This window comes from Dermacentor variabilis, chromosome 6 (assembly GCF_050947875.1).
Source record: "Dermacentor variabilis isolate Ectoservices chromosome 6, ASM5094787v1, whole genome shotgun sequence".
NCBI classification, from domain to species: Eukaryota; Metazoa; Arthropoda; class Arachnida; order Ixodida; family Ixodidae; genus Dermacentor; species Dermacentor variabilis.
Window position 1 is genome coordinate 113,937,006 of NC_134573.1, and position 72,089 is coordinate 114,009,094.

Sequence of the window (72,089 nt, forward strand, 5' to 3'; positions counted from 1 at the left end):
TTAAATACCGCTGAACTTCGGTTTCTTTCCTGTCTGAAATCTTATTGCTAACTATTCTGTTTCACTTATAAATATAAGCTCTACATAACACTTCATTACACAACTTTATCATTTTTCGAGAAATCATGAATGATTTGCATTACGTATAACTCATCTGCAACTGAATTTGGAAACTATTTTGTCAACAATTTCACAGCTTGAAATGTACAATGCAATTACTTGGTATCTGTTAGACCACCATATCTTGCTGACACTACAACAGCTTGTATGCACCAAGCGATGCTCACGCTACTGTTGACATCGCAACTGGCACCACACACTCCTTAAATAACGCATGTTTTGTGTACGGGTTCAGCCGAATATGCCAATAACAGTGTCTCCGACAGCCTGTCACCTCTAGTAATTCATTCTAGGCCCCTTGTTTCGGAGCAAACCGTGTGGCATGGGGTCGCCATTATTGTCATGTTCGTTACTTCTGCTGCTGCAGCTGTCATCACTTTCACCATCACATTTACTGTCGGCTTCAGAACGCCGAAGGTTGTGCAACACAGCACATGCCACGACAATGTTGGGCGCACGTTGCGGCTCGTAGAGGGTGTGGTACCGCTGCAGACAGCGGAAACGGCTCTCCAAGATCCCAGTACACTACTCCACCACGGAGCACTTGGCGGCATGTGCTGTGTTGTACTCCCCCTCAGGCTGTTTGCTTTGGCGGATGGCCAGTAGGAACCAGGGTCAGGAGCCACGGCTCCAAGGGGCAGCCGCTCTGAACCGCATGAAGATGGAAATAGGGCATTAAGTACTCCTGTGACCAGAGACCAGATGGTCACTAAGGAAAGTTACAGCATCATTCAACAACGGTATGGATAAAAGGTTCAAGACTCTAGCGATTACTCTCGTGAGGCTCAAGCAAAAACTTGAGTTGGGCATGACGGCCCCGTCACATACTGTTAACCAAATTACAAGCGGACTACTGAGTGCCAGTCAGAAGCTGTAGAAATCAACTCATTGATGTTACCAATGACACAGTAGTAGCACTAATATGTGTTCATTTATTCTGCTTCTGGCAGGAACTGGGTACAGAAGTAGCACTAATACGTGTTGCTTTCTTCTTCTCCTGGCATTGCTTCTGTATGCAAAAATACCGCTTTGATAAGTGCAACATTACTGTCAAAAGAATCAGCAGCACTAGAAAACATGACGTATACTTACAAACATGCAGTTTAAGACGCAGTACTCCTTCCGACACATGAACGCAGCCTTGCGCTCACCTTTGGGTGCGATAATGGTAATGAGGATGCCGTCCACGCATCCGATGACGCCGCCAATAGCGCCGCGCCGAGGAAAACCCTCCTTCACGGCTACGCTTTCTTCAGACGTCTTCGGAAAATGTAGCCATTTGTTGCGCGCCCCTGCGTTTGCGACAGACTCTGCCACGCGTCGCAGGCACTCGATCGCAGTCGACTGCGACATCCGTATACTCTCCACGCTCCTTACGGACGCTTGAAAGCTCCCGGTGGCGAAAAAGCGCAGCGCACACGGCAACTCCCGCTCCGCTTCTAGATCACCCGCCAGTTCCTTGCACAACAACCGCACCGTTTCCTTCGAGAGTCGAACGTGCTGTCGAAAATGGTCATCCGGCATGTCAAGCGCACCTCGGCGACGGCGAACAGCCACCGCCATAACGAGCAGGTTAGCAGCCATTTTTTACGCCTTCTGAAATAACCCTACCTCCGCCGCTGCCAATAAAGTATGCCTTAAGCTCCTCATAATGAGTGCATCAGGGTCACTTTGACGCTTCTGGTTATTGCGGGTTCCTGACGTCGCGTGATTGACAGACAAAATTGGCGCAGCCTGGTCGCTCTTGACCAGTGGCAGCGGGGTGATGGCGATAGAAGGCAAATGGATGGATAAACGCAAAACTTTAATAAAGGTCCTCAGGTACGTGACTCAGCGCGCTGCCGGAAGCTCCCACGTTGGGAAAGTCAGGCCATGCCCGACCGCCGCATCGTGGGCCCTCTGGACAGCCCATAGTTGCGCCCCGGCATCGGAGCTCTTGATAGCGGAGAGCCACTTGTCTTCATTGATTTGTTCTGTGCCTCGTGACGAGGGGTAACGCCAGAGCATATGGTCTAGGCTAGCGATGTCATTGCAGTGCCTGCAAGAACTAGTGGCATAGGTGTCGGGATAAAGGTTGTGGAATAAAGCCGGGCTGGGATACGGGCCTGTTTGTAATAATCTGAGGGTCAATGCCTGCGCTCTATTTAACTTCTTGTGTGGAAGGAGAAAGTCTCTCCTGCCGAGATAGAAGTGCTGCGCAATTTCGTTGTATGTGATCAGTTGATCTCTGTTCTCCACCACTGCGGGCCGGCGTTGGAGTTCTCCATGGTCGCGGAAAGCAAGACCTCGCGCCTTGGAGTGGGCCAGCTCGTTGAAGTTTGGGGGCCCTCCCATGATGGATTCCACGTGAGCGGGGACCCACGTGAGAGTGTGGGTGGCGATGCTTTTGCCGTGGAGGATGCGACAGGCTTCCTTACACACAGCGCCAACGCTGAAGGCGCGGATGGCTGCCCTGGAGTCGCTGAAGATATTGGTATGTTTGTCGTCCAGGAGTGCCAAGGCAATGGCCACTTGCTCGGCCGCACGCGACGACGTGCTTCGTACCGAAGCGGCGTTAACGGTCGAACCCCTGTGGTTGATCGACACTACCGTAAAATTTTTGCTGTTGCCATGCTGGGCCGCGTCAACGAAGCAGCTGCCGCCAGGGAGTTCTGTCGCGCGGCGTAGGAGCGCCACCGACCTGGCCTTCCTTCTTTCTAGGTTGCGCAAAAAGGCAAAAAAAAAGTAATCGAATTACTACAGAATCGCACCCCAGGTCTATCGTTGCAAACGTTGCCGGAAATCGCACTGGCCTAGCGCAATTTATCAAGTGTGGCAGAGTCTGAAGCCCGTCACCTTACATACTGTAACACAATGCATCTGGTAGCTCAAGAAAAAACTTATAGAGATGGCGTCATTAAACCGGGCGCGACAGGCTGCGCGCCATTCATTCCACGTCTCCACTCACACACTCACCATTGAAACTCAAGTTGTGTATTATGGAGAGAATATAGGAGGAGCCGAATCACCTCTCTCCTGAATTCCTAGTGCCCTCGCGGTAATCAAATGTCATTTGTGCTTGTGCTTTAGCCCATGTATTAACACTAAATATTCTTTGTGAAATTCAGAACGCCCTAACAAAAAATGATCGACATGACCGAGTCCTCCAGAGTGCACAAATGACGATGACGTTGTAAATAATGCGCTGCACATGCAGACTATATAGGGATGCAATAAAGTGGGTCAAATGTAGCACATTATCTTTTTTCAAGTCCAGGCTCCTCCGACACCAGCGGCTGACCCATGCGCCTTTTTCGTTGCTCTGTATTTCATGTAGGTTTACATTCTCAGTGGCATCATTGTTCAATATAATCGTCTGCCAAACGTCCAAGTGACGCACGACGCTGAAGAGGTACTTTCATTTATAGGCTCAATGTGTCCATTGCAATAGGTGAAAAATTAGGCTGAGGTGTTTTACGCGCCAAAACCACAATTTAATTATGAGGCAAGCACTAGTAGGGGACTCAGGATTATTTTGACCACCCGGAACTGTTTAAGGTCCGCAGAATTCACTGTACACGGGCGTTTGCATATTTCGCTCCCACCGAAATGCAGCCGCCGCGGCCGGCATTTCATCCCGCAAGCTCGTGCTGAGAAGGGCGACGCCATCGCTACTATGCCACCACGGCTGGTTGCAGTGGGTTTCTCTGTGTGTATTGAGGTGGCCAGCACCTTTGAGACCGTCTACTGCGTTCATCGTGAACCTCCTAGTCATCATCCAGGTTGAGCGTCCACCTGGCGCTATTAACATTTGCATGAACTCAACGCGACCGCATCGAGTCAGAGGTTTAACTGACGCAGCCTGATCCGACCGCGTTTACACGCATTTTCACAAGCGCGTTGGGCGATGCGACTTGCCGCTTTCAGGCGAGGTGACCGAACTCGCTTCGACGCTTGCTCAGCCTGATTCGTTAACGTTTACCTGAACCCAGTTGCCGGTTTTCAGCACGACAAGCCGACTCAACCCGACTTTATCGTGTTCGTGTAAACGCGGCTAGTGAGCCTCCAGTTTAGCTTGCATGGCAAAGCGACCCACCTCGAAATGCGTTGCATGCGAGTTCGATTTCCGGACCACGACGAATTTGGACTGCGAAGCTTTCCCTCGCAGGAACCCCTAAAGGCTTCTTTTCAGCACTCTTGATCTCGTTGCATACAAGTTCCGCTATGTAAGTGGAACATTTTGGCAAATATGCTTCACTTAGTTGGTTAAACCTGTGTGGAATTCAGCGAAAGTTCATCGTTAATTACAGTGCGACACACTGACAACGGACAAGAACAAAGTAACTACTCAAGCATGGCGCTTTGTCCTCTGAACGTTAAATGCTACTTTTGAAGTCGCTCCAAAAGTTGTTTTTTGAATGTCTTCTTCCGTCGTCCCCTAGAGCACTAATGTGCACTAATATTACATTTTATTCCTCAGCAGTTCCTTTAGGAATTGATTACTTTTCTAGCAAGGTAACATGAGCATTTCATGCTCCGCTTTGACATCAGTATTTCTTTGGAAATCAGTGCGTAATTAGCTGGCGCAACTTAAGATCAGCTAGCTCAAAACACGGATATGTTGAAATTGACAAGGATTTGGAGGCAATATATTTGAAAATTGAGCGCAGCGGTAGGAGAAGCAGCTGATGCTGCTGCTGCTGATGATGACCTACGTCTTGTCCACACAGATTTATCCACACCGCAGCAATTTAAGCACGTGAAAACTCTCACCGTCAGTTGCTTCTCCACAATCTTACCCAGCAGTTTTTAATACTCGAAAGAGTCTTTCCAATGTAGAGCTTCAGATGGTCACGCTCCTATATCCCTGCTGGCATGCTGGCATTCGCATCATAGTTAACAATAATTATCTGCTTAATTTTAGTGCAAAATTCTATGTCTGCTCCCTGACATTCTACTTCATTTGCTACGTTGAAACTCGATACCATATGGGTTTCCTCCAATCCGGGAAGTAGTTTCTACTTATGAGGACCTGAATGTTCACTATGCACCGTGGAAGTATACATCTCTTTTTCCATCTTTCCCTCTGTCCTCCATATTGTCCCTCATATATTCTTTCCCATCATTTACATATGCACTTATACAATTATTCAACTTGACTATAGGTAATGTCGCGCAGTGCGCGAATATCACCCTGCTTTCATCATTATATACCATGGCACTAGATTGTTTGCACTAAATCTCTAACATTACACATTTACCTCCTTTTCACAAACAAGCGCTAACTTTCGGAGATCATTCCTAGTGCCTACTAGAATAATGACTTCGGCCCTTGTAAGCGAAGCGTCTTATTTTTTTTTTCTGGTGCTAACGACATGATAATTTAACTCTAACTCGCGTATTTCCAGATTTCGAATAACATATTACAATGCTGATAGGTTTCAGCGTTTTCTCCAAGTCGACTTCTTTTACATTGTCTGCGCTTGCAATTTATTTCCGACGACACTTTCATGAGGATTCATCCTATACATACGTGTTCTAATAAATACGCAGTTGTATGATTTATGAGGTTACTGCTGCGAAAGTCCGATAACAAGGAGTTCGCGTTTTTTTTTTATCTGTGTGTGTTTTGATTCATGACAGTGCGAGCTAAAGACATCGTTTATTTTTTCTAGCAATTTGAATGCGCCAAGGTATGGAGAAGCTTTCTAGTCGCCGACCTTCTTGAAAGGCATTTTTCAATTCCCAGAATAAGCAGACCTCTTTGCTAAGTCTTGCAGCTGCAGCTTTCCTGCTTGCATTGTTATCTTAGAGAACTGCGATCTACACGTTAAGGCCTTGCAGGACTCGCTGCTCTCTTTTTCTCCATTTCTCTTGTATATCAGGCTCATCTTACCCTACCTGTGCTTTGCTGGATATTCCGTTGCTTTATTTATATCGACAATTCTAGTTTCTAGCCCAAGGACAACTGTTGTTATCTGTGTCGTTGGGTGTAAACCTTTCGCTTTATGTATTGAAACCTTTCTTGATGCCTCTCTACAATTCACGTACTCTATTTGAAAATCTTCTTTTCGTCGACTGAAGAAAAAACGTTGCCTGAGTTTTTGAGCTCTCTAAAATTTTTTGCTAAATTACCAACATAGAGCAGCGCCGCTTTGTTCGCTCCCTTAAAGCTTAAACTTGCCGTCCTGTTAATGGTAATTCTTTAATGGTTGATGTTTCTACACTATACTCTTTATATATATCCGAAAATTCTTTGAGTCTGCTTATTGTGATTTCAATCTTCGCGAATCACTGAGAAGTTACAGAATTATTTTCTTAAACAATAATTCGAGCATCGTTCTTTAGTCATCTGTATTCTTCGGATACCTCGAAAATTTTCAACAGAAGCTTTTTTTGAGATTTCCGCGTTTTTTTAAGGCTTTCCCAGTGTTCTTTCTGTGTGGGTGAGATAGTGTTGTTGCATTATAAACACAGCTCACTATAATTTTAGATTTGTGTGACACTCCCAATGGTTTAGAACCAATATGGAACTAACATCCTGGGGCAATTTCGAGATCCTTCCATCATATGCTCCCATAAATACTGTGAGGCTTCCTCTACGCACTGTTCCACTGAGTTGGCTGTCGTGATCGAACACTTCCACTAGCCTAAAACATGTATATGCCACGCGTCCTCCTCACACAACACGTTCACATTTATTCTTCATGGCCGATATAATGAGCGGGAAGCTTTTTTTTCTCTACCTTTCCGGGCATGGCGTAGTTACTGCTGCTGCTGCTGTATGCTGCTCGGTCGGCCAGCATCTCGGGATATATATTTGTGGACATATACAGCAGTGTACAGAAAGATATATTTTGCATTTGAGGTCTTCCGAGCTTAAGTGCTCGGAGAGTTTGCGCTGCGATATGCCAGACCACTGTCTTCGAACAATAAATTGCTCATGGAACGCTCACTGCCAAGTTATTCGAGTTGTACAGCCTAATCATTGCACGCGCGTCTTGAGTAGCCCAAAATATGTATCAAAAGGAAACCGCATACATCAATGAGTATGTGCGAAAGTACACGCTCGCTTGTGAGAGAAAGTTTAAAACTCGAGAGGCTAGCTGAGCGAAACCTTGGCATGCGACTGCAGATTTGATGTGTGATAAGGGATGAGGCAAACTGAAGATAATGTAAAGGTGCACAAGCACTTCAATGTAGGCATGAAAACTATGCATGAAATGAACAAAACGATGGAGGAAATCGTCAGGCATCAAGTTGATGTTGATTTTTCTTGACAATAAAGCGCCAACAGACAACACCGGTGCTACTCAAAACAGTGAAACATTTGTTTGAAGGAAAAGGAACCATTTATATAGCACCAGTTTGTTTGTTTGTTTGTTTGTTTGTTTGTGTTCAAAAACGCTTACATAAAGGTCGCCAATTACACATAGTGTTCTTCCGCCTTTCCAGGTACATTTATCAAAGCCGCAGAAATTGCCTCCATGAGATATCCCGGTTTCGAGAATGCTAATTGAAAAATTCCATAATAAATGTGTATTTCTACGCTTAGGGGTGAAGCGCAATTGCGAACTTGTAGCCTAGCAGTGGTTATGTCACATTTGCTTAGCAGAATTAGCAAGGCTCCCACCACTTTCAAGACGTCCACCCTTAAGGTGTGCTGTGGAGTAGGTTGTCGTTCCAGCTAACAGTTTTGCAAAAGCGCGCGTCGAAAAATTTGGGATGAGCCTAAGTGGAACCCCAGTTCGTTTGTTTAGGACATTTTGGGGACGGGTATTTCGGAAGTGACCCTCGTCTTAGGATTTCTCCTACGCCGACATCACTTGACTTACTTCTCGGTTTAAATTTCACAATTGGAAAATGAGCCGTAAAGTGCACACATAAAAAGGTAATTTGAGAATACTCTCAATTAGTCACTTGGAGGCAGCAACACTTAGCGCAAGTAAAGTCCGCCTTCTCAAATTATCTGCCAGGCCAGTCCGAACTTCGATAACTCCCGCACGTGACTCTAAAACAAATGTTCGAAACATAAAAAGCACATACACACAGTATAGTCATACAGGTACAGCCGTACATGCGCTTACATTGCATTATATTTAAATGTTTCTTAGTAGAACCCTGGGAGTGTTAGCCAGCGCCACCACGAGGGCCTCGTATCCGGCGACATTGATGCCTTCAGGTAGCACGCGTGGGTTTATTGACCAAGTGCCTTCACCGAAAAAGATCGTGTACTCGTGGCGTCTGCTGCAGAAAGGATGTTCCACATCCTCCACAATGGTTTCTGAGTGGTGGCGCTGGCTAACACTCCCATGGGTCTACTAGGAAACAGAAATACCCAAGAAAGTAGATGGGAAAACGGTGCCGCGGTAGTGGAATTGGTAAAGCATCGCATGTGTAACGCGAAGACATGGGATCGTTCCCCACCTGCGGCAAACTTTTTTCCTCCACTTTCATTTGCATTAATTTATCCTTTCTTTAATTCATTTAGCAAGTATAAGTAATATGTCCTATGTTGTCATTGGTGTCAATGCTGGCTTCTTATGATATGCTTACTAAAACTCGGGCTCCTCGGTTAACCCCCTTTCTTCTCGTTTATTATGTGTAAATGTGAGACGTCAATTCGCGCCTACCTTACGCACAGCTGTAGGCTGTATGCATTGTAGTGCCACGTGCAGAACTTATCTTTCGAAGAAAATAGAGCGGGGTACTTTTATTCTAATTGAACCTGACAACAAAGAAATTATCAGGCATTTGTGCACATGCGTTTGTCAGACTAAGCACTCAAGCCTATTACAACATCACAGAGTAAACATCAGTCTCCTTCACCAAAGGGAAGTTTAACCCTGTAACGCCTGCGTCTAAAGCCTCCTAAGTATTGTCGAGAGTCTGACGAAAAATGGTCTGCCGACAGAAGGCCACAGCAGAAATAAACGCTGATTACCCAATGCACAAATAAAGCATATATTGACTGTCCGGCGCTCCTATTGGTGCGTTGATGAAGTGAGGTCATAAAGCGTAAATATGTAATCATGTTTGCCGTACATTTTGTTTTTCTGATTAACGATGTCGTACGGACAGCGATATATATATATATATATATATATATATATATATATATATATATATATATATATATATATATATATATATATATATATTATATAATCTGCTTTACCTTACGTAATTAAAGACGATTCCTTGCATCGCTATAAGTTCCAGAATTTAGAGTGCATCTTGAATTCCTCGCGACGAGGAAGAAACGCCACGTTCTTTCGAGAGTATCTTTTGACATAACAAATATATGTCTTCTAAAACAAGAGTACTTTATACCGCCTTAGAACCGTCATACTAAAAAGAATATAAGCATTCATCCTTGCTAAAATACACGCGACATGATGAATCACTATAATTATGTGCATGCTAAACCAACTTTAGTAACACCTTTTGCAATGAACAAAATTGTTCTCCAAGATGGGCTAAAAGTGTTGTTACAGCGAAGCCTCTTGTGCAATTTTCTATCCGAAGATAAACATTTCGAAACAATAAAACATCTTGCTTACACTTTTTCCCTAGGTAATTCAAACAGATACCGAAACTTTATCAACTACATGGTATAGCGCATTTAAACCAATCACAATTAATATTTTAGATACTTGAATGCTTACGTTGAGCCCTAAATTCAGCGAGTGTTGGAAAAGCCGCATTCGCTTAATAGTAGCATATTTCCTTAATTCATATATTTGTAGCATTTTGGTGTTATTTAACGGCTGTAACCTTTCATGTTTACCGCAAAGGGACGTTTTTCTTTTTGCTGTAGCGAAAGTACAGCGCTTTAAACATGATCATTCATTTCTTTGATCATTTACACTTGATGTGTAAATGGAAACCGAGAATCAATCAGGCAATAGAACTACAGCTTTCTTTTATGTAGCGAAATTTTGTTAAAGCGAATTCAATGAATACGCACCGATTCAGAACTTGATTTCTCACTGTTTCAGCACGTGGCAGCACAATTTTGACTGCTAGCCTTATTCGGTTTACGAACGAGTCGTACGTGCCATGTTTTGAAGGCACAACAGCACGAACAAGTGTGCAGTCTTCATTGCCTTTTGCATTAGATACCAGCCCAGTAAACTGAATTATCTCGTATTAATTACCTATACTTGACGCATTATCGGCTATTACCGCAAATTATCATTCATGTTCTAATAATACAGCTTACATTTTGACTTCTGACACTCAAATGAGGACTGAAAAGGACAGAAAGCTGAAAGAGTTCATTCGTACTCCTCAGGGAGCTTTCTAAGCAGTAATAGTAATGAATATCAATAGATTCTCGAGTTTTACATTTTCTAGACAATGTAATTATTGACCAAGATAACTACTGTTTTTGATGTAGAAGTCCTAGTCAGCGATGCCACCCTAAATCTGAGGGATGGGTGCCTTGTATACTCAATCGGCCGAAGTGACGTATAAGTAAACAAAACTTGACATAACTACCCTGGACCTGTAACTAAACGCCCGCCTTACGCTAAACTTGATTTTGTGCGCATGATGCCAGCCACCTGATGTACCCAGATTGTTTTCCATGTGGATATGTTTGCAGCCATGCATCGACTACATGATGAGCTTACACGTGGGAAAATTGAGAGCAGAGTATTTGCGATTGCACGTTCTGTAACACGACAATATGTGCGAATTCGCAGGACTGCGTGACTGAAGAGAGCGCGGTTTAAACGAGGACCCACCTGGTGAAACCTATACGACACGAGCTAAGGCAGATTAAGGCTCTTTGATGACATCAGTTAGCGTCGCCAAAATGAGAATTCGCAAATCGACGTGTTGAACAGCAACGCTACCGAAAACCTTGTAAAGAAACCAAAATTTCATATTGGTATCTCGGGTCATACGAGGCTCTATAATTCGCACTTAGCCAAAATTATACACACAAATAGCGCTTATTCCAAACAATTGCGTGGCAACGAATCCCGATGTCTTAATTGGAACCACAAATATGCTTCGAATAAACGGTTTACATCCACAATCACGGCACTGCTTTGCCAGCCGCGAGCAAGCCGTGTCTCACGACTTGTTAGGCACCCTTAATTGGATGCTAAGACCAGTTTTTTTTTTCATGTCGTTGTTTGTTATAGTGCTGGCAATACACTTACTTCACTTATGATTCTAATATACATTGTTCACTAAGCACGTTAAGAGAGTTTATGTTCACTGTATACTTCTTGTGTTTGGTAACATTTGAAAATAAGGCTCGCTAGCTTTTTTTCCGTAAATCCTTCAACAGTGCTTCAATGCCGTCGTCGATTATTCTCACTGGCGCTGAAGAGCAATCTTAACAGACATTTTATGGATTAAATTTTCTTGGTATTTTTAACGTCTATTTAGATTAATTTGACCGGAGAACAAATTTCACTGATGGTGCGGAAAATCCAGCAGACCAGGCTTCTCTTCTTTACAATTTCTGGCCGAAACCTCATGGCGATACGTGATTGTGGCTTTCATTGTGACATCACGGATTCTTGTTTTCTTGTTTTGTTCGCATACTTACGCGGAAGGATTATCCAAGGACCAGCCGTTTTTCTTCGCCGCCTATCGCCTCCCGGACCCAGCCGGAAAACTAGGCATTGCAGCTTCTGGAGGTGAAGCTGCGTTGTCGACCCTGCCCTTAAATCATCTGCTCACGTTACCTACCAACAGAAACCTTCTTGACGTTGACGTTGGCGGCTATCCTGTCACGGCACTCATCAATACAGGAACACATCCTGCTATTATGAATGCTGCCTCCCGACGACGACTGAACCAACACTTCACCGCAGCGTCGGCACGCGTCGTCCGCGTTGCGGATGGCGGTACTGTGCCTGTCATCGGCACGTGTACGGCACGCGTCAGCATCGCCGGCCGCCACACTCCTGTCCTCTTCACTGTGATTGCTCATTGCCCCCACGACCTTATTCTCGGCCTCGATTTTCTTTCCGCCCATTCTGCTCTTATTGACTGCTCTTCCAGTACCCTTCGCCTTGAGTTGCCGATGCTCGCAGAACCTTCTGACGCACCCCACTGCCGCTTACGCTCCACCGGCTTTCTTCGCCTGCCGCCAAAGTCCATAGCCTACATTGAACTGTTGTCTTTCCCACCAGTTCCTAATGGCGAGTACCTCGTCACTCCTCTGCCCGACATCCCAATACAGTATGACGTCACCGTACCTCACAGTATACTTACCGTTACTGCGATCCACACTCGCATGCCGGTCTGTAACTTTGGATCGGCAAAGCAAATTCTACCGCAAGGTATTTGCTTCGCCACCACTGATTGCCTCGGCGACGAATACGTGGCAGCGTAATCGACCGATGGTTCTCGCGAGCTTAGCATGACCCTCGGGCCAGCCTCGGGCGTCGATCCAAACATAAAGAAAATGGTTGCGACGGACCTGTCCTCTACGCAGGCTGAAGATCTTTGCGAAGTATTGTCGTCCTACCGCGATATTTTCGTCGTAGACGATCGCTCTTTAGGCCAGACGCTCGCGGTCAAGCATCGCATTGTTATTTGCGATGCTGCGCCTATTCACCGACGACCATGTCGAGTTTCTGGGCCGGAACGCCGAGTAATTCAAGATGAAGGGAATAAAATGCTCGATAAGAACATCATTGAGCCTTCATCGAGTCCCTGGGCGTAACCTGTGGTGTTGGTTAAGAAGAAGGACGGCACGTGGCGCTTTTGTGTAGACTACCGTCACCTGAACAGCATTACAAAAAAGGACGTCTACCCGCTCCCACGTATAGACGACGCCCTTGACTGCCTGCACGGTTCCAGCTATTTCTCGACTATTGATTTTCGTTCGGGATATTGGCAGATTACTGTTGACGATATGGACAGAGAAGAAACCGCTTTTATCACACCTGATGGCCTATACCAATTTGAAGTAATGCCGTTTGGATTATGCAACGCCCCTGCCACCTTTGAGCGTATGATGGACTGCTTGCTCCAAGGTTTAAAATGGTCCACATGCCTCTGCTACCTCGACGACGTCATCGTCTTCTCGCCAACGTTCGGCACTCTCCTTGAGCGTCTCACAACTAGATGTATTTCGAAAGCAGAAGCTGCTACTTAACTCGTCCAAATGTCGTTTTGGCCACCGACAAATTACTCTTCTGGGCCATCTCGTTGACGCTTCTGGAGTACAGCCTGATCCCGACAAAACTCGCGCTGTCCGAGAGTTTCCGGTTCCGAAGGCAGCCGCATACGTTCGAAGTTTTGTAGGGCTGTGCTCGCACTTTCGTCGTTTTGTTCCAGATTTTGCGACAATTGCTAGGCCTCTAACTATTCTTTTGAAGAAAGGCGAACAATTCTCGTGGGGTACTGCAGAAGCCGCCGCCTTCTCTCGTCTCGTCACTCTTCTAACCTCACCACCCATTCTCGGCCACTTCGACCCTGATGCCCCTGCAGAATTACGTACAGATGCCAGCGGTCATGGCGTGCCGTCTTAGCCCAGCGTCAGCGTGGCAAGGATCGCGTTATTGCTCATGCGAGCCGCCTCCTAGCACCATCGGAGCTCAACTGTTCTGTTACGGAACGAGAATGCCTTGCTGTCGTCTGGGCGGTTGCGAAGTTCCGTCCTTACCTTTACGGTCGCCCTTTTTCCGTAGTCACTGACCATCATGCTCTCTGCTGGCTCTCATCGCTAAAAGATCCTACAGGGTGGCTTCGTCGATGGGCTTTGAGGCTACAAGAATTTTCATATTCCGTGGTGTACAAGTCTGGCCGCCTGCACCAAAACGCGGACAGTTTGTCGCGTTACCCTGTTGACGACTCTGACTCCTCCAATATTGCCAGTGCTTCTTGCGTGTTCTCTGTATCCAACCTGCTTCATTTCACCGACGAGCAACGCCGTGACGCCTACGTCAGAGCACTCATAGACCGTTTTGAACACTCTCCTGCCGATGCTGCTCTACGCCTCTTCGTCCTCCGCGACGGTTCTCTGTACCGTCGTAACCTTCATCCAGACGGCTCTGAGTTGCTGCTTGTAGTACCTAAACACCTCCGCTCTACCGTTCTAGAAGAGCTTCACGACGCACTAACGGCAGGACACCTCGGCGTATCTCGAACCTATGACCGTGTAAGTCGCCGTTTTTTCTGGCCGGGCCTTGCCCGTTCCATACGACGTTACGTCTCCGCTTGTGAACTTTGCCAACGACGCAAGAAGCCTTCTCCTCGCAAGTTACCTCAGCCGCTCGACATCCCTACCGAGCCCTCCCATCGTGTCGGCTTGGACATTCTCGGCCCATTTCCCGAATCTACATCAGGAAATAAGTGGGTTGCAGTCGCGGCGGACTACGCGACCCGCTACGCCGTAACCCGTGCTCTTCCGGCCAGTTGTGCAACTGATGTTGCGGACTTCCTCCTACGTGATATCATTTTGATGCATGGTGTTCCGCGTCAATTGCTTACAGACCGCGACCGCACCTTTTTGGCCAAAGTCATTGACGACATCATGCGTGCCTGCTCAATAAAGCATAAATTTACCACCTCCTACCACCCCCAAACGAACGGCCTCACTGAGCGTTTCAACCGCACCCTTACAGACATGCTATCCAAATACGTTTCAGACGACCACCGTGACTGGGACCTGGCTCTACCTTACATTACCTTTGCATACAACTCTTCCCGTCTCGAAACTGCTGGCTTTTCCCCGTTTTACCTCTTGTATGGCCGCGAACCGACGCTACCACTGGACACTGTGCTTCCGTCCGCCACAGCTTCAACTAGCCATTATGCCCGTGATGCAATCGCCCATGCTGGCCATGCTCGCCAACTTGCGCGCGCTCGTCTACAAGTGTCTCAAGACAAGCAGAAACAACGCTACGACCTCCGTCACCGTGATGTCCATTTTGTGCCCGGCGCCCTCGTGTTGCTTTGGTCACCATCGCGTAAAGTCGGTCTTTCTGAAAAACTGCTTTGCTGTTACACAAGCCCACATCGCGTGATATGCAATGTGACCGATGTCCCCTATGAAATCGTTCTAGCCACGCCCACTACGTCCTCCACTGTGACAACCAGTGACATTGTCCACGTTGCCCGACTCAAGCCCTACAACTCTCCATGCACCTTGGATATTTAACAGCACCGCGACGGTGTTTTTGTCGCCGGGGGGTAGTATTACGATATCATCGAGCGATGCTCAAGACACGAGCCGCCGCGAGAATGACGACGAAGTTGGTCGGTGCCCTTGGCACGAGCGAGTGTCAGCCTGGCTGCCTGGCTCCAGTGTAAATAGCCTGTAAATAGCATCTTTCGTCTGTGTCGTTCCACATGTAACAATATATTCAAGCGTCTTTTCTCCCGCGACAATATTAATGAAAGTGAAGGAATAAATTTGAATGAACAAATTTAACACACGGCAAAATAAAATATGGTGAAAGAACGAACATATTCAGGTAAGAATGTAGCAATTACATAGCATAGAACCTAAAAAAAATTCCGGCAGAAGCTATCTCACCATCAATATAACCCTTACTACAGTTAGCACTGAAGCAATGCAGCGAGACACTTCATTGCCTCGATCGGAAGGCGTCATGCATGGGGCATGTATGCAGCCGGGCTCCTCTCTCTGCCATACACGCTGTGCCGTACAGCATCACCGCCGCGAAGGCCGCGCGCGGCATATGTTTCAATTTATAGCATTCTTTTTTTTTTGTAATTGCACAGGCGGCACATGTACCTTATCGCACTTACTCGGTGACCCATATTGGCGTGAAAGGGTTCACTTAGATGCGTCCCAGTCGCATTCACAAAGCGACGCAACCTGGCGTGAAAGAGGCTCATCTGAGAGCGGCACACACCGAGTGTGCATAGTAGGGGCATCCAACTTGGTCCATCAGTTGCTTTCGAACGAATTTCTCAGAACTCAGCATCCTGGTGCCCTACCCTCTGGACCGAGGACTACCAGGGACCGCAGTTGGCGGGAAATTGGTTGTAGACAAACATATATGTTGTCAATATATATATATATATATATATATATATATATATATATATATATATATATATATATATATATATATATATATATATATATAAACACTTAAATATCATTATAGACAAAAGGCTAGAACTGTTAAATAAGACAAAACTGCCACAACAAATATCAATCGAGGCAATATGCTACTACTTATTGAATGCGGCTTTCTCAACACTCATTTCAATGATGTTAATCTTCAACGTAAGCTTTAAATTATCTAAACTGTCATGACTGCTTTAAATGTGCTCTCCCATATAGATGATGAATTTTCGGTCTCCGTTTTCATACCTATCGAAGAACTTTCAAGCAAGATGCTTTCTTGTTTTCAATATGTTTATCTTCAGATAAAAAGGTACATAAAAGGCTTTGCCGTATCAAAATTCTTAAGCCATCTCTGAAAACATTTTTGTTGAATGCAATAGATATTTTTAAAATTGGTTTAGCGCGCGCATAATGATAGTGATTCATCATATCGCGTGCACTTTAGCGAGGTGGAATGCTTCTATTTTTTTTTACTGTGATTGCTCTAAGCTGGTATAAGGTACTCTTGTTTTAGGAAACATGTTTATTTATACAAAATATGCTCTAAAAATAAACTGGCGTTTCTTCCTTGTCGGGAGGAATTCAATATGCAATCCAAGTTCTTGAACTTGCAGCGTGCAAGGAATTGTTTTTCCTTATGGAGCTCAACGTAGAAGTGCGCCTGCACTCTCCCAAGCAATAAACAGAATGTTTATTGACGTCTCGCTGTCCGTACGACTTCGTTAATCACAAGGACAAAATGCACAGCAACTGTGACTGTATACTTGTCCTTTATGAAGTGACTTCACCAAGGCACCAATACAGGCGCCGAAATGTCAATATATATTTATTTTTTATTTTATTTTTTTGCAATAGGTAATGTGCGCTTCCTTCTAATATAATCTCTCCTCGCCGTACCATTTTTCGTGAGACTCTCGACAGTTCATAGCAGGCTTTAAACGCAGCTGCTATGAGGTTGAAACTTCCCCTTGGTGAAGGTGATTGATCTGTCCTCTGCAATGCTGTAATAATACCTGAGTGCTTAGCAAACGCAGCTCTCCAAATGTCTGATATTTTCTTCATTGTCAGCTTCAATTCGAACAATTGTTTTCTGCTCTCTTGTTTTCTTCGAAGTATAAGCTCTGCACCGGGCGACACAATGCGGGCAGCCTAGAGCTCCGCATAAGGTGGGCTCGAACTGATGTCTTGCATTTGCGCATAATGCCCTTCTATGTGACGTGTGCACATTCGGACGTGTCTCTTGCCGTTTTGAATCTTGTGAGCTATCATTTCAGCTAACGTCAGTCGGTACACTTATAACCTGTGTAGGCACTGAGTATATCAAAAGGTCTTGAAAGTTTAAAACATTTTAACCACGGCTTCACAACTCCGCTAGCGTGGCGAAGCCAGTCATGACATTCATTTTGTTATGGTCATTTCTATTTGACGTTAGACATAAAACGTATCTCAAGTGGAATATTATGGCCGACGAATTTAGTTTCACGTGGCAGCAGTGAAAGAAAGCATTAGCTGGGCACGTGAACGCCGCAAACTAAGTATTGCTCAAGAGTGGGAATCTGCGCTTTTTGGTTTAGTAACATTGCGATAAATAAGAGCCGAGGAACAAGGCCACCGAATGAAGAAGCAGCACACGGGCTGCTTCGTTTCGCATTTCAGCGGTCCTGTTGCTGCGCAGCTCTTTTGTCGAAACGAAGTATGTATGGTTCACTTCATCAACACAGTTGCCTCTTAATCACAGTCCTAATTCACCACGTACACCACGTACCCGTCATGGCTTGTTAAGGGCTTTTTCCTCACCAGAATTGTGTGCAATAATTATGTTTGGCGGTTTTCGCGGCTCCGGACGGACGTTTGTTCACGTGAAAGAAACCGGCAATATTGTTTATTGCGATCGAAATCAGTAGACTTGTCTCGCCCTTAGCCGATGGTGGCTACCGCGCATCTTCATTGGTACGCGTAAATGAAGACGATAGTTGTGTTTATTAGGATGAAAGTAAGCAGAATTGTCGTCGCTGTTTGCCGGAACCGGCTACGACTTCCCAATTGGCTACTGATAAGAGAAGCTTTGTGCCTGTCTTGCGACAGACAGCAAGCTTCATTTATTGGATTAGGGTTGGGAGTAGAGGACAAGGAAGAACATGTTCAGCACGCGACTTTATTTTCAGAGCATTACCAGGATTATTCAGGACCACAACAACAACCTTGTGTATAGCGTCAAGCCGGTTATACATCTGGAGTGTCTATCTTCCTGTTAAGGCTTTGTCCAATGTCATTTCAACTACAATTCTTTCAATGTTTGTAATATTTTCTAAGTAAGCTTTTTCTTGCTTTGAATTCTGTAATTGGATATGCTCATTTAATTACTTATTTGTGTGGCCAATACATGTCGTTGGTATGTTCGCATGTTCAAAAGTACTCAACATCAGCATCAACAATGTCACCATCTTTTTGTTTGGCTGTTTATTAGCAGGTGTGTGTTGAATATTTCTCGCCATTCTTCTAAATGGCGTCAGAATCATGCGTGAGCTCATTTTCTGCAGAAAAGAAAGTGCAAATATTCCCGTAACCTTTATATGCAACTGCGCATTTTATGCTTGTCCACAGGTAGCGCCGTGTTTTAGACGTTGTTGACCATGCACAAGAACACAGTGCAATGCATGTCACCTGAGTGCACTGGGACAAGAAAATACGTGTCCTGGCACGTTTGACGGAAAAGCAGTGGCAAAAATGCCCCTATGCTATGGAACACAGTGAGTACTCCAACCTGGTTACCTCCAGTGATACCGATACAGACAACATAGCCCACACACACGGTGACGGAATATTCTGGTTGCAGTTATATTTTCGATGAATAGTTGCTGGTTGTGGGAATCGCGACTTGCATGGTATCAAAAATTAATGCGCTTACCGGGATGACACGTCATGCAGTTTCTCTTGGTGATTGAGAGAGTACAGCCGCCCATTATTGCCTTCAGGGTTTTCTCCTTTTTTTTGCAGGCCGCTGATGGCCGTAATTTGCCAACAGACTTTCTAATAGAGCATGCGAAAACACACAAGCAAATTAACTTCGTTTATGATCAAAGAACTGGAGCAATCTTAAGGGGCAGCCCTGAGGTTTTCCGCAATGAAGTTATCTCAGCCACAAATCTGGCGGTTATCGTATTAGCCATGTCGCCTTGGCAATGAGCAGAAACAGGTGGGAAGATATCAGTAAAACTGTTCCTTAGCGCTTAACGTATGCAAACGAACTTCACGCAAAAAATTATCGTTGAGGTTAGGCAACCCACGCGCCCTTTAAATAGCTTGACGCGGTTGCTAACAATTAAAAAAATATCCAGAGAGTAAAGAACTACGGAAAAGCCCAGGCTGCAGTATTGTCACACAGGTAATATGAAAAAAAATGTGATGTGCATATATGCTTCACATCCGACGAGAAGTGCATGTTTCTGCAAGTTCGACACGAAGCCTTATAGAAAGCTGGGGGAAGCTCGCTTTCGGGGCTGTACCCGTTGTTGCCCACTGACATCAAAGCTATTTCAAAGATGTTCCCCCAAATATAATCTCGTTTCGTTGAATAATACTGTTCCCGGCGTGTTTACTATATTTCTACTGAATATAAAAAAAACTCAGCGCCCGTCCACTCTATAAAGAAGGACTACCAGCGAAACTGTGTTGGTGGACCGCTTAATGGCGAGCTACCTCCACCGCGGGTCGGCCCGGCATCGCACTATATTCGGTATCGGCCTACGCATGGGAGAGTACTTAACGCCCGCTTCACCTCCGCCGCGGGTGGGTCCGGCATTGCACAATCTTCCGGATCGGTCCATGTAAGGGGAGTACTTATCGCCTGCTTCACCTCCGCCGCGGGTCGGCCCGGTATTGCGCTATCTTCGGTATCGGCCCACATATGGGGAGTGCTCAATGCCTGCGTCACCTCAGCCGCGGGTGGCCTGGCATAGCACTGTCTCCGGGATCGGCCCACGTTGGGGAGTGTTTCACTCCTGCGTCACCTCTGGCACGGGTGGGCCCGGCATTCCACTATCTTCGGGATTTTTTTTTGTACACGCGGACACGATAGTGCGGAAAGTAGCCCTTAACACTTTCGCTGTAAAAACAGCTCGTCATAGATATAAATGCTTGGTCTTGAAACGGCTACAATATCTGGCGAAAGGTCGATGGAAGCAATATCAACAACCTCGCCAATAAGAGGAGTGATCTTAAGGGAACGGGGCCGGGGCGAGATGACACAGTAACCTCACTTTAACAGATAATTAGGGTACATTAGTACAGAAACCACTATGTGACAAGCGCACTTGAGGGCGGAGATGAAGGTGCATGCATCCTTTGTTTACCAAGTGTCTAAGTTGGCCTTGGAGCTTATTTTTTCTGTATGAAAACCTTTTTCATCAAGAAAGTAAACTACACATTATAATTGAAAACTTCGCCGCGAACTTTTAGAAATATATTGACGCAGATACCACAATTTTAGTCAATCAGCTATGTTTAAAGATCTGGTAGGGCGCTACATCAACGACAAATCGAAATGCATAATCTAATAATTGGTAAGATTTCAATACTTAAGCTCCTAACCAATTACGTCACTGCACATATTGCAATTGACGAATTGCAGTTGGCGAGTTCGCAAGGGCTGACCACTCGGAACGAATTCATAAGACGACACCGGGGACATTAATTTCAAGGTATTCCTTTCGAAAATGTGCAAGGAAGTACATTGGTGTTTGAGTTCATTTCGTGCTTCAATGCATAAAACCGCGCTTCGTTAAAAAATAGGCCAACAAGTGCAGGTTTTCCTCAAGTTTGAGTGCGTCTATATCGAAACCAGTTTCGTCCTCGGAATTCATTTCAAGTGGATATGTCCTGCAACCTTACCAACTACAGTTCGTTAATTTGAATATTTCAAGTAAATAGTCAAATCCTAATTAGTAAAGTTTTGCTAAATGATTACTTATGTATTTCAATTTATAGTACAAGTAATATCCACCTCTTCGAACGAACCCGTAAAAGGATTTGAATTGTGCTATCTATACCTCAGGCCAATTCTAAACTTCTATATATGACAAAAAGACACCTATTATATCAAGGTCCCTGCTATTTTCATAGCTAGAGCGTACGCGGCTGGGCGGATGTTACAAGGAAGAACATTTTTAATGCTTCATTTACTTATGTTTACTTTAGGAAGTAGCGAAATTTCGAATTCCTAGCTGAGCAGCATAGAAGTCAGGTATTATTTGGAGAAATCCTGATACTATAGCGCCATTTTCGAGACCTGCCTTCCCAGACCTGCTTGAAAATGTGTCCGCGTTTTACCTAACATAGTCTCGAACTGCTCGGAGGGGAATGATTTGGGAAAGTGATAACTGGCACACCGATGTGCGTATTGGTAACACATTTTAAGGACGGATATCTCGACCGTAGTGGTAGTCTTCGGATTTCTTGAGCCACATTCAAAAAATTTTCTCTGACTAGAATTTGCTTGTAAGCAAAAATGCCCGTCAGTTCCGATGCTGGACATATTATCAGCGAAGGGGACCAGTCAATGACAAAGTGCAGTTCCGAACAAAAAGTTCCGTCTATGCGCCCGTCTTCGGTGTACATAACTTCGCGACTGCCCGACTTTGATTTCGTAACTTCTGCGCGTGGGATAAAGTGAATAGATAAGTTCGAAACCAAGGACAGGTTGACTAGTTGTGCGGAAGTAACCAAGTGTTACCGCTTAGCTCGACGGACAATGCCACCTCCCCACCCGGCACTCAGTCGGGAGGAGGCCATAATGCTAAGGCAAATACAGACCGCGTCACTCCTCGTCCCCGCAATGCTGCACGTGCTTCACCCAGAGCTCTATCCGAGTGGGCTGTGCGGTGTTTGTGCAGCGGGTCCGGCGGACCAATGGCACATCATGTGGGACTGTGCCAGGTTCCCGACGGCAGCTACCTCCAGGACTTACCCGCCCGAATTTCAAGGTGCACTGCAGTCTGTAGACAAGGACTCACAACTATGGGCCGTCCAGAAGGCCCGGGGTGCGCTCGAAAAGCACAAGCCTCATGACCCACTGCAAACGGGCCCAACTGGGCTAGTGCAGAGTAGGTTATAGCCCCGGGTCGACGCTTGGCCAGCGTCACGACGCGTTAAACCGTCGTTTCCCGGCACTTTATTAATGTTATCCCTATCCTATCCTTAGCAGATTTTAGTTGCCTGAACTAAATATTGTCGTAACTTTTCTTGCTCTAAGGTCCGCGTAATCACGTGTTTTCAGCTATTAAAGCCACTGGGACAAAATATAACAGGTCGTGTTCAAATAAAACTTACTGCATAAAAAAAAGGAAACATCTCCTGTCTGACATTTCTGTGCGCCCAAGACTGTCACAGTGGTTGCATAGTCTTCAACTACGTATTTTGTCTCGCGGCCATTTGAATCCATGTCAGAGTGTAGGGGAGTGAGTCCGCTAAGATGGCCGAAAAGCCGCATGAGCTAGAATCGTGGGGCTTCAGCTGGACCTCTTGCAAGCCCTTTGAACAGCAAAGCGTAGGCTATATGGTGTTTTTGTGAGCGCTATACGTCTAGCTGATGTTTTTAACATGTACGGCAGTGGGCCAGAAAAATCAGTCACTGAGCAACACGGCTCATTGTTGCATTCCCTTGCTGCTTGCTACTAAGTACAACTGTGGGAGTGCAGTTGCATGAATCACGAAGAAAGTAGTGGCCAAATACGCACCACGGAAGCAAATTTCTGTCCTGGCAAGGCAGTTTCCTTTAGAAGCTAAGGGGCCTTCCTAATTTTATTTAATGTGGAACAGGGCAGCCTAAATGAATATCGGCTTATTTGTATATGTTTGTCGGTTTCAGGCAAGACTTTAAGCCTGAGAAATGTATTCGCCTCAATGAGAATTCAAACTTGGGACCTTGAGTATACAAACACGATGATCCACCTCTGCGCTACGCCACCGATGAAAGTGTAAACCTTACAAAGAGGGACGAGAAACATTAGTGTTCTTGGCTTTATGGAGTAAACATTAAACTTACCCACACGCAGTTTATGTGAGACAACCCATTTGAGGAGTTTTGTACCACGCAGTGGCTATTATTCGCAGCCTTTGAAAGATGTACCACTCCGGTATGCTTATCTTCGTATGGCGACGCTCTGGTGCAGCAGATATGTTCCCTAACGTTTGGACAGTTTAATGGCGGTGAAAAGGTACCACAACAAATTCTGCAGTCACAATACAAAAGAAAATATTAAAATACACGCACATTCAACGCCCATCTGGGAATCTATGCACAGCAACAGATGTCACTTGCACGTCTGCTCCTAAGTTTTACGGCTATGTTGTTCATGCGATGAGTCTGAAGGGCCCAAAAACGTTATTGCGATCGTTTTCCTGGTGTCCTGAGAGAATAATGCAATGCTCCGAGCTTAACGTTAGAGGTAACGAGGAGAATTCCAGGGTGGCGTGTGGAGAAATTAACATTCAAAACCGTAATTTGACTTCGCACCAACGAAGTAACATGCTCAATCTCAGTTCGTTTTCTCTCTCTCTCTCTCTCTCTCTCTCTCTCTCTCTCTCTCCGTTTAGTGGTGTTATAGGAAACACGTAGACAGTTTTCCCGGGTTCTTAGAAGAATCATCGGTGGTGACGAGCTACCTTATATTTAACTAAAATATTAGGAAATGTTATGAGCATTGTAGAGCGAAAGTTTAAATTGTATGGGTTCATCAGGGGCTTTGAAATGAACTATTGAATGCCCAGGCTAGGATTCACTTCAATTTGAAGAGAGAATGAGTAAAATTGATCAAGAAGAAACAGGTCAACCTAGAGACAGTAAGGGTGAAAGCAGACATACTCAGGCTGGTACTTGCAAGCAAATATGCAGCTTTAGAACAGATTAATGAAGATGACATAGAGATAATTAATGAAACCGTAACTAGGCTGGCTTCAGAAGCAGAAATTGAAGTGGGAGGCAAGGCACCAAGGCAACCAGTAGGCTAGCTCTCCCAAGTAACAAAGGACCTAATAAAGAAACGACAACTAATGAAAGTGTCCAACTCAAGAGATAAGATGAACTGTTAAAACTGATCAACACGGCGAAAATAAGTGATATTCGAAACTATAACGTGAGAAAGACTGAAGAAGCCGTAAAATATGGACGCAGCCTGAAATCATGAGAAGGAAGCTTGGCATAGAACAAACCAAGATATATGCAATGAAAGATGAGCAGGGTAATATCATCAGCAATCTCGAAGATATAGTAAAATAAGCGGAAGAATTTTATACTGACCTGTACAGTATCCGGAGAAGTCAGGATACCTCCATTACAAACAGTAATGAACAGGATACAGAAACTCCTCCTATAACTAGCGATGAGGTCAGTAGGGCCTTGCAAGACATGGAACGAGGAAGAGCGGCAGGAAAAGATGGAATTACACTCGATTTAATCAATGATGCAGGAGACATTAAGCTTCTAAAACTGGCGGCTCTTCATAGGAACTGTCTATCGGCTGCAAGGGTTCCAGAAAACAAGAATGCACACATTATACTAATCCACAAAAAAGGAGACGTCAAAGAATTGAAAAATTATATGCCCATTAGCTTACTCCCAGTATCATATAACCTATTTACCAAAATAATCTCCAATAGAATAAGGGCAACGCTGGTCTTTAGTCAACCGTGGGAACAGGCTGGCTTCAGGAAGGGATACTCCACAATGGATCACATCCATGTCATTAATCAGGTTATCGAGAAATCCGCAGAGTACAATAAGCCTCTCTATATGGCTTTCATAGATTACGAAAAGGCATTTGATTCCGTAGAGAAACTCGCAGTCATAAAGGTATTACGTAATCAAGGAGTACAGAACGCTTACCTAGATACCTTGGAAAATGTGTACAGAGCTTCCACAGCCACCTTAATTCTACACAAAAAAGCAGGAAGCTACCTCTAAAGAAAGGGGTCAGACAGGGAGACACAATCTCTCCGATGCTATTCACTGCGTGCTTGGATGAAGTATTCAAGCTATCAAACTGGGAAGAGTTAGGAGTAAAGATCGACAGCGAATATCTCAGCAACCTTCAGTTTGCCGATGGCATTGTTCTATTCAGCAACAATGCAGATGAGTTACAACAAATGATTGAGGACCCTAACAGAGAGAGTGTAAGAGTAGGGTTGAAGATTAACATGCAGAAGACAAAGATAATTATGAATAGCTGGGCAAGGGAACAAGAGTTCAAGATCGCCAGTCAGCCTCTAGAGTGTGCGAAGGAGTACGTTTACCTAGGTCAATTAATCGAAAGCAACCCTGATCACGAGAAGGCAATTAATTGAAGAATAAAAATGGGTTGGATCGCATACGGCAGTCATTGTCAGCGCCTGCCTGGAAGCTTACCATTGTTATCGAAAAGGAAAGTGTACAATCAGTGCATTTTGCCAATGCTGACATATGGGGCTTAGACTTGGAGACTGAAAAAGAAGCTTTGGAACAAGTTAAGGACCATGCAAAGAGCAATGGAACGAAGATTGCTGGGCATAACGTTAATAGACAGAAAGAGAGCGGTTTGGATCAGACAGCAAACGGGTATAGACAGGTCATGTAATGCGCTGGCTAGATAACCGTTGGACCATTAGGATTGCAGAGTGGGTATCAAGAGAAGGGAAATGCAGTTGAGGGCGGCAGAAGACAAGGTGGAGCGATGAAATTAGGAAATTCGCGGGTGCTAGTTGGAATCGGTTGGCGCAAGACCGGGGTGGACAGCAGTGGACATAAAACATGATGGTGATGGTAATGATGATGATGATAATGACGACGATGATGATAATGATGATGATGATTATATGTCGTTTTCATGCCCTTCGAAGGTGTTACAAGAAGTGCACATTTAATTGTGCTGTGTCCTGGGTGAACTAAACGTGGCACTGAGACTGAATTTCCACAGAGATTGGGTTATATGTGGCGTGCCTGAGTTAACCAGCAGCCTTGTAAAAAGAAATAATAGTAAGAAGTTCCATGAACGTCCGAGCATGTTCTACGGCTGTTCTACATGTTTCTTGGATTCCTATCAGCACTTAATGCTTCCATGAGCTCCCATATTGTAGAAATGGGGGAATGTTAATGGAAATGTAGGTGCGTTCTAAGTTGAATATTTGTGGGTTAAATACGACATTCTGAGATAAATACCGAATAATCTAGCTCTTATTTCTGTGGCAGTGAGTGGGTGCACTGGTAGGAAACAATGCACATTGCATCTCAGACTCACTCATTTTTCTCAAGACCACCGTGAAACTTCGTTAAACAAAACCGTGAAGAATTGAGAAACGCTTAAGGTTAACATGGTTAACTTAGGTTAACTTAAAGTTAACTTAAGCTTAACTTACGGTTAACCTTAAGTTTAACTTAAGGCTAAAATAAGGCGAACGAATCATAACTCTCCCACCCTAGCTTTCACAAAGCTGAAAGCCCTTTGTTTCCTAAACATTTCCGGTATACAATACATGCACAGAATAAATTTAGCACCTGTCACGGTGGCTTGGTGCTTTGGTGTGGCGCTGCTGAGCACGAGGCCGCCGGATGGAATCCCGGCCGCAGCGGCCGGATTTCGTTGGGGCCGAAATACAAAAGCGGCCGCGTACCGTGCGTTATGGGCACGTTTAAGATCCCGTGGAGGTAAAAATTAATCCGAAGCCTCCTACCACGGCGTGCCTCATAATCACATCGTGGTTTTGACATGTGGAAGCCCAGAATTCTGTTGAATTCAATAAAATTAGAACTTAATATTTTTTCGTTTTATTATATTGCAAGAGAACACATTATTCGTCGTAGGGCTGTTTCTGGAGACATCGCTCTGCCAACAACCTGCGGTGATATAGTTTGCCCACACAGCACCTATATCGAACAGACTGAACAGGAAAATGTTCACGCGCGTTTAACAATATTTGTTTTACGAACAACAACATGCGCTCAACAAATGGAACTATTCTCGCTGTTGTGTGCTACTAGCTGTGGTTTAATGAAGTATGTAACATTATATAAATTTCAGTTCTCGCTATGGCTCGCGAGATGTGATAGCGCTTCAGTCGTGCAAAGAAAATGGGCACTGACAAATGGCATACTTGCTACATTTCAGTCTCGCCCTCAAGGCGTATGACGCATGTTAATAAAGCGCACAGTTGATAGACGGAGACGAGATCGACTTCCGCAACCTAGCCAGTGTCTTACGCTGACCCATCAGGGAACGTTCGTCGTCTGACCCTGCTGTTGACAACGCCAACAGAGATTCGCTAACCTCCACTATACTATAAGGACCTCACAAGCTCACCTACCCCGTTGCAAGAGATTGCGCGCCAGCTGTACCGAGAAACGGGAAAGCACACGGACAGCAGATCTGCGGCGAGTATCTCGTTGCGCCGGTGATGACACAGCGGCCGAAAGTCGAGCGCTGGCTCGTCAGGGGTGAACGACATGAACGTTGAGCCGTGCCGACAAGTCTCCGTCGACATCACTGACGGTACCCCTGTCACGAAACGCGACCTCCCAACTCCTGCCGCCGCCGTCAGTCGGGCGGCGCTCCTGTGATGGAGCGGGTGGGAAGGACGGCGGGAGGGGTCAAGTTCCTCCGCCCTCGCTGACATGCGATGTTTTTTTTTTCTTTTTTTATCGCGAGTCGTGTCCGGGCGCTATATTTGCCGCCGCGAGCCGCGCTTTGATTTCGGGTCGTCTTGAGTAGGGTGCCTGTGTTCTCGCTCACGCTGCTGTCACTGAGCGGGTCGGCGGCTCCTCGCTTCCTTCACTAGCGTGCGCGAGATTGAGCCGCGATAACCGGCCTCACCCTTACACGCTTTCACCGGCACACACAGCATACGGCGCGCGAAGACGATTTTATCGCCCTGGCACTTTATACGGCACCTCATGACGACGCCGACGGCGGCGAAAAACATGAGCATGGAGTGTCCATGTAATTGCTATGAGGAGAGAAGAGAGCATCGCCGTGACGTTACGTCATCATCGCTATCGCTCTCGGAAGCCTCTGTTATCGGCGCGTTCCTTGTCCGCGCAAGCTCTGGCCTGCGTTCTAACTGCGCCTCGGTAAGGCCAAATCCAAACACGCCAAGCGTCTCAATGCGCTCACTTGCCCGCAGGCAATTAATAACTCGACTGACTGCTCAGCGGCGTTCAATTAGACATTGTAATGCTTTCCCATTCGTAGTTCATAAGTGGTTAGGTGTGTTCATTTTTTTGGAGGGATGGCAATTATATGGACTCTCCAAGCAAACTTGCCATCGCCGTCGGAGTCGCAGTGAGGTTCCGCTTATATTTAAGTATTCGTATGCTGTATGCCACATCCTGCAATATTGCATCTGCGGGTTATATTGTAATAATAATAATAATAATAATAAAAAGAAGAAGAAGAAGAAGAACTTTATTTGCATCCGAAATACACGATGTCGGAGTCCTACAGAAAAAGCTGTCGCATTACAGCTTGACAAGGCCGCGGGACCCCGCACTGGCAACTTCACGTAGCAGTCAGCAAATTATATAATATATATGAGTTATAATCAGCAATCACTGAAATCCATGCATACAAAAAGATGCACTCCATTCTATCACTAAAGTTCCTCATACCAGGCCATACAAACTTGACATCATTATTGCTCATAATTTAAGAATGGCCACAATCAATGAATCTTTATTTCGCATTCATTCATTTAAAAAAAATCAACGCTGGGAAAAGAACTAAAAGCTGCTTTTTTGCAGTTTGACAAGGTTCTTGCCCGTATTCATGACAACAGGGGCATAATAAAATAAAGTTTGTACACTTTAGTGTGTGCAATCTACAAACGTATAAGTGAAAATGTGTAATGCGAAATGTACAGTCAGATACAAAGCAGTGTGTTTAGTCAGTACAAATGACATATGTGAATATACAGTATATAACGTATATACGCAATTATTTTCAATTGCTGAAAAATTTATAATATCACATTCTATTAACATACGAAAACATAGATAGTAAATAAAGGTATGTATAAATGTCTTGCAGGTTACATCCTATATGCGATAATGCCATCAGAACGTAAAACCACTTAATTAAATGAGATAAGTAGTGACTTCCCCTAGCCAAAGGAACGTTCAAAAATAATTACTCAGTTTGAATTAGGAAGTCTCCTATTGGTTTCCTTGTAATGTCAGTTATCTCGACACCGCTTTCATGCAGTATATGTAGTAAGGATGGGACGCGATTGAACAAACGATTTCATCCATAATTTGTACGGGAGAGTGGTAGGAGCCATCTATTCGTTTCCCTAATGTTATAGGATATATCTGTCGGTTCTGTTAGGTTGCACAATCCCAGAACGCTTCATTGCTATACTTAAACTACCTCTGGCATTTTAGGGCAAGGTTAACTTCATATAAACTTGCTAGACACATGATATTAAACTTCGAAAATAGTTCAGATGTATCTGCGTCGAATGGCGCGTTTGCGATATGAAGAACAGCCTTTTTTTTTGTAGCACACAAACGAATGTTTTGAAGCACAACACCGACAGCGCATGCCTTACATCTTAAATCTTCTGAGAGATTAATATTAAAAGTGCTAAACGATAACTGAGTTCCAACTTTATAATGACGTAATCTCATAGGTTCGGCTGGGGACAACCTCCGTGATTGGCCCACGAAAGAGGTTTGGGACATACCCGATAGGGAAAAGTGATGGTAAATTCGCCAAGAAACACGCCGGCTTTTATTGATCAGCATAAGTTGTCCGATGGCGTGATTAAAACAGAGGAACCCTAGCACAACAGCTCGTTTTTACTTAGCTTACGTTTGCTGCAATTCATAATGCCACTGCAGTTACGAGTCTTACACTTGGCGTAATATTTTCAGACGCTGATGTCGCATTGATTGCTGTGCTCGTGCGGCGAAACTGCATCTTTGTAGTACTTCTCGAGATCACGACGCAGGCAGGTTTGGACTTGTACCGCTCCTACAGTGGCAGAAGTCAGTCAGCATTATGCACATAAAAGTAAGACAATCGTTGTACTCTATTGTTAGGTATAAGGCATAGAGTTTCATACAATATACCACAGGGAACTCTGGCGCTGCGATCGTTGAGCCACCATGGTGATGATGCGAAGTACATGGATTTGTCTGATCTTCATGCTTATGGATTCAGGCATTCTTGTGGATTCGTTTATTACGATCTGTTATGCCTTCGCTGTCGTAAATTTCGGAGCAGTCTATACTTTTCCAAATGCAAAATACGCTGCAACCACGCACAACCTCTACCGATTGGAACGGTTCAGCTTGTCGAGGTGGCCAAATCGAAACTCGCCAAGCGTCTGAGATCACTGGCTTCCCAGCGATAAATTGATAAGGGCGTCATGTGTAGTTTGTCGATGCATGCGTCCGTGGCGTAATGGTTTCAATATCGGCCGTTTGCGCTAGAGGTCCTGTGCTCGAATCCTGCCGTTGGACAATATATTAATAATGTTTGTTTGTTTATCAGGCAGTACATTGTTGAAAATGACGCGTTTACAAAGCCACGAGGCCGTTTGAAGGACGAAGCCTAGGCAAGACCATGTACTTCTCGTAATTTCCATGCTGGCTCAACCGCTCCCATTGCAGCTGCCGCAAGAACTAGCGCCAGAGCTCCCTCTAGTAATTATTTTGTGAAACTCTATGGTATAAAGACTATAAGCAGCACCATAGCTTGAGTGATGAATGCGCTACCCAGCGCTGCCGACTCGTAAGCGCCTGCCTTTTATCGAACCGCTCTCTCGGCGCCAATGTACATCGTCGGGGGAACGCAGTGCTGTGACATTTAAAGTGTTGTTTTGCTGCGACTGTCAAAGCTTAAAATATTCTTAGTCCATTGTGCGCGCTAGCTGCACTGTCGGCAGCTGGAACTGCTAAAGAATGTGACCGCGTTTGACGTGCGCGCTTGCTGAAACGCGTCCTTCGGAGAAAAGCATTCGCCCTTGTACTTCGAAGACCTTTGAGAGCAGGCGATCGAGACCGTGCGCAGCCACTGCCGTGTGGTACCGATGCATCTTAGAAAGCTCTTCTGAACTCACTTGAAATCAAGGCGTTCGACCGGGCTAATGGAACATATATATGTATAGTTAATCGATTCAAGGCACGCAAAATGCATGTGAAACGAAGCTCTCGTTTGTCTGTGCAGCGTTCATTTAGGTGTCATAAAACTGTTCATCTTCTGCGACGTGATTTGCAAAACAGCCATCATACGCCCGCCCACCGAGACGGCAAGACCCGGCACTGACCTGCCGCCGGCGATGTCATCTGGACAAGAAGATCTTCCATGCCGGAGAATGCAATAAAACCTGGACACCGCTTATTATAAAAGTGATAGCATAATAAAATATGTCCGCTTCCATTACATTCTGCCATTTAAATTTCTGTGGGCCCTGTTTAGAGGCAAGGCTTCCTGAACAGCGCTGCCATTACTAGGGTGGCGCTGCTTTCAGTTATGACGCTCTTTAGCGCATTTGCCTCTCTTGTCCCACCTTCTCCTCTTGTCCGCCGCCGCCGTTGCAGCAGCAGCAGCAATAACTCACTTTGTAAAAAAATGTTGATGGGAAAATAGGCTATTCTCTCTGTATTTTTTGTATTTCATTACTGGTAAACAATTACATAGGAGGAACAAACACAAACAGAAATATTAAGTTTAAAGGAGAGCATCACGACAAGCAGTGACTGCGTGAACCAGAATTCAACCGGAACTCTTTGCAGAAACGGCAGAGCTTGGACATTGTACGGTATCAAGGATGAGTCCGTGCTCATTACTCAGCGAGATATCGGCCGAGCAGACGCGCCAAAACGGGGGACGTAGTCGCACAAAGCTTCGCTTTATTGTTGAAATTATGCGCTTGAAGGAGTATTTTTCTTACAGTGAAGTTATGGAAAGTTGGCCGATGCCGAAGGCATTTGCGTGGGTCACATGGGCCGCGTTGTGTGTGTCTAAGCGGGGACATGGGAGGAAGGGTTTAACGGGAGTCTTACCGCCTTGCTGGGCGGGTGCATGGTGGCTATATTGCAAGATGCGTTTCAGATGATGAACAGTTTTATTATACTTAAACGCTTCACGAAAAAACTGGAGCTTCGTTTCACATGCGTTCCAACATGTGCCTTGGCTCTACTTTTTGTTGCCATAGCAAGTATAGCCCGGCCACGCAACTTGTTTTCGAGTGAGTTGCGAACAGCTTCGTCAGATGCAGCATGACCACCCTGCAGTAGCCGCGCATGGTCCTGATCACCTGCTCTCAGAGGTCTTCGTGGTATAGGGGCGAATGTACTTCTCAGAAGCATGCGTTTGAGTGGCCGTAAAGGTCAAGCATGGTTCCAGCTGTCGATAGGGCAGTTAGCACGCTTAACAAACAAATATTACTAATACAGAAGCATTATTTGTCCAATGAGGCAGAAAACCCAGCATGATCAAGCGATAGTTTCAAAACTCATCTGACCAAGAGTGCATTCCGTTCTTAGTTTAAGCATTCTAACACATTGGAGTGAAAATGCAGCCGAGTGTCTAAAATAGCAGCTAGTGGTGTTTTCTTTTATTTAAAATCCGCCGCGCACAGAACCTTGCAGGACATAAGTGAATTTCCTGTAGTGTAGCAGCACAGGTGATTAAGCGAAAGGTCATAGCGGGGTAGAAACTGCTGCAGAACACGTTGCTAAGGGGACATACCAAAGCAAATCCGCTGACGTGGTACAGAGAGCCAGTTACAGCATGAAGTTAGGGGAATGCAGATAAAACGTGGTGCGTAAGCTTACTTTGTCACATTATACGTTGCTTTTTATAAGGAAATGAATGAAGAACAATAAAAAAATGCGGCCGCATCAGTTCCGCTCTTTAAGCAATGTTATTGCGCGTGAACACAAATGCTACAGCGAGTCAATCACGCGATATGCCGATGGTCACCGTCTAGAAATGTGCCTTAGCCGCGTAAGCATGTTTGTGGCAGGCAGCCTAACGGCAGCCACCGTTAACATATACCAGAACCAATTACACTCAGTCACGCTGTTAACGTTGGCTGCTTATTTATTCTTGAATTATTGTGATTAGCTGATTGCATCGATGCTCAGGGGCCACGGCTCTGAAATGGTGCGCGTTAAAGGAACACTAAAGGCAAGAAAGAGAGAGAAAGCAAGGACAGGAAAGGCAGGGAGGTCCACCAGAAGAGTATCCGGTTTGCTACCCTACACTGGGGGTGGGGGAAAGGGGAATAGAAAAAGGAGAAAGGGAGAGAGTGAGCACTGAGTACATGTGGGCGGGGCACTATGCACAGGGACACTATAAGCGGTCTCTTAAACCGGTGCACCTCAAGTATTGCAGTAATGCACGAAATACTAAAGGCAAATACTAAGTCAAACTAAAGGGATAGATTAGTGCTCTAGAATCTCTAAGGTGTCAATATTATCGCGAACCGACCCTTATTCATCAAGAAATTGAGGGAAATGCAGGACATGATTCGAGGCTCCCTCGGGACATTCAAGCACTTGCCCGATGCACTTAGTTAAAGTTAAAGTCCTCAGTTAAATTCTGTCACTAGTACTCAACTAGCCGCTGGAACAACTTGCTTGCATTGTATTATAATATGAAATAAAATTCTACTTGTCCAGTTATATTTACTTTTTAAAGAAAAGAACTCATTGAAGTTACCGTTGACAACGATGCTGGCGGTCGAAACATATTGTGTTCGCTTGGCTCTGCACCGCCCACGCATTTGCGTTTAGGTACTTTCCTGATCGGGTAGTGCTGCACTGGTTTCGCTAGCTCGCGAAACTCGCACAAACCGCGAGTAGCAAATTCAACTCCCATGTCATGTCGCGGGATGCCCGAACGGTCTACCACAGAACACCTATACAAACTTAGAGAAGGGAAACTGTACCTTCCACAGTGCAACGGAAATAAGCGTAGCGGTGGCGTCGTGAACTAAAGTATGCGACCACAGATGGCGCTGTACAACAGGAAACGGAAACAGTATTGCCGCTTTACCAGGTACCAGGTGTTCTGTGGCTTTGCTGGGTTTCTGGCTGCTGCGCCTCGATCGTGCTCCCGCCAGTTTGGTTGCTGTGTGGTAAACGTAGCGCCTATGTAGGCGCTACGTTTGCCACACAGCAACCAAACTGGCGGGAGCACGATCGAGGCGCAGCAGAAAATATGTAGCGCTGAGTCATATCGAGTTAAGGCACACTCTGAACTGACTTTTAAGGGCATTCCGAGCGGTTTTTCGTTTATTACGCCGCCGTTACCCCGAGTTGTGCCGCCACGCTCCAGCGGTTGCATTTCGTGTAGGGCTACTGACAGAATGCGGTTTCCAGGTGGCACGATGGCCTCGACTGGAATAAGCGCACACGACACCAAAGATTGAGTAAGGTTGAAAATATTTTATTTGCATTTTACAAGTACAACAAAAAGCACACGTCTACGCATCCACACAAACGCGGTTACATATATAGTCAAGAACATAGTCAAGAAATGGCTCTTTAATAAGGGTAGCACACACGTACAAGAAAGAAGACCTAAAATACAAAACGTATGGTCGGCTGCTAAGCATAATAATTTCCCTGTCACCGCGTGTCACTTTTATACAGCATCTTTACAGCATTACCAGGCCGGATAGTTTGGCGGAAAGAACGCAACAGCTTACGGCCGTCAGCTGCCTCTTCTTTACGGGTGTCATAATTATCCTAATCTCCGCATCAACGTCGTGCAAGCCCGCGTACAGCTATCTGTATCTGAAACATATGTGCCAGCTTATTACATGCGTAGTGAAATTATGATAACCACTGTGTCTTATCAAACATATATTGGTTTTGCAAATGCGCATTACAGCTGACAAAACGACATACTGTAAGTGAAGCACAAGAGAACAAGGACAAAAGGAGGATACAACACTTGAAGAAGAAATGAAGAATTAGTAGGCGTACAGCAAACAAGCGATGACGGAGAACACACAATGATGCATCGGGTGTTCTGTGACATCGGTTTGCGTACTTACGGTGTTATGGAGATCAACGGCATAAAAACGTACCTTCAAGCGTACTCCCTCAACCTCCGCCGCATTCATTATGATAATCAACGCCTAAATAAAATGAAGCACTATTTTTTGCCAATGTAGACCTCTTTATAGCAAGTCTATGTAATGACTCGCAGACGAAACCAGCATGCTTTTCGAAAATGTTTTACCGCCGTAGTATTCGAACGCCAACGGCCAGGAAACACATCGATACCAATAGGCTTTCGGCTGTGGGTGGTTAATCAAGTACAAAAACCTTGACGCTATGACTAAAAAGCAGCTTCAACAATCGAATTTTTAAAAATCAACTGCATATTTGCCTGAGCTAAAAAAACATCCTTAGACACCTCGATTGTTTATGTTAACGATTTGTGTAAAGTAAAAAATTCAGCATGTTTAGCGCCCCTAGCAGAGAAAGCACAAATTAAAGTATGCGGCCAAATTACAGTAGCTCCACTTCCGCGCTTACGCTGAAGCACGCCTCGATTGATTTTTCGCCCTGTGTGGCCATTTGTTGAACTTGAGAGTGTGCGGGGCCTGGGTCTACGCCACTGGAGCAAAAAGCAGCTGCAGCGGCGAATCCGTCGCTCTCTCTTGGCTTGGTATCGCCGTCTGTCGGGTGCTGTTTTACTCACCGAGGCAACAAAGGGCGGTGATGGCGTGTGCGACATCACCACTCGCTCGGTTGACTGGCGGGAGATTGGAATTTCGAAAATGTATTCGGACCCTTCAGATACAATTTTCTCGTAAACTGAGTCTTTTCTTGGCAGTAAACAAGCATTGCGAGTTTTCTAGAATCGTATTTAGAGAGTCCACGTTGACTTGGTGTCTATTTAAGCCTATAGACACACATTCCAACTGTCTGTCGTTTCAGCTTGCCATCGTGCGAATTCATCGGTACATACCCAAAAGCCCAAAGGCGGCGAAATTAACCCCACGACAGCCCACTTCTTCATTCGCAACGAAAGGAACGAAAGGCACGTTCCGAAATATCACACCGCAGCGCAGCTCAGTCAAGCAGATATTGTCACGTTGTAGTGACGGTGAAGAACAACGCAGTGTGAAAACTTGAGCTGCAAATTTAACTCTTTATTGGGCGAACTTGTGTCCAGCAATACAAGTAACACTCAAGCACAACGATAGCGGCGAGCAAAGTGGGCAATCCTTAAACACCTGACCTGCGAGTCAAGCGCGTCGGCTTTTATACATGAGTCGTGGAAAGTTCCACAAACTGCTACACAATTCGTGTCGCACATAGAATCTGATAATAAAAGCTCCGCCGAGAAATGACACAACAGATGCAATCACAGAAAGAAGAGCGTTTGAAGACGGGACACACGGAAGGAACCATGCACGAAGTGCGCTAACAACTGCGTGTTTATTGTCTTGCTGAGCCTTTTGTGCAAAGCAGTAAGGAAGTACGAACAAGACGGTGAAATGGAAAGCACACCTGGGTCAAAAGGAAAAGGAGGAAAAAAGGAAAAAGGACATCGCGCCTAGTGCATTCTTCTTGCAATGCGGTTTCGAGAAAAAAATGCTTTCTTGGACAGCTTAAGAGACGGGATGCTGACGCAATCAATATTTAAGCGGTTAATCTCGAGATCCTCTAAGATTTTCCTGTTGCTTTTATCAGTGTGTCTATACAATGCTTCTCTTTGTGAGAACATAGGCTTACATCCACACTGCTAGGCAATCTTTCTGCGAATGCAACTTTTTGTTACGTTGTTGTTATGCTCTCAAAGTCTATCGCTAACGCAAATGCCTGGCTGGCCGTTGTATCAGCGATAGGCTTGGTATTTTTGTGCTTGGTCATGCACGCTCGTTGCCCGCGCCGTGTCGGCATTAACTTAGCGCATAGTCTCATTAACTTGCGCGGCGGAGAAAAAAAAAAACCACGCTAGCGCCCGCAGCATGACCGATCCTTTTACCGTTGTGTAATATCTGTTGCAGGGAAGGTAGCACAACCACTTTCTCTTATCTTGTGTTGCCCAACCTTGCCGCAGAAGGCGATCGACCTGCCCGCACAAGCTGTCCGGTGCCTTGTGTGCACATAATTTGTTGATTGCATTCCGAAAAGAATGCAACGCAATACTTCTTTTTGCCAGTTCAGTTTGCACCGTTGTGAATGGGAGCAGTGGCTTGTTTCTTCTAGGCCCGTATGACAAGAAGACATGTCTATGGCCAAAGAAAAGTTTCAAGTCAAGAAATCTGATTGATTCATTTTCCAGTGTCTTATCGGTTTAAATCAAGGGCTTCAAGCACTCGTCAAAAATGGCAAGAGTCATCTGCACATTCGAATCGTAGTCAACATGTTTCAATCTAAAGAACACCAAATAATCTCCTACATAAGGAAAGGTCTTGATAACGGAAGAACCACTCAGATAGGAGTGCCGCATTATGTCATAATAAGCTAAGCACAGGTCACTTAAGAGTGCCGCTCTTCTGGGGCCTATACATATGCCATTTGTCTGAATGAAAATATTATCGCCCCAACTAACGAAGGTAGATTCTACGGAACATTTCATCAGCTGAAGGAAAACTATCTGATGTAGTACCTATTTAATTCTTAAGACGCACAGTTCCTTTTTGTCAATTGCATTTTCACTGTAGAACATTATTTCATGCTGCGGGAGAGAGTACAATAAGCCCTTAATGTCAACAAAACAACCTGTGAGGTCTTGCTTAAGGGTATCCTTAAGGAACATAATCTCCCGTGCTCCGACTTGGCAATTAAAGAAGGGCCATCAACAGTAAGAATATTTAGCTTTGCTAGTAGCAACCTGGAAACGGCCCTTTGCCAGCTGCCCTTCTCAGACAATATAACACGACACCTACCAACAACCTTGTGGGTCTTAGTGCTGAAAAACATTCTAAGAGACAAATCGTCATTTTAGCCAATAGATCGAGCTAGTGCATCGATTTTCAGATCCTGGAACAAACGTACGGCCATTTTCTTTTTCACTTAGCAAGTGAAATGTTGTCATTCCTCGTGAAATTTCACTTAATTGCCTCATAAGCTTCTGACCTGTATGCTTTAGCAGGGAGTACAGAAAAGCCGCCTTTTTTATCAGCAGGACCTATACTCAATTAATTAATCCGAAGGTAGGTGATAGTATACGTAGAAAAGACGTGTCCTGTGCCAGGGGCCAAAGTTAGCAGTCGAGCCTAAGAAGTCGTTACCTGAGCTATTCGCCATGGTGAGAAGGATTAGTGATCGTGCTCCGAACTCTGAGTGTGACCGGTGCATCTCGGATGTTGTCTATGTCATTAAGCAGCCCAGACAACTGTGTAGGGAGTTTCAAATTTCAAAGACTGTCGATTCTTCTGGCGCTCGCCCTGGGGCTCAGGAACGGACGCAGGTGATCCGACTCACGACCACCAAGTCGGGTCGCCACATTCTGCGCGAGCTCGGCTTCTTCTCCTCGACGACCAGGGATCCACCGAAGTTGACACCGGTTCTGCACGAGATCCGGCACTTCATCTCGATGGCTCCTATTCCGCGAAACGTACATCCTGACCACAACAGAGGCAGGCGCCTTGCCCGGGCGACCGCCCTTCTCCAGCACATAGACGGGAAAGCGGTCGAAGTCACGCTCGTGGGTGCCGCCGCCTACCGCAAACACCAAGCCTTCGCCGTGGTCATGGTCTCATCGACGCAGCGGACCCTTAACTCCGCCGCAATCCTCACCCTGAAACCCTGAGGTGGCGGAGCAAGTAGCCATAGCCCTTTGTCGTGCTCGACAGCAAACCGGAAGCGATCTACAGCGATTCCAGATTGACCATCAAAGCCTTCGAACTTGGTGTCGTATCCGACCAGGCGTTACGCATCCTCCGTAGCGCAGATCCGAGCACCCCCAAGCGCCACACTGTTATCTGGTTCTCCGCCCATTTCGGTCGGGTGCCGGGCGCCCCGCCCATCCTCAACGAGATCGTCCACGACGCTGCGTGCGCGCTTAGCGACCGCGCCGTCCTCTGGCAACCCCATCTCGTCGAGCTAGAGGACAACCGGGACGCACTCATTAAGTACTGCGAAATTACACAACACTTCTATCTGGGGCACCACATCTTTCCGCGTCCACATCCCAAACTTTTCAGGCCGCAGGCGCTAGCACTACGCTTACTACAGACGCATATGTACCCAAACCCCGCCAAATTACTCGTTTTCTATCCCGACGCGTACCCCAGCGACACGTGCCCCTCATGCGGAGACACGGCGACACTCGCAATCATGCTCTGGAACTGTATAGACGCTCTTCCCGACTCCACCTCAGACAATTGGCAGAAGACCCTCAGAAGCTCAATACTCGCCGACCAGCAACGGGCTGTCCAGTAAGCCCGCGAAGCGGCTGCCAGGTACTCCTTGTCGGTCCCTACGTGGGAGACGCTCGCTACGCGCTAAGCGCGTCCTGCAGGTCCATAATGAAGTTTTCCAGTCCAGTCCAGCTGTTCCTCTTCTGATGACGATGATGATTATGGTCATGAAACAGCGCCTACCGTAGAGACCGACGAGGAAGAAAGTAAGTCGCGAAAATACAAAAACTATATTTTGCATCGGTTATGCACTTTCTGGCGAACTCCCACTTATAAATTTTTGGTGCGGTGGAAAGCCACTTAAAATATGTGGAATATATTCGGTTAAAATGCCGTCACGTGCAGTTGACAAAGCAAGACGAAGTTCAAAATTCATGGCAATGAAAGCAGCAGCAAGAGATGACAAAACGTCTGGGAAATCTGAGCAATCTACATCCGTGAACAATATGAAAGCGAGCACCGAAAATTGCATATGAGAGGACCAAGCAGCATCTACCGTTACTCTGAATGTCCAGTCGGAAAATAACTTGTAACGTATTTATGCACCTCGCTCTCGAATCAATATATACGAAGTGGTTGTAGCTCGAACGAAAATCCCGCGTTGTTTTTTAGTCTTGCTCACTACCTAGCTCGCCGCAAGCTTCGAAGCCGCTGTGCAAGTAGCAGGTGTGTTGTACAGTTGCCGGGCCCTGCTTAAATATTCATAACTTCAGACACGGAAAAAAATAAACGCCGCACCCTGCTCTCATGAGGTTCAGTGCACCGGCTGTGTTACTGAATCCATGCCGAAGAGCACAGCCACAGATGTTACCTGCACGTGTACTACTAAGCCTTACAGCAATGTTGTTAATGCGACGAGTCTGAAGTGCCCAAAAACGTCATTACGATCGTATTCCTGGTGTCTTGATAGAATTAAGCAATGCTCCGGGTCTAAAATTCAGAGCTGAGGAGGAGAGCTCAAGAATGACGTGCGGAGGAAATTATTATTAAAAACTGTAGCTTGACTTCGCACTAAAGCAGAAAAAGATCCTAAATATCAGCTCGATTTTTTTTCTCTCTCTCTCTCCGTTTATTCAGATTATATGAAGCATGGAGACAGTTTCCTCCGGATTCCAAGAAGAATCATCAGTGGTGACTAGCGAATTTATATTTAACGAAAATATGGGAAATGTTATGCGTGTTGTACAGGGAACGCTTAAATTGTATAGGTTTATCAGGGGCTTGAAATTAATTAACAAATGCTTGTTTTCTTCGCTTTGGAAGTGTTACACGAAGAGCATAATTGTTTGTGCTTTGCCCAGGGTGAAGTAAACGCGGCACTGAGACTGAATTTGCCCACAAATTGTGTGACGTGTCGTGTGTCTAAGTTAGCCAGCATCGTTGTAGAAAAAGAAAGATAGTAAAAAAGTTAGCTTAACATTTCAGAGTTCTCTACGACAGTTTTACATGCTTCTGAGTGTCCTGCCAGGACTGAATGCTGCCGTGAGATCCCATTTCGCAGAAATGGGGAATGTTAAGTGAAATGTAGGTGGGTCCAGAATTGAATATTTGTAGGTTAATTACGAGGTTTCGAGATAGTTAGCGAATAATGCCGCTAGCGTTTCTGTTGCAATGAGTGCACCGGTGAGCAACCATGCGTATCGCATCTCTGGAGCATCGCGTATTTGTCGAAACAATTTTGAAACTTCGTCAAACGAAACCGTACAGAATTAACAATAGCTTCAAGAGGCTAACCAATCATATGTCACCCACCTTAACATTCACACAGCCGAATGTCACAGACCGCAGCGAAAGCCGAAGCATCGATTGCGATAGCAAATTAGTAGTCAACCAAAACACGTAAGGATAGTAGTTTCGTCGGCCATATAAACTTTTAAACACTCTCTTACTAACTAAATTAACAAGCATGGTGTCAGCGCGTACAGCCACACATGCACACATCACACTCGATGACCGCGGACGGTAGCTGTCAAAACGCAGGCGTGAGGAATCGCGGCAGCAGCAGCAAGCGAAGTGACCGTCGTGCTGTCTATCACTTCAATGCAAACTGTGCGGCGACAACACAGCACGCTCAAAGCTACGAGCCGTCGGCTCACCTAGACTCTGCGCCCCAAAGCAGGATGGTCTCAAGATAAAACGCACGCGGCTGCGCCATACGCAGTTGCTGCCGAAGTATAACGTCCCCCCCCCCTCCCTGCCTACTTCCTCTGCCCCCGGTACCTAGCACGCGACGGAAGACGACCCGATTCCTCCCTGCTTTCCTCACTTGCGCACGCATGATTGAGCTGCGATCGTCGACTCATACTTGGCAAACTTTCAATCGCACATACGGCATAAGGCGCGCGACGACGGTGTTATCGCCCGTGTACTTTATATGAAACTTCACAGCAACGGCGGCGACGACGGCAAAAATGCGCCTGGAGTGTTCATATAATTGCTATCGCAATAAAGCTTGCGGTGTACAATACATATGCAAGGAATAAAGTTAGAACGTAATCTTTTCTGTCTTTATTTTTTTGCGCTACAAGAAAAAACATAATTAGTCGTAGAACCGTTTCTGGAGATATCGCACTGCCAACAATATGCAATGATATCGTTCACCCACGCGGCACACCTATCGAACAGAGTGAACAGAAATATGTTTACGCGCTTTTAACATTTCTTTACGAATTACAGCATGTAAATTACAAATGGGTACTATTCTCATTGTTATGTCTTACTAGGTGTATTTTAATGAAGTATGTAGGCTTATATAAATTTTATAAGTTATCCTTCGGGCCTGCGAATGTGATAGCACCTCAGTCGCGCAAGTCAAATGGGCACTGAGAAAAGGCGTACTTACTACAGTTTAACCTCGACATGCACTTGTACAATGCGCGTTAACCGAGAGTACAGTTCGCTAGACGAAGAACGAGATAAACTTCCACAACATTGGCCTAGGTGTCATACGCCAGCCCATCAAAGGACCTTCACCCTTCCACGCAGCTGTTGACGACGCCAAGAGTGCTTCGCTGACCTCCGCTATATATAAAGCACCTCACAAGCTCACCTACCACGTTTCAAAAGATTACGTGCGAGCCGTGCTAGAGGAACGAGAAAGCACGCGGACAGCAGATTTGCGGCGAGTCTCTCGTTGCGCCGCCAATGACAGGGCGGGCGAAAGTCGAGCGCCCAGGGCGTCGAGGGTGAACGACATGAATGGCGCGCCGCGCCGACGAGTCTCCGCCGGCATCACTGGCGGGGATAGTGTCACGAAACGCGACCGTCCAACTCCCGCCGCCGTCAGTCGGGCGTCGAGCCACCGCGGAGCCGTTTGTCGTGCCTCTGATGGAGCGGGTGGAGAGGACGGCGGGGTGTCAAGTTCGTTTGCCGTCGCAGACATACAATGTTTCGTTTCTTCTTTTTTTTTTTTGCGAGTCGTGCCCGAATGCTATATTTGCCACGGCGGGTCGCGCTTTGATTTCGGGTCGTCTTGAGTTGGTGCCTGTGTCCTTGCTCGCACTGCTGTCAGCTCGCACTTAGGAGGTCAGCGGCTCTGGCAAGAAAACGCAGCGCAGCATCCTCGGGGGCTAATGATTTCGCGTGTGGCTAGTGGATAAGATTACCTTGAAAGAGAAAAAAAAATGCAATTGCGATGAAAGTTACCGAGGTGCGACGGCGATAGCTGGTGCTGGATTGCGCGCCGTAAGGTACATCGTGTTATCACGCAGTGTAATCGGTCGCGGTCAAAATTTGTAGCCTGTATGCGTAAACAATCTATACGTTGTACTTCCCGTCTGTGGTGAAGCTCTGCGATAAGAGGGAAACGACACTAACGTTTAGTTAAAATTAAATTATGGGGTTTTACGTGCCAAAACCACTTTCTGATTATGAGGCACGCCGTAGTGGAGGGCTCCGGAAATTTCGACCACCTGGGGTTCTTTAACGTGCACCTAAATCTAAGTACACGGGTGTTTTCGCCCCCATCGAAATGCAGCCGCCATGGCCGGGATTTGATCCCGCGACCTCGTGCTCAGCAGCCCAACACCATAGCCACTGAGCAACCACGGCGGGTTTAACGTTTAGTCCAGTATATAATCCAGAGCGGTAAGTTAGCCAAGGACCCGGCTTCCTCAGTCCGGACCCTCAGCTAACAGGGGGGCCAATATTTTATTCGGCAGTGACATGTGCATGGGCATGAAACAAGAGTTGAAGAAAAGGTCGTTTCTATATGTAGTCTCAGACTGCTTGGGGTGCCGGATACACTACATGCGCCGAGGGATGGGATAATATGGAAGTAAATGAACTCTTTACATCAGCCACATTGGGACAGTTCACAAGTTGACACGTGGAATGCTACGAAGAAAAGAATTGCAGTAAGGCAAGAGTAGCGCCTGCGGCACCTGCAGAAAGATAACTGTAATGGACGCGTGCGAATAATAAAGGAAGCGTATACAAAACACACGTCACCACTAGCCTGCAAAAAGGTAGCTGGCATTTATTGGTGGCTGCAACTTCAGTCTTTAGTGTCACCATGCTTTCAGCAAAGCCGCTACACGAGCACAACAGAAGCTGCTCAAAAAAAATGAACGAACAAAATCTGACAACCTGCAGCGCATAGTTCGAAGCTTGTGGAGCATTTTGCCTTTTTGCATCGAAAGGTACGATCCAAAGCTCTACGACGAGTTTAGGACTAAGCCTCGCATAAAATACGGCCATTGGCAACTACACGCGCCTGCCAAAAAAAAAAGAAGAAAAAGAAGAACAAACAGGAACTTTCAAGTGACCATATTTCATCTGCCGATTCCAAAGTGCCTCCTTTTAGCCCTTTAGCCCTTCCTCCACCCCAAAATTTTTTCGTGCTGTCCATGCACCGCTGACCAAAACAATCCCCTGCGCCTGAAATCATTCTAGATTTTGTAAAGAATGTCTTTTGCACACTGGAAATGACATCTCAGCGCTTACATTGCGAACTCGGGCTGGATTTCGCGGCAACGCCCATGTAGCTGGAGTCACATAACGCAAGGAGCCCCATGCGAGCACAAAGTTTCAAGGGCGTTTTGAAGGCGAGCAGGCTCGTCGCGGCATCTCGCGGAGGCCGCGGAATCTACGGAGCGCATGGATTTCAATTCCGTAACTTTATGGGAATAAAGTTCTCATAAACTTTTGGTGCGAAAGGTGCATTGACATCTAAAGTCATGCTTTAGATTTTCATTTCCGGAACTTTGTCGGTTTAACATACTTACAAACATTTGGCGCTGAAGGTCCATTGATGTTTCTAAAGTCGTACATCGGAAGATGCAACAAGACAAGCCAAATCAACACACTATCAGACAAGTTATCAGACGAAGGTTGTGGTGGTTTATTTGTGCTGTCATGTCACAGAAAAAAAAATATTACTATTTTTTTCACTATATACGCCAAAGCATTCATGTCAACACACTATAGGCAACAAAGGTAACTACGTTCTTATTTATTTTTCTACTTTGACTTTTATTCGCGAGGACCACATTGAGCCTTTTCAATTTTCTTGTTCTCGCTATCTGCGGGCGGCGCGAGTCAGCCAGAGGGCGTGCGTTTTTCTCGTGTTGTCCCGACCACCTCGCGGCGCACTTTGGTGAGCGTTCGTTTTTCTCTGGGCGAGTGTATTTTCACCTGGCAGAGTTTTGGACGCCTTCTGGCTAGCATACGAGAAAAGGAAACAATGGTCACTCGCCGTCATCACTCTGGGGGCTCTGCGGATTGCAACGCGTTCGCTTGAGCGCAACCTTTCCGGAAAGTCTTGTCTCGCCGGTGTAGGAAAACGAGCACTACGCGTATGTTTCTCTGTGGACTAAGCGTCTCACTTTTTCTTCGATATTCCTTCTGTAGCCACATTAGGCGCCCAAAGCAGGCATTCAATTTTTTCCAACATGCTTTCCTTCGTTTTCTTTTTTTTAAATTTCGGGGCCCTCACCCCACAAAAGCAAAAATAAAGACATTGTTGCGGCGCAGCGAATTGTCGCATGGCGAAAGTTCGATTTTGTTACTTTTTTGTTTGCGCAAAGCGATGAGCAGTGGGATGCTTCAATTGCTGGATACTCTTATTATAGCGATAGCAATTAGGGGGACACTCCAGGCGCATTCCTGCCGTCGTCGTCGTCGCCCTCATGTTCCGTATAAAGTCCAAGGGCGATAACATCATAGCCACGCGCAGCATGCTGTATGGCCGAGTGTAAACGTAGGGGGAGGTGAGGGGTTGGCATGGGTGAGCCGACGATGGTGGCTCAGTCTTGTGTGTGCAAAGGAGAAAAGCAGGGAGAAGGCGTGCCGCGTTCCTTCGCGCGCGTTCCGTCAGGGTGAGTGGAGGGAGTGGGGCGGGCCTTAGGATTCTGTGGTCTGTGAATTTGTGATTTTGCAACATGTTTATTTGCCTTGTTTGACGCATTGCGTACCGTGAATTTTCTTAGATACAGGTTTTGTGTATATGTGCAGTGAACTTTGTTCCTAGAGACACTTTTTTGCCCTATATCAAGCTGTATCTCCGCATTTGTATATTCCATTGTATCTTCGCATTTATAATGTGCGAGGGCGAGTGAAACGAAAGTGAGCCAACCAGCCCCGCGCAATAATGGTTCAGTTCATTGTCTGCAAGGCATGCGCGTAGCACACAGGCATCTCTCATTTACGAAAGTGGCACGTAGGTGGGAGGATAAATATTCTTTAATGCGCTCATACACTGGGTTGCACATGTTTGCGTGACATAATTGACGCTCCAAAAGTTGAGCAGCGTGGTGTCGTGAGTTTTCTGACACCTGAAGGTGTTTCCCAAAAAGAAATTAGTCGCCGTATGGCTGCCGTGTACGTTGAACATTGCATTTCACTGGCCACTGTGAAGCGTTGGCAGAAACGGTTCAATGAAGGACGTGAAAATTGCAAAAATGAACCAAGACCGCGCCGAAGCCACCGTGCAATCACCCCCAATGCAATGGAAAAGTTTGATGAGCTGATTAGACAAGAACGGAGGATAAGCATCGATGAATTAGCAGAGCGTGTGAACATCAGACACAGTTCGGTTCACACCATAATTCATTATCATCTCGGTTATAAGATCTTGTGTGCGCAACGGATGTCCAATATTTTGAGCTACCGCCAGAAAACGGAGAAGTTCGGCGCTGCCTTGACTCATCTGATCCGGTATCGCAATGAGAGTGACGAGTTCTTGTCTGCAATTGTGGCCGGGAACGAATCATGGTGCCACTATACTACCAGCCTGAAACACGATGGCAAAGACTACAGTGGAAACATTCGAATTGACCACCCCCAAAGAAACCAAAGGCCGTCGTTTCCGCCGAAAAGGTGTCGTTGACGTTTTTCGATCATCAGGGGCTATTACTGATAGAATTGGCTAAACCTGGAGGGACTATCAATTGTTTGCGATATTGTGAAACGCCGGATCGGCTGCGTGTCGCAATGAAGAACAAACGACGTGGAAAATTGACGAACTGGGTCATGTTGCTCCACGACAAGGCCCGTGCCCACAACGCTGATGTGACAACGCTGAGCAATCTCGTGGTCGAATATAGCGGGTGATAGCCATGTTTCCGTGATGGCCACAATGGGCTTCTTCGATTTTCGGAGTTCTGGGAGCCCGCTGGCAGCCAGACGGCCGCCAGCTAGTTCCGGTTCTGAGAGGAAATTGCGTCATTGTCAGGTGGGCTGAAATTTGAAGGCGAGCCTCAGTTCGTAAAATCGAATGCCGCGGAAGGAGCGCCGGCGTCGTCTGCTCGCTTGCGCGTTCTCCGCGTGTAAACATGATTGCCGAAGAACTCCTCCGAGTGGCTGCATCGCTGTTCAGCCTGCTTTTCGCGAGATCATCCCGTAATGACAACGCCGACGAAGATTTCATCGGTGATGAGTTCGCATTAGTTCTCCATTTAACGAAGCTGCAAAGACAGGATCGGCACAGGGTGCCTTTGTACGTTGAAAGTGTCGTGCCAATGTACCTGGAATTTGAGTTTAAGAAGTTGTTCCGGCTCTCAAGAAGCACGTGTGGAGCCCTGGTCGAGGAGTTCGAGGCGTCGAGCTACTACCCAGAAGGTACCCGAGGACGTCCCCGAATTTCGGCCGAGAAAACGGTTCTTATTGCGCTAACGTACATAGGCACGCAACAAACTATGTATCACATTGCCGACAAGTTCGATGTCAGCGAATCAACCGTCCACGCTGCACTTAACCGTGTCTTGGATTTCATCTTCTCCATAAGTGCGAGAGAAGTCTGCTGGCCTGACCGCGACGAAAAGGAGCGGAGCAAGCGGGCGTTCTTGGGGTTGGTTCGTCGCAGGTCGGGACTCCCGGACGTTATCGGTGCCATCGATGGATGTCACGTCCGCATTTCTAGGCCGTCGGAGTCTGAGCAAAGTTATTACAACAGGAAGAAATTCCACTCGATCATTCTTCAGGGGGTCTGCAATGCAGATATGCTGTTCATCGATGTGTTCATCGGAATTCCCGGGAGCGCCCACGATGCTCGTGTTCTCCGGGACAGCTTCGTGTACGACGAAGCACCGGCCAATTGCGAAGGTATGAAATCACCTCATTTCGTTACACTAATGCATATTTATTATAATGCAAAATTAAATTAAGTATAGCACGCAAGGGGTCAGAAAATGCATGCATGTATGCCCACAGGCAAGTAATGAATACCCTGATGATGCGTAGAAGCTCGAATGTTTGATATAGCTGTATATATTTTCGTGTCATATTCAGTCTGTGTGTGTTTCAATTATTTTATCACCATACATTAACCGCCGCAGGAGGCTATCTGTTGGGGGACGCTGCATATCCTTTGACGACGTGGTTGCTGCCACCCTACCGCCAGACTACGGCGAACTGGCAGCCATGGATGAGTGCCTTCAACTACGCGCACAGTAAGCAGCGAGTAGTAATTGAGGGGGCCTTCGGAATCCTCAAAGCGCGGTTCCAGCGGCTGCTATATATTGATGTCGGCAGCATCAAGCAGGCGGTACAGATTGTACTTGCAGCCTGTGTGCTGCACAACAAGGCTCGACGATGCGGCGACGTCGTGGAGGACCTCGAGGCGAGCGACAGCGGTACCGACGTCTCGTCTGCTGAACCCGCCGAAGACGATGACGCACCAGCCCTGTCGGCAGCTGCCTTCCGCGACAGCATCGCCCAGAGCCTCTAAATCACGACCTACTGTATAAGGGTTCCTGATAAGGGTTCGTTCGCAAAGGTTATTTACATTTGTGGCTTGACTGTGATATATATTCTCTTACTGCACTCATGGCACACACACATATACGTTTCGTTTTTTCAGTATCCGTCCACTTGCGTACCTCTTTTTTTTTCTTTTTACTTTGCTTTTATTCTCACGCATTGATCAATTGAAACCAATATAATTTTCATATATGCTCCTGTTATATATACCTGCACTAGTTCTTTAATATTCACGTGTCTTGCAATTGTGCAGAAATTTAATCATATATACTTCCAGCTTCGTTTCTTCATTGTATGCTTACTTTTGTAATGTCGAGCGCACACGTGTATGTACTTTTTCTTGCTTGTTCACTTCATCCTCAAGAGATATTACTCTTGATATATGCAACTCATTGAGATTCTTTAATTGTTTGTATACATTCTAGTATTTTCATGTGATTACTGTGCCATTGTGTTACACAATTTGTGCACCCTTTTGATAACTAATTTACAATTTGATTAACTATTCATCCGAGCCCACATTATGCCTGCAACCTGGGGTTGTTTACTACGTGCTACATCTTGGAGTACATGCACGTGATGTTCCCTTTTTGAAATGCAGTAGTAGAAATATGAAAGGCAGTCAGCCTTTATTCTCTTAATGATAAAAATAACTTTCATGGCTCTTCTGAACCAGGTCTGTATTGATGATGCTCAGTAACTGCAATAAATATACTTTGCACTTGTATTACTCATGTATTCTTTGCGATGCATTCACACGTGCATACAGCACGTGTTGGCACTACTACATCATTGACTAGTGTATTTTCGTACTACAAGTTTCCGAACAATTGCCTCACTGCATGCATATTGTTTCTTTATTGAAAATCCTACCAGACTAGATAAATATTGCCAAAATTTCAATACAAAATTAGGGGCTCTAAATTTATTTAGCCCACACTATACATGCTAGGCCACACTGCAACATGTAAACTTGTTGCATAATGGCCAGGATTTGGATAATCAACAACCCAAGATTTTTTTTTTCAATGAAATGTTTATTCCTTGGATAAATTTAACTCGCACAAATAGAATAATTCACAGATAACAAAGGTACAACACTACAGTTAAATGGCACAAAAGAATATATAACAAGTGAAAAGGAACAGTTGATATGAAAAAAAAGCACAATGCAACAAATAAAATGAACATTATAATTTAAATATGAAGGAAAAGCTAGGCAACAACAATTAAAGCGTGCAAAGGAACAATAAATGAAAAAGAACAATCTATACGATTGAAAAGGTGCATGCAATAAAAGAATTTAAATGAACGTTATAATTTCTTGGATAAATTTAGCTCGTAGATATAGAATAATTCACAGATAACAAAGGTACAACACTACAGTTAAATGGCACAAAAGAATATGTAACAAGTGAAAAGGAAACAGTTTATATGAATAAAAAAGCACAATGCAACAAATAAAATTAACATAATTTAAATATGAAGGAAAAGCTAGGCAACAACAATTAAAGGGTGCAAAGGAACAATATATAATAAATGAAAAAGAACAATCTATATGATTGAAAAGGTGCAATAAAAGAATTAAAATGAACATTATAATTTAAGTATTAAGGAAAGGCTAGACAAAAGAACAGTATATGTAACAAATTGAAAAAAATTATATGAATGAAAACAAGATGACATAAATAAAATAAATTATAATTTAAATGTTATGAAAAAGCTAGCTATCATCAGGAGCAGGCTGCTGCTGCTGATGTACAACAGCATCTGCCACCTGCTTCAAGACAGCCAGGGCCTCCTGCAAGACAGCCAGGGCCCCCTGATCAAGCCTCATGCGCTCATTGTGGCGCCGTTCTCTGTTTTCTTCCGACTGCTTTAGATAATTTAGAAACCCTTCTATAAGCACCCGGTTTGGATCTTGTCGAGGTCGTCTTCCTGAAGGGCCCTGTGGTGGTTGCTGGGCAGGACTCAGCTGCTGGGCAGGACTGGGCTGCTGGGCAGGACTGGGCTGCTGGGCAGGACTGGGCTGTTGTGCTGGACTGGGCAGTGGTGATGGACAGTCTGGGTCCAGCTCCATCACGTCTTCCGATATGCTGCCCCTACTTGTCGTTGCCTGGGGACTCTCGATTGCTGGCGACTGGGGGCTTGAGACAGCTGACTGGGCACTGGTGGCAAAATATTGTGCCCCAAGTTCAACTGTTTTACAAGATAAACAGCATTCTACACTGAACAACTAGCAAGCAGTAATAATATTACTTATTACCTCATCACTTAATTACAATAAGGAATAGGTGCTATTTAGGCATGGAAGCTAGGTGATTATTGATGGTATGCACACAATGCATTTCCATAAGAAAAAAAAATGAATTGTAACTTGCCTCAATACTCGTCGACGTCCTGCCGCCGCGACGTAGACAGGATTAAACGAGTGCATAGTCTCGAAGACCTCAGCCAGCTGCCTGAAAAACCGAAATCAAGGCTACTTTTGTGCAAGCTTTTAATTGGCAGACTGCTTTTTGGCATGTACCTTCATAAATAATAAGTTGACGGCTATACAACGGTGGACTCATTGGAATTAAGCTGAAATCTGGTCGATTTGCTTATTTATGAAGTAGTTTCTATTTTTGAGCATCAATTAGGTGCCCACAAAAGAACACAGAGAAAAAGTGTTTTAACCATGCAGAATATATAGCTCGAACACTCAGCCATGCGAGAGCATTATGTCGAATTAAGTCGAACTAACATGCAGGGAAGGGTTTAAAAATGTTTTCTCACTCTTCAAAGTCGCAGGTCCTCCGGTCACTGCCAGACATGCTGTTATGTTGCTTCACTAGCCTGTACTTTTTTTCTAGCGATCTCCACTTATTTTCTATTTGCGAAAAAACCATTTCGCAATTAAACCTCTGATTAATTGCGTCCGCCAGCTTTTCCCAAACCTGTCGTTTAGATTTCTTCCTATTTCTTAAATCGGATTGATAGCTCTTGTACATTTCAATAAGGAACAAAACTTTGGCCTCGGGCCACATCTCCTCTGCCCTCTCCTTTGAGGGACCTGGGACTGCATCTTCTGTCGCTCCATAAAGAACTCGAACTTGCACGCCTTCTGCAACAACAAAACCACGCTGCGCTAAGATTGCATGAGAAGCTACACAAATAGTAATATCGCAATCATGAGAGGAATAGTTTACTGTACCTGCGGTAATGTAGACCGGGTTGCCGTTTTCTGTGATAGGAAGTCCGTCATCATTGAGGGCCGGGAAAATTTCCGTTTCTTCGTCTCCGAGGAGCACTCGTAGAGACATCCTGCAACGGAGCGAAGTGAGCAAGGAATCGGGAGCTGCAACCGCGACGTCTTCGCTAATTGTAGAAAAAAAAAAAGAGGATACCACCCATTAGAAACAGGAAGAGATATCACCACAGAAACCGCAAAAGGCGCCGCAACGTAGAAGCACCTAGCCGCAACCTGCGAGACACAAATCAGATGTACGTATACGCAGGACGCGAAAACGAAAGGAGACAAGCGCTGACCAGCAAGTTAAAAGTTTGCCGCCTCGCCTATCGCACCATCTCACAAGTCGGAACACAGTTTAGAAGATAACGACGATACGCGCGCAGTGAGAAAACTCTACACGTGAAAATGATCATATCTCCGAAAGCTGGCAGCGACCGCGTCGCTCACCGGCGTTAACGATGTTTGCGGTCTCTCATCATACACTTTGACAAGACGCGGAAAAACAGGATGTCGGTAAATTTGCGGTGCGGGAATGAATGTCTACAATCTGCGTGGAACACGGCGAAGATAACATGCACACATGTGAGCGCGGTGCGCTGCACGGATAGACGCTTTACGGTAGACACACACACACACAGGTGACAACACAACTTCCATTGCTCGCCGCGTCTCGTATCGCACCGCCTCGCAAGGCGGTACGATGCATTAGAACTTTATAACAACCGAAGGTGACCGTAGCCAGCTGGCTGAGCGAGGTAAAAAGGCCCTTAGAGCCTGCGCTGCGATCCGTCAGGTCCCCACAAAGATGGCGGCGAGCTCCCATCGCCTCTTTTAGTCGTCTGCTAGCCAGAGAACTTCCAGAGAGCAGCCACACCAAAATCGTCCTGGCAGGTTCTGGCAGCCCGCGGGTAGCCAGAACCGTCCAGCCCGAGCAAAACGAACGCCCGGCGGAAGTGCGTAGCGCGGTGGGCGGAGCAACCAGAGAAAAACGAAGACGCTCTGGCTGGCTCTGGCAGCCCGCGGGTAGCCAGAAGTGGAAAATCGAAGAAGCCCAATATCGGGCTCGTAGTCGGCCAGAAGGCGTTCCAAGTCTTCTGTTATATTTAGGACACTGCGGGCGTTTACATTTATCAGTGTTAATCTTTTGATTGCACGGCTTGTGCCGCTTGTGCAGCTTGTGCGGCTCGGCGGGTGATTCGGCGGTTTGCATCTGTGTAGTTTTTTTTTTTTTGCATCGGTAAATTTGTCCTTCTTTTCGTCCCAAATATTGGCGCGTTTGTTAATGTAGAGCTTGTCAAAAGAAAGTGATACTTCTTCCTTTTTTTCACGGTTTGATTTTGCACTATCCCAATGTTTCTTCCGTATGCCTTATTCTTTTAGAGAAGTCTTCACCAATTGAGTAGTCAGTTGTTTTTAGTTTGAAACCTCGGCTTAAGGTTGCTACTTTTTCTCTGTAGTCAAGTAACTTCATTATTACCGGTCGATTTTTATCTGTGGTGCGTTTCCCCAACCTATGTATACGCTCGATGACAACTTTTCTCTAGTCCCAGGGTGTCTTCGATAATGTCTTTGTTCACAGTTTGCTCTAACGACTCGCTAGTTTCATAGTTTTCTTTTTCCTTTAGGCCATAGATAATTAGGTTAGATCGCCTACTGCGGTTTTCTAGGTCGTTAATTTTTTGTTGAAGTGTGTCTATAACTTCGCTCATACAGGCGATTTCTCGTGGCCAGGATTTAACTCTATTTTCAAGGACTGCAAGGAGGTCAAGCTTGTTTTCTATGTCTACTAAACGTTTTTTTTAATACCTTTGATGTCGGCTGCAGTATCCTTCAGCTGTTTTGAAATTTGGGTTAGATCGGGGCCAGGGTTAGTTTCAATATCGCCACCTAAGGGCAGCAATTTTCTCAAGGCCAAGGCGACATCTAGAACCAGGATACAAAACGGTGGGCACGGCAGCACTAGCAAGAAAGGGTCACTTGAGCGGATGCAATATCCAAAATCCTTTCTCACCTGTACAATGAATGCAAACGGGTTGTTAGCATGCCGCATGCTGGCAGTGCCACCGTGCCTAGTGTTGCGTTTCGCCTGCGACACGTGGTTTTGCCGGCGCGACTGCGGCGGGGCGGCAGACATTTTGGCCCGATCGTCGTCGCCGCAACACTCATCGCCAGGTGTTTCCAGGCGCGACTGCGGCGATGCGACCGCCTAGGGATCATCCTCGCATTCCAGTCATTGTGCCCGAAACAGGCGATGCCAAAGCAGGGATCTCATTCCAGTTATTGGGCCCGAAACAGGCGATGCCAAAGCAGGGATCTCGTTCCAGTCATTGTGCCCGAAACAGGCGATGCCAAAGCAGGGATCTCATTCCAGTTATTGGGCCCGAAACAGGCGATGCCAAAGCAGGGATCTCGTTCCAGTCATTGTGCCCGAAACAGGCGATGCCAAAGCAGGGACCATCCTCTCATTACAGTCATTGTGTCCGACCGGCAGCGCCACGACAGGGTGCTACGAGATCGTGCTCGACATGGTGCTACGGCATCGCTACGACAGTGTGCGTCACCATTAGCCCATTGTACATTCACGTGCTCGTCTTTTGAGGGGTTCCTTCTTGCCCTCAACTGCGAGAGTATAAAAACAGCTGCCCCCGGACGCCAAAAGGAGGGCTCCGATTTCTTCTGTTGAGTGAAGTGCTCTCCCGTCTCTCTACTTCGGTCAACCTGACCGCCAACTCTTTGCGATGTTAAAATAAACAAGTTGTTTCGTTGTTACCAGTCGACTCATGCTTTGCCGGGACCTTCGGATGCTTCCAGTTGTACCCCAGGCCGCCAGGCCAACGCTACCCTTGGGGCTTGCGACCCAGGTACAACCACGGGCGTCAGCGCCGAGTTCCCAACAGATCGTACCAGCGGTCGGATCCCAAACATCTGGTTGCCAGCGGTGAGATCGCCTCCGACTTCAAACAACTGTCTGCCAGCGGTGAGATCGCGACAACGGAGGCCAGCAGCGAAGAGATGCAGTTGACGGTATGCTGAGCAGCTCAACGACGATCCGGGAGCAGTGCAACGAGCCCTGTGTGACGACTGGTTGCCTGCAGCGGAACGACTGCGCGGAATTCCTGCCTGCGAGGTTTGGTGAGTGCGGGACTTTCTTCTTCTGAGCTTTGCCAGGCTTTTTGTTAGTGTCAGAAACAGAGCTGGTAATTGTGGTTGTCGTTGCTGCCGGGTTAGTTTGCGGCAAGACAATAGTAAGCAGTAGAGAAAGCAGCATTCAGAGCAGCCATGGATTTGAAGTCGTTGCGCAAACCGAAATTGTTGGAGCTTGCAAGAGAGTTGGGTCTGGATGTCTCAGACAAACTAAGAAAACCTGAACTGCTAAAGGCTATTCTTGAGTTAGAGGCTGAGGATGACGAGCTGTCGGAATGCCTTGAGACTATTGAGGAGAGGTCAAAAAGACAGGAGCGCGAACTTAAAGAGCAAAAAGAGAAACAGGAGCGCGAACTTAAAGAACAGAAAGAAAAAGAAGAGCGTGAACTTAAAGAACAGAAAGAAAAAGAAGAGCGTGAACGTAAAGAACAGAAAGAGCGAGAGCAACAAGAGAAAAAAGAAGAGCGCGAACACGCTTTGGAAATGAAGCGTCTTGAGGTAGAGATGGAACGCGCTCGTAATGGAAGTCAGGCACACGGTGCAGGAGAACGCGTATTGTTCAAAATGACTGACCTGATGCGGCCGTTTAAGCTTGGAGAGGACATTGGTTTGTTCCTGGTTAACTTTGAGCGAACGTGCGAGAAGCAGGGGTTCTCTCGGGAAACGTGGCCACAGCGCTTGCTCACTTTGTTACCCGGCGAGGCGGCCGACGTAGTCGCTCGCTTGGATAGAGAGGAAGCAGAGGATTTCGACAAAGTAAAATCGAGTCTGCTAAAAAAGTACCGGCTGTCTGCGGAGGCGTTCCGTCGGAAGTTTCGGGAAAATGAGAAAGGCAGAAGTGAGTCATATACAGAGTTTGCGTATAGGCTTATGTCGAACATGCAGGAGTGGCTCAAAGAAGAGAAAGCGTTTGGTGACCACGATAAAGTTCTGCAGTGTTTCGGGCTAGAACAGTTTTATAGTCGGTTACCGGAGAACGTGCGATACTGGGTCTTGGATAGGCCAGACGTGAGTACGGTGGCTAGAGCCGCTGAGCTAGCCGAGGAGTTTGTGACGCGTCGAGCTCGCGGAGCTAAGGACGGTCAAAAGGGTGAATTTGGCTCGAAGTTTGAGAGGCCGAAGTTCACACCCATGAGAGCAAAGGGGAACACGCGTAGTGCGGATGCGAGTGGAAGCAGTGCGACCGAACCTAAGGAGACGGCGGCAGCCGAAGCCGAACGCAGAAAGCGGTTCGAGATGAGGCGAGCGGGCGTTTGTTATACGTGCCAGAAGCCGGGTCACTTTTCGGCGCAGTGTCCGGAAACAACACCAAAAGTTGTGTTTTTTTCATTAGGCAGCACTGACGAGAACATGAAGCTTCTCGAGCCTTACATGCGAGACCTCCTCGTGAACGGGAAAGAGTGCCGAGTGCTTCGCGATTCCGCAGCTACGATGGATGTAGTTCACCCGTCTTACGTAGAACCCCATATGTTCACGGGCGAGTGCGCATGGATCAAGCAAGCCGTGGAAGCTCATAGCGTGTGTCTGCCGGTAGCAAAAGTGCTTATTGAAGGACCTTTCGGAGCGCTTGAGACAGAGGCGGCAGTGTCATCTATGCTGCCACCCCAGTACCCGTACCTATTTTCAAACAGGTCCGATCACCTCCTGCGCGAGAAGGGGCTTTTGTTTGGTGAAGCTAGTGTTCAGGCCTTAACCAGATCGAAGGTTCGGGAGCTCGCTGCAAAGGCGGTAGTTGCGGGGCCGACGTTATCAAACAACGAAAAAGGGTCAGAGGCGCAGCAAGCTGATATTCCGAGCACGCCCGAACTGAATAAACTTGAGTCTGTAACGTTAAAGGCGCCAGATACTGGAGAGGAAATGCCCGACACGGGAAAGTTAGAAGAGCTATCTACTGATTTGCTCATCGCGCCTACGTCAGACGGACTTGATAGGTTGCTAAAAGTCAGCCGGTCGGCTTTGATAGCCGAGCAAAAAAAGGATGGCAGCCTGGAAAACGTGCGCTGCAATGTCAAAGAAGGTATCGCCAGGAAAACTGCGCGTTTTGTGGAAAGGGGTGGAGTCCTGTACCGGAAGTATCTAGACCGCCGAGGAGTGGAGTTCGATCAGCTGGTCGTGCCTCAATGCTATCGTCAGGATCTGTTGCGCTTGTCACATGGGGGTTCGTGGTCCGGACACCTAGGAGTTAAGAAAACTAAGGACCGTCTCTTGCAAGAGTACTATTGGCCAGGGTGTTTTCGGGACGCAGACCCTTTCGTGAGGACATGTGACACTTGTCAGCGGGTGGGCAAACCAGGGGACAAATCGAGGGCGCCGTTGAAATTGGTACCTATCATTACGGAGCCTTTTAGATGGCTCGTTATTGATACTGTGGGACCTCTGCCGGTAACAGCCACGGGGTACAGACACATTTTGACTGTGATCTGCCCAGCGACAAAGTTCCCTGAAGCAGTGCCGCTTAAAGAACTCAGCTCAGTTGAGATAGTCAATGCACTACTGTCCATATTTGCGCGAGTTGGTTTTCCTGCGGAAATCCAATCAGATCAGGGCACAGTGTTTACTAGCGCTTTGACGACAACTTTTCTCGAAAGGTGTGGGGTAAAGCTGCTACACAGCTCAGTGTACCACCCACAGTCGAATTCCGTTGAGAAGCTCCACTCCGTCATGAAGCGCGTGTTGAGAGCATTGTGTTTTGAACATCGAACTGACTGGGAGCTGTGCCTGCCTGGGGTGATGTTTGCTTTAAGGACCGCGCCGCATGCGGCTACGGGGTTTTCGCCAGCTGAACTGGTGTACGGTCGCTCGCTTCGATCTCCGCTTCGCATGCTTCGAGAATCGTGGGAAGGTAGGGGCGACGACCCAGTCGTGGTGGAGTACGTGCTTAAGCTCCTCGAACGCTTAAGAAGGGCACAGGAGTTGTCAGGTGAAGCAATGGCAAAGGCCCAGCAGAGGGCCAAGGTTTATTATGATCGGACAGCCAGGGCCCGTCGTTTTGAGGTTGGCGATGAGGTCATGATATTGCGCACATCGCTAAACAACAAACTAGACGTGCAGTGGGAGGGCCCAGCACGAATTGTTCAGAAACTGTCGGACGTTAACTACGTGGTAAGTCTGCCAGGAAAGCGGAAAGCACAGCAAGTTTACCACTGTAATCTGCTCAAACCTTATAGACAAAGGGAAGCAGTGGTGTGCATGATGGTAAACGTTCCTGAAGAGCTTCCGGTCGAGCTTCCGGGACTAGGCTCAGTGACGAACAGGGAAGACACCGGTCAAGTCATTAGTGACCTTATCAGTAAAGCACCGCTGTCGCCCGAGCAGAAAACCGAACTACACCAGCTATTACAAGAGTTTCAAGGTCTGTTCTCTGTGAGGCCTGGTAGGACTTCTGTACTTACTCATGATATAGAACTTACCTCCACAGAGCCAGTACGATCCAAGGCGTATCGGGTGTCACCCCGCCAGAGCGATATTATGGAGGCTGAGGTAAAGAAAATGCTACAGCTCGGTGTTATTGAGGCAGGTGAGAGTGATTATACCTCCCCTTTGATTTTAGTTGAGGTACCGGGCAAGGAACCTCGTCCTTGCGTCGACTACCGCAGGCTTAATTCCATCACTAAGGATCAAATTTATCCGATCCCTAACATCGAGGAGCGCCTTGAGAAAGTTAGTAGCGCTCAGTTTATTTCCACCCTAGATCTTGTCAGGGGTTATTGGCAGGTTCCACTTACAGAAGAGGCTAGTAGGTATGCGGCGTTCATTTCACCAATGGGAACATTCCGTCCTAAAGTGTTGAGTTTTGGTTTAAAGAACGCGCCATACTGTTTTTCAAGTCTCATGGATAAAGTGTTGCGGGGACAGCAAGAATTCGCTTTACCATATCTAGACGACGTAGCGATATTCTCCGCATCCTGGTCTGAGCATATGACACACTTGCGGGCAGTGCTAACCCGCCTGCGCGAAGCAGGCTTGACAGTAAAGGCTCCTAAGTGCCAGTTAGCACAGGCCGAGGTTGTCTACCTCGGTCACGTGATTGGTCAGGGTCGTCGCCGCCCCTCTGAAATAAAAGTGGCCGCTGTGCGAGACTTTCCGCAACCGCGCACAAAGACCGATATTCGGTCGTTCTTAGGTGTCGCCGGCTACTATCAGAGGTACATCCCTAGGTACTCTGATATCGCGGCTCCCCTGACAGATGCTCTAAGAAAGACAGAGCCTCAAACAGTCGTCTGGGACGAGACAAAGGAAAGGCTTTTAGCGCCCTAAAGAGTGCCCTAACAAGCCAGCCTGTGCTACGATCGCCAGACTATACAAAAGGGTTCATTGTTCAGTGCGATGCTAGTGAGCGAGGCATGGGCGTTGTACTGTGCCAACGGGAAAATGGAGAAGTAGAACACCCCGTCCTGTATGCTAGTCGTAAGCTGACCAGTCGTGAGCAGGCGTATAGCGCCACCGAGAAAGAGTGTGCATGTCTCGTGTGGGCCGTTCAGAAATTGTCATGCTATCTAGCCGGCTCGAGGTTTATCATTGAGACGGATCACTGCCCTCTCCAATGGCTGCAGACCATCTCTCCCAAAAATGGCCGCCTCCTGCGCTGGAGCCTCGCTTTACAACAATATTCCTTTGAGGTGCGTTACAAAAAGGGGAGTCTCAACGGTAACGCCGATGGCGTAAGTCGAAGCCCCTAACGTAGGAATCAGCCTCAAAATTGTTTGTTACTGATGTTTTTCTTCCTGAGGCAGGATTTTTTTTTAACATATTGCTTTTGTTTAGTGTTTCAAAGTGATGATATGCTTTCTAGTGCAATTTTTCAATTTGTGGACGCGTTCTGAGTGATGCTAGACTACTGTAAGGAACTAGGCAGTGGTATAAAAAGGGGAAAGAGCCTGGCAGGGCTTAGTGAGGGTTGTGCCGTGCTTGCTGACTGAGCGGTTGAGTTTCAGCGTAGTTCTAACGCTTGCCGGGAACGAGAACAAAAATGTGAACTCTCCCGAAGTCACTTTGCAGTGTCCCGTGCGAACCTGAACGAGAGAACGAGGCCTTCTCTGTGCGCTGCGCTCAAGAAACGTCAAGGGACGCCCGACTTCGGTTATGAGCATCATCGAGCGACATCCCTCCGGACAGCGGATGCAGTCCCCTGTCCATCGGGATCTCCTTCCCCCGGCGGGGCGGTCTGTTGCGTTTCGCCTGCGACACGTGGTTTTGCCGGCGCGACTGCGGCGGGGCGGCAGACATTTTGGCCCGATCGTCGTCGCCGCAACACTCATCGCCAGGTGTTTCCAGGCGCGACTGCGGCGATGCGACCGCCTAGGGATCATCCTCGCATTCCAGTCATTGTGCCCGAAACAGGCGATGCCAAAGCAGGGATCTCATTCCAGTTATTGGGCCCGAAACAGGCGATGCCAAAGCAGGGATCTCGTTCCAGTCATTGTGCCCGAAACAGGCGATGCCAAAGCAGGGATCTCATTCCAGTTATTGGGCCCGAAACAGGCGATGCCAAAGCAGGGATCTCGTTCCAGTCATTGTGCCCGAAACAGGCGATGCCAAAGCAGGGACCATCCTCTCATTACAGTCATTGTGTCCGACCGGCAGCGCCACGACAGGGTGCTACGAGATCGTGCTCGACATGGTGCTACGGCATCGCTACGACAGTGTGCGTCACCATTAGCCCATTGTACATTCACGTGCTCGTCTTTTGAGGGGTTCCTTCTTGCCCTCAACTGCGAGAGTATAAAAACAGCTGCCCCCGGACGCCAAAAGGAGGGCTCCGATTTCTTCTGTTGAGTGAAGTGCTCTCCCGTCTCTCTACTTCGGTCAACCTGACCGCCAACTCTTTGCGATGTTAAAATAAACAAGTTGTTTCGTTGTTACCAGTCGACTCATGCTTTGCCGGGACCTTCGGATGCTTCCAGTTGTACCCCAGGCCGCCAGGCCAACGCTACCCTTGGGGCTTGCGACCCAGGTACAACCACGGGCGTCAGCGCCGAGTTCCCAACAGATCGTACCAGCGGTCCGATCCAAACACCAGATATATGTTGCAGGTAAGGCAGCACGACCACTTTCTCTTATCTTGTGTTGCCCCATTTCATCTAGCATCATTGCGCTTCCTTAGAAACACCCTGCCACAGAAATTAGCACGTGCACAGGATGTCCTGCTGACACAGGGTGATCGACCTGCCCGCAGAAGCTGTCGTGTGCCGTGTGTGCAGAACATTTGTCAATTGCATTCCAAAAACAATGCAACACAATGCTATTTCTACAACTTTAGTGGGCGCCGATCTGAACAGAAGCAGTGGATTGTTGTCTCTAGGATCGTATGACCAGCAGACATGCCTTTGGCCAAAGAGAAGTTTCAAGTCAAGAAATCTGATTGATTAATTTTCCAGCGTCCCGTCGGTTAAAATCAAGGGCTTGAGGCACTCGCAAAAACAGCAAGAGTCACCTGCACACAGGAATCGTGGTCAATTTTTTTACAATGTAAAGCGCGCTAAATAATCGTCTAGGTAACAAAATGCCTTGACAACAGATGAACCACTCGGAGAGGAGATCAGCATTCTCTCAAAGTAAGCTAAATGCTGGTCATTTAAGAGCGGCGCAATACAGGAGCATATGCCAATCCCATTTGCCTGAATGAAAATATTATCATCCCAAGTAACGAGGGTCGATTCTAGGGGACATTTCACCAGCTGAAGAAAACTACCTTATGTCATACCTATTGCATTATGAATGCGCACAGTTCCATGTTTTCAACCGCATTTTCAATGCAGAGCGTTGATTTATTGGGCTGCAGGGAGTAGAATAAGCATTTAATGTCAACAGAAAACACATCTGAGGCCTTTGTCTTTTATCACAAGTTGTTGCTTTTTACGGCTTCCTAAATGACCTCTTCTGCCCGTAGCCAGTGACCATCTGTCATTCATATTCCTTCACGTCATTTCTTTGGGGCTGGCCATGGGGGCATTCCTTTAACGTAGTATGTTTCTTTGTGATGATCTCAAATTCTGTGTCCTAATCTTACTGCGCCTTCTAAGCTATCAAGATAGGTTCAACCGTCACTTCCGTCCCGCATTCTACATGAAACCTCGAAAACGTAAATCAGTTGCTGTTGACATCGAAGATGGCGAAGGTCTTCCGAAGCAAATTAGTGTAACTGTGTGGTTTGGTGTTCCTTGTGTTTTCATTCTTGGTATTCGATATGGAATAGAGGCTCCCCTCGCCACCCCCATCGGAAGACCTTGTCTTTCTTTAGTCGGAGTCGACCGCTCTTGCGTCTCCTTAGCTTCACCTACGCCAACATACCCTATTTTCGTACCATTTCCCTTTGAGATATAGCCCTTTACTTTAACTTTACTTTTCTCAACTTCACTTCAGAGTGAGACAGACGCAGAGGCCGGACGCCAATACCATCATATTTGTGCCCCTGCTGCCCACCGTCAACATGAAGCTACTTAACAGGCAATCTATGTCGATGTCACTGGAAGCCCTGGTGCCAAATGAAATATCGGACATTCGAGACCCGAAAAAATCTACTGGCGGTTGATGTCCAGCATGCGGCTGCTTTGACAACTCTACGCAGCGTAACGGACCTCGATGGCATTCAGGTGCGCTCTTAGATCCCTGTGGGATCTGACGTAGTCACCGGCCTTATCTACGACGTAGGCGTCGCCATCCTTAATAACGACTTGAATAATAACAATCCCTGGATTTTAAGTGCCTTCAATTGCCGATTGCGTAAACTGGACCCCATGCTACGGCTACAACTGCCCGCTAGCCTCTCCCGCGGCGAAACAACCTTGCTGTGCCGCTTGTGTCTGCGAGTGGCGTTCACGAACGCATACTCCTATCGTTTAGGAATGGCCGAGAGCCCGATGGGCGACTCCTGTGGGTGCGAGGAAACCATCGAGCACCTATTGTGTAGCTGCCCTCGCTACGATGTACAATGCCTCTCTCTGTGGGCAACTTTACACCGACTAGACTCGAGACCGTTCACCGAGTCAAAGATACTCGGACCATGGCCACACCCGTCACTGGCTCGAAAAAGCGATTCGTGCACTAAAATGCAGTACTTGAAGTGCACCGGTTTAAGAGACCGTTTATAGTGTCCTCGTGTATGGTGTCCCTCCTACACGTACTCAGTGCTTACTCTCTCCCTTCCCTCTTTCTGTTCCCCTTTCCCCCACCCCCAGTGTAGGGTAGCAAACCGGATGCTTTTCTGGCTGACCTCCCTGCCTTTTCTATCCCTGTTTTCTCTCTCCCTCTCTTTACTGTCTTTTGAAACTGCAGTGTGCCTTCGGAATCGGCCGACATTCGTAGACAGCACTTTGTCCAGAATAGCTTTAGATTTGTCTATCAGTACAGCCACAGTTGAGGAGCGCGAATTCTGAGCGTGCACATGCATCTGGGTTTCATACCAGCTTTCCTCCCAGCCCCCCTTCCATTACTTACGAGTTATTACGGCTCCGTAGATAGCTGTACGCTAAGTGGGTGCATCTTTTTCCTTCTAAGTTTAATTCTGACGCCTCTATTTGTTGTTCTACGCGCACTATGGAAGACCTCGCATTCGCCCAATTTACGCGATGAAAGTCGTTTGGTGCCCAAATGCCACGAACCTCAGATCTCCTTGGGCCGCGATTTTTTAGCGATGCATTTTCTCGTTGCTAATGTCTTTCGCCGCTTTTCGAGTTGTTGACTGGTCAAGCACCGCTCCGCCTGGGGCATAGCGTTGAACGCGACCACTTACGTACAGGAAAAGCGCTGAATGGCATTGCCATCGCGAGAAAGGCATCACTTCAAAGTCGCGGCCTGAACTCCCCAAAGAAGACACTGTCGCCATTAAGCACTGAGTGGTATGCTAGATAATTTAGAGAAGAAATCAGCCTGTATGATGGCGCCAGAGAACTCCACTCTATTTCAACAGTGAAGCATTCTGGAGGCTGTTTGTTTCATTTGTATAAATCTGGTGGCGCACTGCTGTGAATCCTTCACTAAAACGTCTTGATTGCCTTGACACACATTTCGTTACTAATGCACACTGCCCTGAGGCGGGCAAAATCATGTAAAAGGATCACGATGAACGACCTCTGTCTAATAACTTACTCTTGGCCCAAAGGGTCTGACCGATACAGCACGCCAGCTATGTAAACATAGCTGGATATCTCGTCACACATGTTGTCACGAGTCTGATTACAGCTGCAGTTGTAATCTGGCCGTGAAATTAGACCAAGCGAGTCTCGCGTGGAATCAGACTCGAGCAGCGGCGCTTGGGAGATAGCGTCGTCGGCAGCTTTAGAGAGTTTTATCTTGTCCTTAAACTCGTTACCGCTCACGAGTTAATGTGCCATCAAAGCCGTGGATGGCAGTAGCAAAGCTGGTAGAGACATCTTGTGACGGTTTGTGCAACTACGATTGCCTGAGCGTTCTCGACGAAGAAAAATCTTAAAAGAAGTGCATGTTAAAAACAATGTCATTACCAACGTTTTACGCCAGCTGTTACGTAGGTTATTACGTGTCACTGCCCTGTTAGCTTGCGTGCTCACAATATGTCGCAACAAGTGTTGTTGCAGCCGTATGCATCTCCGACAACCAGGTATATATTCCAGAACTTGTGATACGTTTACGGACAGGCCAAAATTTTTTCTTTTTAATGCGCCACTGAGGTGTTTAATGTCGAAGACAAAGCGCTACAACGTCAGTATCCAGTGGGCAAGGCGACAGACCAGGTTTAACAAACGCTGCAGCCATGTCAGGGTTATATAATTTGTCTGATTAGTAAACGAGGCACCATCCATCTTCATGTCAAGCTTCTGCAGCGTAAATATTGTCGCGAGACACTGACGTTTAGCAACCCTGTAATTCTGTTCAATGTCAGTCGATATGGCTTTATCTTAGCGGCATACGCGATACGTTGCCGTGATCCGCTAGGCATGAGCCGCCTCTGCGTGGAACTCCGCAGAAGACACGCCAAAAGATGGACGTTTTAGCATAAAACCATCGCGAACTGTGCAGTTGCGCAGAATCAAACTAATGATTCAGGGAATAATTTGACTTTTAGGGCATCCCGCACCGCAAACGCTTGACAAAGGCAATCGATACCAAAGGTAGCCTTGGTATATAGAGCATATAGAGTAACTCTGTTCCGTCCTTCCAGGCCCTCACAGCGTCAGAACAAACCACTGACCTCAATAATAACAATCAAACGCCGCAAACATTCGGTACTCATCGTGAAATATGAATCAACTATGTCTGCTTTTACAGCTTATTTATAGTAGTCAGTACGGAGAGCAAGTAGCAAGGGCAAATAGGTGGTGTCCAAATACACGGCCTAACAAAGGCTCTCTCTGAATAACAAAACGAGGTTGCAGAGGCTAGGCTTTTGCTGACTACATGCGCGGGAAGCAATTCTAGAGCTGGAAACACGTCACAGACGCGGTGCTTTAAACATCGTCTCTAGGAATCGAAATGCTTGTACAGAGCTGGTCTGGGTGCTGTTGACATGTTTTTACTCAGTCTCAGTAACCAGCGCGGTAGTCAGTGATGTAAGATGCGCATACGCAGTGGGCTTAATGTATCACGTAGCACGCTAACTTAACACATGCCACCTTAAGCTAAAACTCTCTAATGTAAGAAATCGATAGCAACGGTTCGAAGCACGTCTTCCAATTTCTCTAATAAGACTGCCTCGGGAGCGCCGGCATCTCTTGCAGCAGAAATAACTTATTGAAGCTTGAAAGCTTCAGTGCAGTCAGAGTAATAGCCGGTTATGAGATTGCGCTTTTCTAGAGTACATTGTCGTAATGAAACTTGAGGCCCATAGCGCAATTTAGGGGATACTTGTTTAGTATTTATTCCAACGCAAATTGGAAATTCTTGCCATTCGACAGAAAACTTCTGCCGTCAGCGTTGACCACAATTGCATATTAATGGAAAACGTGTCCGTATGCCCTGATACGAAAAAGAATTTAGGCTTCTATGAGCACGCTTAAACGAGTATTAAATACTGGTAACGCTTCCATCATTGCGATTCCGCAGGACGTCAGTCATGCTAATTAGTAATGACTAGAGATGAAGACGGCGAGCTTAGAATTCTTTGATCAGCTATCGCGTGTGCCCCTCCCCAGTTGATATCATGTATAGCTGTTGATCCGAATGCTCGGCACAAGCGCTCGAACTCCCTTTATTCGTCTTCGTTTTTAACTTGGCAGTTTTCCTGATGACGAAACATATCTTTCTAAATCCCATGAAGTGTCGCTTGTGTTACTGCATTCTGTCATCTAACGTTTCATTACGTGCTTTTATGCAAATTACGCGCCAACTACACTGAAGACTATTGAAAGAGTATATTTACTGAAGTAATTATAAAGCTGGCCAATCTCGCAACCAGCGCCGTCGTATTCGTCGGGGCAACAGTGCCCATCTTTCCAGGGGCGCGCGCGTGAATTAGCATCCACGAGAAAGTCCTTGCCACATTGCGGGGACGTCAGCACCGAAGAGAAAGGCCTTAGCGATTAGGACGCCTCCAAAGCCTGCGACAGCTGGAAACAAAATTTTCGAGGTAGACGCCGATAAACCTGTGACGTCATCGAAATTCAGTTGCCTTTGTATAATCTGTATTTTAATCGATCCACGTGAGGGGGCCCGTGATGGCCCAGTTTCCCCTGATCGAAAACATCTCTAACTCAGGGGACAACTGCAATTTCAAAAGGATTACGTGGAATAAGCACTTGTTGCAAAGGCTGATGGAGAATATCGAGCCGTGGACAACCTGGCCGCTCAATTCCCGGTGCGCACCTAAACTATTTGGCGGCAGGGAAGTGGTCATTTCCAATCAATTCGCGATTGCGCTCCCTCCAAAGTACAGGCGCAAGCCGACGCCGCTCAGCTTCGTTAATTTCGCGAGATGCTGTCTGCAAATAACGAGCTTGATTGAACGAAAGTTGTCCTCTTTCAACTACACTCTTAGACAAATGTAAACCTTTTGGGGTGTATATTTGCCACACAACAATATTCGTCGTCTGACTTGCTTGCGTTTCATTTCTTGAAAACTCTGCGCCCGCTACTATCCTATCGAGAATGCTGTGCCACGCTGATAACGGGCAAACAGTTCGTGACTGGGAAGTACCGGGCTCGCAGCGTTAAAGAAAGGAAAGGCGGGAAAGACAGATGACGATTATTGTTGTGGAACAAGATAAGCCCCAAAGGGCGTACATTTTTTTTTTTAAATTGTGTGGCAAGGCACACTTTTAAAAAAAAATTACACCCTGTAGGGCTTTAAGGTGGCTTCACTGAAGCGTTCACCCACGTGGTGGTTAGCGTGGTGTTGTGAAGCGCCAATTTCTAAGAAGTGACGACGTGCATGTGCAAAAGCGTGCTCTTAATCGTGTCATCATCGTGTGCTAGGCCATACCCAGAAAGTTTGAACATTGACCTTTCGGTCGTCCGTTGAACTTTACCGCAATGCGCCACCTCAAGTCAATGACTAGCATTTAAAAAAATGATATTTAGGAAGATCGTCAGAATTTCAACGACCTCTGGCTTGCAAAAGTCGAGTACTCACTCCCTTCTAGTAACACACGCATTCGTGGCACTCAGTAGCAACTTCTGTGTAGTCTTATAGCATCGTTTTGGTCAGAAAGACATACAGCTATAACGCAGTGGAAAAGTTACGAACAAGTGCCGTAAATGCGTGTGGTATTATAAGCGTGTACTCTCTTGACATTCTTCACTGAAAGTTGTCGAAATTCGGCCATCATGTTCTCAATACGCTGCCCATTAAGCTACGTTACTGCATTGCGGTGAAGTTCGATAGATGGCCGAATCGCTGAATGCCTGAAGTTCTTGGACATGTACTACGGTAAGCAGAGGGCCAAAGGGGCACTATTCAAAATTCCTGGATATGTGTTTCGATTAGCTTCCCATAGACCGATCTGCCCATGCATTGGTAGCGCAAAGAAGAATGGGCGCAACATTGGTTACATTAAGTGGATGCAAACGATAGACGTGGCGATAAAGAGCAGCGGCTAGGTCGAATTCATTAGAATAGCCCAGCAGACGAGGTTCAGACACAAGGTCGCTCAGGGCACCCCCCCCCCCCATGCCAACATAATCTCCTACTTTTGCTGGGGGGGGGGGGGGGCAGGGGCTCCGCGCCGTGGTGCTGACAAACTTGAAGATTAAGGCTCCCATGAGATTATTCAAATACTGAATAGCTGTGCGTTGCACTCGATTACAGCGACTGGTTCTCGATTTTGCCACCGCTGTAAGAGGATCACTCACCAAGCCGATCAGTTAAGCATCTGCGCGTTCGGCCCACGTGTGTTTTAAACAGGTGGATGCGCTGAAAATGCTTTTACAAGAAAAGGTAATCGCTCATAGCTGACAACGAAAGGGCACTCGAAATGATCCCTATACCCGCTCTACACGAAGCAATGCTCTAATCACGCTCAAGCAGTTATTTCGCGAACATCGCAGTGCGTATTTAAGGGGACACTTACAATTGCTGTGCCGTTCCATCTTGCGGCGTTCCCGAATTACATGATGTAGAGGTGACCAGGTGATCCACGCGTGGACACATCTGGAGTCCGTCCTCCAACGCTCTCCTCCTCTCGGCGCAAAACAGAAGTGACGCTCGCGTTTTCCATCGTCATATCAAGCCCACACCAAATTAAATCACGCTTCGAATCAATTCAACTGAAATAACTTTACAAGAAAAACAAAACTGTTGGACGACACTGAGCAGCAGCAATACCGGCAGCGCTGACGGCCAAGTTATTTTGCACAAGAAGAATGAAAAAGACAGCCACGAGAAAGTTGCCCGTCGCGAGGAACACGGAAACGACGATCCACACGTTCATCCGTATTTCGAGCTTGCTGGGTTGAAATGCTTTCGATCTGCGAAACAACGGTCGTATTCTCGGCACCATTCCTACCCAACGGAAGCACCTTCAAACGCACAAGAACGCTAGAGCGCCGGCAAGAGCAGCTTGAACGTGACCACGCGAACGCGACCTGCACGAGCGGCAGGATGTTGGTCAGACAGGTAAGACCGCGGTGCTGCCAAGTGTCACTCGGTGTCACCTTGCGTTGCTTTGTCTTCTCACTTCAAAGACAACAGGCGCAGGGGCGCCTTTCCTCCATGTCGTGTGACAGCAACTACTGCAGCGCACCTATACCACATTACGTGGGAGTGCACACTACACAACATAGAACACCCAGACACGAACATAACGAGGGAGCAATGGGAGGCACTGCTGTCCAGCTCGGCCCTCGACGACCAGCTCAAGCTGATTAAGAGAGCTGAGAAGATGGCAAGAGCCAGCGGAGCCCTGGACTAAGGGCCCCGACCATTAGCGGTTTTTCTGATTATTCTTTTAATAAAGTTTATCTATCTATCTACCCACGCTGTCTCCGTTGACTTGGCGAATACCACGAAATGTGAAGATGGTCTAGGTGGCAGACGAGGACGGCTGTCCTTCCCGAACGCTCCATCACATAGGACATCAACCTTCAGAGGACCTAAAGCGAGAACTTTGGCGCGTCTAGAGATTCGAATAGACGGTGTTTTCGCGCTGGCTACATTCTTTTGTTCGCTCTTTTTTTTTAAATCTCATAACGTACGTTTTATCGACTACGAAAAAGTACGTATTCCTGAGGCCGTTCACGTCCTAATTGCTATTTACGCTACTAGATCATTATTCGCAGTTAATGTTACAAAAGCCGGCCCCAGTCTATACTGCACCGAGTTTTTATTAGTTCATTTCTTGCTATACACGTGTGTCTAGGCAAACGGTGTACGTCCTCGGACAAGGCTTCTCAGCATGGAGAGCATGTTTTGGGCTCACGCTCGAAGAAGACTGATTTTCTCTTACTGGTCGCGTGCCTGATTTCACGATTTCGCTTGAGTCATGAGAAGAAAATTTTTGTTTAATAAAGCTGGACGAACGAAATATTGGTTTTACTCACATAACCGATAATACATTATATCCTTAACAGTTATTTTAGATTTGACTGTATTACAGGATATGTGTTAATACATATCATAACATTTATGGGCTGTGCCTACTGTAGAGCGATCCGCTACCTTTACTTACACGTGAATGGTGGCACTGGCTAACACTTCTAGGGTTAGTTCTGGTGGATAAACATAATTGGCCCACAGAGTAAATGGGAAAACGGCGCCGCGGTAGCTCAATTGGTAAGAGAATCGCGCGACTAATGCGAAGGCGTGGGATCGTTGCCCACTTGCGGCAAGTTAGTTTTTCATCCACTTTCGTTTCCATTAATGTTTCATTTCTTTAATTCAATTAATAAGTACAAGTTATTTCTCCTAGGTTGTCTTTGGTGTCTTTGTTTGTTGGCTTCGTTACTAATGAAAATCGGGCCCCTCGGTTAACCCCCTTTCTTCTCATTCATTACATAACGAGGGTCTCGAATCCGGCAACATCGATGCCTTCAGGTAGCATGTGTGCGTTTATTGACCAGTTGCCTTCACCGAAAAAGATGACGTACTCGTGACGCCTGCGACATAAAGGATGTTCCACTTCTACCGCCAATGTTTGTGAGTGGTGGCCCTCGCTAATACTCCCAAGGTTAGTTCTAGTAGTAACACATTAATACCCCAGAAAGTAGATGGTAAAACGGCGCCGCGGTAGCTCATTTGGTCAGAGCAGTCAACGCGTAATGCGAAGCCGTGGAATCCTTTCCTGCCCGCGGCAAGTTGTTTTTCCATCTGATTTCATTTACATTGTTATCATTTCTTTAATTAAATTAATAAGTACTAGTATTTTCCCCTATGTTGTCCTTGGTGTCTTTGTTGGCTTCTTATGATATGGCTAATGAAAATCGGGCCCCTCTACCAATATTCTTTGTTGACATATATATATATATATATATATATATATATATATATATATATATATATATATATATATATATATATATATATATATATATTGCTTTCGTCACCGGCTTTATCGACTTCAGGATGTGATCAAATAAGAACAAACTTAGTGGGCGTGGACTACTTTGTCTACAGCGAAACTTTAAGTGCGGTGGGCAAATGCCCCTATAGAAAGCAATCAACTTTTGTTTTGTGAGACGCAGCGTGGATTTGGAGAAAAAAGTTTAATTCATTGACGGTATTTTTGCGCCTTGCAGATTTTACAAGTTGGATCTTTCACTCCAGAACTAAAACATTGTACCCTACGAAACATCCATTTCTTCTTTTAATATATAGCTATTAGAAACAGTGGCCCAAGGAAACTTATACCCCTGACACACGGGCACTCCGAAGTCCTTTAGCTAAGGGGACATCTACCGGAAAAGCGTTGAAGCGCAGTGACACACGACAAAGGAGTACCTCCCTCGCGGTGAAGTTCCCTTGCGGCAAAGGAGATCGCGCATCTGCTTTTCGAGCGGAAAGGGTGTTACTCTCGCACACAGCGTGCACGACTCGTGAAAAGAAGGAAACCTGTCACAAAACTACGGTGCCCCATAAGCATTTTTTCACCTTGGGAAAATGTTTCAATTTTTAGCGGTAATGCGATTTGTCGAGCAGTGAAGATTAACTCTAGCTATGCCCTAGCTCAAACGCTCGCATCACGTCGCTAGTGCCGCCGTGTCGAATTCTGGGCGTGTCATTTGCTGCGTCGTCTTTGGTGCGTTAGCATCGTGAAACCATCGTTAGTTTCGCACGTAGGCCCAGCTTCAGCGGTTGGTGGCTCGAGGGTACAGTGCCGAAGCAGTATTTATGGAGCCGTTCATGATGAGTGGATGTTTGACGGTTTCCACTTTGGTCTTTGCTGCGTTTATCTCGTCCTCAGGAGGTTCGAGAGCGACAAGTGTCAGAGCTATACGTCAACTCTTGCATCATAGCTAGCGCTTCGCTGAGCCGTGATGCAACTGCGCAGTTCTGTCGCGCGATCACAATTGTGCGAATAAGAAATTGAATAAAGCGCGCTACGCCTGCAAGCACGAAGGACGGGA

At 46.5% G+C, this 72,089-nt stretch overlaps 1 protein-coding gene and 1 long non-coding RNA gene across 2 annotated transcripts; one reads left to right on the forward strand and one right to left on the reverse strand.

Moving 5' to 3' along the window:
• The first annotated feature begins 17,635 nt into the window (after window positions 1–17,635).
• LOC142584327 (uncharacterized) lies at window positions 17,636–37,122 on the forward strand. The gene is made up of 4 exons (XR_012828759.1): window positions 17,636–17,870; window positions 18,782–18,927; window positions 30,072–30,210; window positions 35,047–37,122. It is a non-coding gene; the product is annotated as an uncharacterized LOC142584327 (long non-coding RNA).
• A 12,583-nt stretch (window positions 37,123–49,705) lies between these two features.
• Window positions 49,706–52,810, reverse strand: LOC142585058 (uncharacterized). The gene is made up of 4 exons (XM_075695517.1): window positions 51,936–52,810; window positions 51,518–51,845; window positions 51,121–51,201; window positions 49,706–50,907 (listed from the first exon to the last, which is right to left on the reverse strand). The coding sequence occupies exons 1-4, from the start codon at window positions 52,042–52,044 to the stop codon at window positions 50,463–50,465; spliced, it is 963 nt and encodes a 320-aa protein (XP_075551632.1). The 5' UTR covers window positions 52,045–52,810; the 3' UTR covers window positions 49,706–50,462.
• Window positions 52,811–72,089: the final 19,279 nt, after the last annotated feature.

What these genes read in the sequence shown, in the direction of transcription:
- LOC142585058 (XM_075695517.1), bottom strand. Translation starts at nt 52,044, where the DNA reads ATGTCTCTACGAGTGCTCCTCGGAGACGAAGAAACGGAAATTTTCCCG. An exon ending in CCCGGTCTACATTACCGCAG is followed by an intron (nt 51,846 to 51,935) that starts GTACAGTAAACT and finishes TTGTTGTTGCAG; the next exon opens with AAGGCGTGCAAGTTCGAGTT. An exon ending in AGGACCTGCGACTTTGAAGA is followed by an intron (nt 51,202 to 51,517) that starts GTGAGAAAACAT and finishes TCGGTTTTTCAG; the next exon opens with GCAGCTGGCTGAGGTCTTCG.